Source organism: Colletes latitarsis, chromosome 1 (genome assembly GCF_051014445.1).
Source record: "Colletes latitarsis isolate SP2378_abdomen chromosome 1, iyColLati1, whole genome shotgun sequence".
Taxonomy (NCBI): Eukaryota; Metazoa; Arthropoda; class Insecta; order Hymenoptera; family Colletidae; genus Colletes; species Colletes latitarsis.
This window is the reverse complement of record NC_135134.1, coordinates 28,457,131-28,529,219: the sequence shown is the minus strand read 5'-3', so window position 1 is coordinate 28,529,219 and position 72,089 is coordinate 28,457,131.

Below are 72,089 nucleotides of genomic sequence, written 5' to 3'. Positions count from 1 at the left end.
TCGAACAATATTTTAGTGGATAACGCATGTTAGGTCTAGGTTAGGGTTGGGATTTGCAGTCATCAGGTTCATACATTCGCATATTTCTCATACATGATGGCCAGATTCTGGTCTTTTTTTGGTTTGGATCATGTAGTAATGTGGTACCACACTGAAACAGTCGACTAAACCTGGTCTCGATCAATATTTTAGGGGAAAACGCATGTTAGGTCTGGATTAGGTCTGGGATTTGCCCTCATCAGGCTCATACTTTCGCATTTTCCGCATTCTTGTTGGCCAGATCCCGGGTTTTTTCTGGTTTGGATCACGTGGTAATGTGGTATCACACTGAAACAGTCCATTAAACCTGGTGTCGATCAATATTTTAGAGGATAACACATGTTAAGCCTGAGTTGGATGAAGGATTTGCCCCCATCAGGCTCATACTTTCGCATATATCTCTTACTTGATGGCCAGATTCTGGGCTCTTTCTGGATTGGATCACGTAGTAATGTGGTACCACACTGAAACAGTCGATTAAACCTGGTTTCGATCGATATTTTAGAGGATAACGCATGTTAGGTCTAGGTTAGGTCTGGGATTTGCACTCATCAGGCTCATACTTTCGCATATTTCTCATACTTGATGGCCAGATTCTGGGCCTTTTTTGGTTTCGATCACGTAGTAATGCGGTACCACGCTGAAGCAGACCATTAAACGTGGTTTCGATCAATATTTTAGAGGATAACGCATGTTAGGTCTATGTTAGGTCCGGGATTTACCCTCATCAGGCTCACACTTTCGCATTCTTCACATACCTGTTGAACAGATCCCGGGTTTTTTCTGCTTTGGATCACGTAGGAATGTGGTACCACACTGAAACAGTCCACTAAACCTGGTTTCGATCAATATTTTAGAGGATAACGCATGTTAAGTCTGAGTTGGGTCTAGGATTTGCCCTCCTCAGGCTCATACTTTCGCATATATCTCTTTCTTGATGGCCAGATTCTGGGCTCTTTCTGGATTGGATCACGTAGTAATGTGGTACCACACTGAAACAGTCGATTAAACCTGGTTTCGATCGATATTTTAGAGGATAACGCATGTTAGGTCTAGGTTAGGTCTGAGATTTGCTCTCATCATGGTCATACTTTCGCATATTTCTCATGCTTGTTGGCCAGATCCTGGGCTTTTTCTGGTTTGGATCACGTAGTTATGTGGTACCACACTGAAACAGTCCATTAAACCTGGTTTCGATCAATATTTTAGAGGATAACACATGTTAAGTCTGAGTTGGGTCTAGGATTTGCCCTCCTCAGGCTCATACTTTCGCATATATCTCTTACTTGATTGCCAGATTCTGGGCTTTTTCTGGATTGGATCACGTAGTAATGTGGTACCACACCGAAACAGTCGACTAAACCTGGGCACGATCAATATTTTAGTGGATAACGCATGTAAGGTCTGGGTTAGGTCTGGGATTTGCTCTCATCATGCTCATACTTTCGCATATTTCTCATGCTTGTTGGCCAGATCCTGGGCTTTCTCTGGTTTGGATCACGTAGTTATGTGGTACAACACTGAAACTGTCAAATTAAACCTGGTCTCGATCAATATTTTAGTGGATAACGCATGTTAGGTCTAGGTTAGGGTTGGGATTTGCAGTCATCAGGTTCATACATTCGCATATTTCTCATACATGATGGCCAGATTCTGGGCTTTTTTCGGTTTGGAGCACGTAGTAATGTGGCACCACACTGAAACAGTCCAACAAACCTGGTTTCGATCAATATTTTAGAGGATAACGCATGTTAGGTCTGGATTAGGTCTGGGATTTCCCCTCATCAGGGTCATACTTTCGCATATTTCTCATACTTGTTGGCCAGATTCTGGTCTTTTTTTGGTTTGGATCACGTAGTAATGTGGTACCACACTGAAACAGTCGACTAAACCTGGTCTCGATCAATATTTTAGGGGAAAACGCATGTTAGGTCTGGATTAGGTCTGGGATTTGCCCTCATCAGGCTCATACTTTCGCATTTTCCGCATACTTGTTGGCCAGATCCCGGGTTTTTTCTGGTTTGGATCACGTGGTAATGTGGTATCACACTGAAACAGTCCATTAAACCTGGTTTCGATCAATATTTTAGAGGATAACACATGTTAAGTCTGAGTTGGGTCTAGGATTTGCCCTCCTCAGGCTCATACTTTCGCATATATCTCTTACTTGATTGCCAGATTCTGGGCTTTTTCTGGATTGGATCACGTAGTAATGTGGTACCACACCGAAACAGTCGACTAAACCTGGGCACGATCAATATTTTAGTGGATAACGCATGTTAGGTCTGGGTTAGGTCTGGGATTTGCTCTCATCATGCTCATACTTTCGCATATTTCTCATGCTTGTTGGCCAGATCCTGGGCTTTCTCTGGTTTGGATCACGTAGTTATGTGGTACAACACTGAAACTGTCAAATTAAACCTGGTCTCGATCAATATTTTAGTGGATAACGCATGTTAGGTCTAGGTTAGGGTTGGGATTTGCAGTCATCAGGTTCATACATTCGCATATTTCTCATACATGATGGCCAGATTCTGGGCTTTTTTCGGTTTGGAGCACGTAGTAATGTGGCACCACACTGAAACAGTCCAACAAACCTGGTTTCGATCAATATTTTAGAGGATAACGCATGTTAGGTCTGGATTAGGTCTGGGATTTCCCCTCATCAGGGTCATACTTTCGCATATTTCTCATACTTGTTGGCCAGATTCTGGTCTTTTTTTGGTTTGGATCACGTAGTAATGTGGTACCACACTGAAACAGTCGACTAAACCTGGTCTCGATCAATATTTTAGGGGAAAACGCATGTTAGGTCTGGATTAGGTCTGGGATTTGCCCTCATCAGGCTCATACTTTCGCATTTTCCGCATACTTGTTGGCCAGATCCCGGGTTTTTTCTGGTTTGGATCACGTGGTAATGTGGTATCACACTGAAACAGTCCATTAAACCTGGTTTCGATCAATATTTTAGAGGATAACACATGTTAAGCCTGAGTTGGATGTAGGATTTGCCCCCATCAGGCTCATACTTTCGCATATATCTCTTACTTGATGGCCAGATTCTGGGCTCTTTCTGGATTGGATCACGTAGTAATGTGGTACCACACTGAAACAGTCGATTAAACCTGGTTTCGATCGATATTTTAGAGGATAACGCATGTTAGGTCTAGGTTAGGTCTGGGATTTGCTCTCATCATGCTCATACTTTCGCATATTTCTCATGCTTGTTGGCCAGATCCTGGGCTTTCTCTGGTTTGGATCGCGTAGTTATGTGGTACCACACTGAAACTGTCAAATTAAACCTGGTCTCGATCAATATTTTAGAGGATAGCACATGTTAGGTCTAGGTTAGGTCTGGGATTTGCACTCATCAGGCTCATACTTTCGCATATTTCTCATACTTGATGGCTAGATTCTGGGCTTTTTTTGGCTTGCATCACGTAGTAATGTGGTACCACACTGAAACAGTCGACTAAACCTGGTCTCGATCAATATTTTAGTGGATAACGCATGTTAGGTCTAGGTTAGGGTTGGGATTTGCAGTCATCAGGTTCATACATTCGCATATTTCTCATACATGATGGCCAGATTCTGGGCTTTTTTCGGTTTGGAGCACGTAGTAATGTGGTACCACACTGAAACAGTCCAATAAACCTGGTTTCGATCAATATTTTAGAGGATAACGCATGTTAGGTCTATGTTACGTCCGGGATTTCCCCTCATCAGGCTCACACTTTCGCATTCTTCACATACCGGTTGAACAGATCCTGGGTTTTTTCTGGTTTGGATCACGTGGTAATGTGGTACCACACTGAAACAGTCAATTAAACCTAGTCTGGGTCAACATTTCAAAGGATAACTCATGTTAGGTCTAGGTTAGGTCTGGGATTTGCTATCATCAGGCTCACACTTTCGCATTCTTCACATACCTGTTGAACAGATCCTGGGTTTTTTCTGGTTTGGATCACGTGGTAATGTGGTACCACACTGAAACAGTCAATTAAACCTAGTCTGGGTCAACATTTCAAAGGATAACTCATGTTAGGTCTAGGTTAGGTCTGGGATTTGCTCTCATCAGGCTCATACTTTCGCATGTTTCTCATACTTGATGGCCAGATTCTGGGCTTTTTCTGGTTTGGATCACGTAGGAATGTGGTACCACACTGAAACAGTCCATTAAACCTGGTTTCGATCAATATTTTAGAGGATAACACATGTTAAGTCTGAGTTGGGTCTAGGATTTGCCCTCCTCAGGCTCATACTTTCGCATATATCTCTTACTTGATGGCCAGATTGTGGGCTTTTTCTGGATTGGATCACGTAGTAATGTGGTACCACACCGAAACAGTCGACTAAGCCTGGTCACGATCAATATTTTAGTGGATAATGCATGTTAGGTCTGGATTATGTATGGGATTTGCCCTCATCAGTCTCATACTTTCGCATTCTTCACATACTTGTTGAACAGATCCTGGGTTTTTTCTGGTATGGATCACATAGTAGTGTGGTACCACACTGAAACAGTCGATTAAAACTTGCTTCGATCGATATTTTAGAGGATAACGCATGTTAGGTCTGGATTAGGTCTGGGATTTTCCCTCATCAGGCTCATACTTTCGCATTCTTCACATACTTGTTGAACAGATCCTGGGTTTTTTCTGGTTTGGAGCACGTAGTAATGTGGTACCACACTGAAACAGTCCAATAAACCTGGTTTCGATCAATATTTTAGAGGATAACACATGTTAAGTCTGAGTTGGGTCTAGGATTTGCCCTCCTCAGGCTCATACTTTCGCATATATCTCTTACATGATGGCCAGATTCTGGGCTTTTTCTGGATTGGATCATGTAGTAATGTGGTACGACACCGAAACAGTCGACTAAACCTGGGCACGATCAATATTTTAGTGGATAACGCATGTTAGGTCTAGGTTATGTCTGGGATTTGGTCTCATCATGCTCACACTTTCGCATATTTCTCATGCTTGTTGGCCAGATCCTGGGCTTTCTCTGGTTTGGATCACGTAGTAATGTGGTACCACACCGAAACAGTCGACTAAGCCTGGTCACGATCAATATTTTAGTGGATAATGCATGTTAGGTCTGGATTATGTATGGGATTTGCCCTCATCAGTCTCATACTTTCGCATTCTTCACATACTTGTTGAACAGATCCTGGGTTTTTTCTGGTTTGGAGCACGTAGTAATGTGGTACCACACTGAAACAGTCCAATAAACCTGGTTTCGATCAATATTTTAGAGGATAACGCATGTTAGGTATGGATTAGGTCTGGGATTTTCCCTCATCAGGGTCATACTTTCGCATATTTCTCATACTTGTTGGCCAGATTCTGGTCTTTTTTTGGTTTGGATCACGTAGTAATGTGGTGCCACACTGAAACAGTCGACTAAACCTGGCCTCGATCAATATTTTAGGGGAAAACGCATGTTATGTCTGGATTAGGTCTGGGATTTGCCCTCATCAGGCTCATACTTTCGCATTTTCCGCATACTTGTTGGCCAGATCCCGGGTTTTTTCTGGTTTGGATCACGTGGTAATGTGGTATCACACTGAAACAGTCCATTAAACCTGGTTTCGATCAATATTTTAGAGGATAACACATGTTAAGCCTGAGTTGGATGTAGGATTTGCCCCCATCAGGCTCATACTTTCGCATATATCTCTTACTTGATGGCCAGATTCTGGGCTCTTTCTGGATTGGATCACGTAGTAATGTGGTACCACACTGAAACAGTCGATTAAACCTGGTTTTGATCGATATTTTAGAGGATAACGCATGTTAGGTCTATGTTAGGTCTGGGATTTGCACTCATCAGGCTCATACTTTCGCATATTTCTCATACTTGATGGCCAGAATCTGGGCATTTTTTGGTTTCGATCACGTAGAAATGCGGTACCACGCTGAAGCAGACCATTAAACCTGGTTTCGATCAATATTTTAGAGGATAACGCATGTTAGGTCTATGTTAGGTCCGGGATTTACCCTCATCAGGCTCATACTTTCGCATATTTCTCATGCTTGTTGGCCAGATCCTGGGCTTTCTCTGGTTTGGATCACGTAGTTATGTGGTACCACACTGAAACTGTCAAATTAAACCTGGTCTCGGTCAATATTTTAGTGGATAACGCATGTTAGGTCTGGATTAGGTCTGGGATTTGCCTTCATCAGGTTCATACTTTCGCGTTTTCCGCATACTTGTTGGCCAGATCCCGGGTTTTTTCTGGTTTGGATCACGTGGTAACGTGGTATCACACTGAAACAGTCCATTAAACCTGGTTTCGATCAATATTTTAGAGGATAACACATGTTAAGCCTGAGTTGGATGTAGGATTTGCCCCCATCAGGCTCATACTTTCGCATATATCTCTTACTTGATGGCCAGATTCTGGGCTCTTTCTGGATTGGATCACGTAGTAATGTGGTACCACACTGAAACAGTCGATTAAACCTGGTTTTGATCGATATTTTAGAGGATAACGCATGTTAGGTCTATGTTAGGTCTGGGATTTGCACTCATCAGGCTCATACTTTCGCATATTTCTCATACTTGATGGCCAGAATCTGGGCATTTTTTGGTTTCGATCACGTAGAAATGCGGTACCACGCTGAAGCAGACCATTAAACCTGGTTTCGATCAATATTTTAGAGGATAACGCATGTTAGGTCTATGTTAGGTCCGGGATTTACCCTCATCAGGCTCATACTTTCGCATATTTCTCATGCTTGTTGGCCAGATCCTGGGCTTTCTCTGGTTTGGATCACGTAGTTATGTGGTACCACACTGAAACTGTCAAATTAAACCTGGTCTCGATCAATATTTTAGTGGATAACGCATGTTAGGTCTGGATTAGGTCCGGGATTTACCCTCATCAGGCTCACACTTTCGCATTCTTCACATACCTGTTGAACAGATCCTGGGTTTTTTCTGGTTTGGATCACGTGGTAATGTGGTACCACACTGAAACAGTCAATTAAACCTAGTCTGGGTCAACATTTCAAAGGAAAACTCATGTTAGGTCTAGGTTAGGTCTGGGATTTGCTCTCATCAGGCTCATACTTTCGCATATTTCAAATACTTGATGGCCAGATCCTGGCCATTTTCTGGTTTGGATCACGCAGTAATGTGGTACGACACTGAAACAGTCGACTAAACCTGGTCTCGGTCAATATTTTAGAGGATAACGCATGTTAGGTCTAGGTTAGGTCTGGGATTTGCTCTCATCATGCTCATACTTTCGCATATTTCTCATTCTTGTTGGCCACATCCTGGGCTTTCACTGGTTTGGATCACGTAGTAATGCGGTACCACGCTGAAACAGACCATTAAACCTGGTTTCGATCAATATTTTAGAGGATAACGCATGTTAGGTCTATGTTACGTCCGGGATTTGCCCTCATCAGGCTCACACTTTCGCATTCTTCACATACCTGTTGAACAGATCCTGGGTTTTTTCTGGTTTGGATCACGTGGTAATGTGGTATCACACTGAAACAGTTCATTAAACCTGGTGTCGATCAATATTTTAGAGGATAACACATGTTAAGCCTGAGTTGGATGTAGGATTTGCCCCCATCAGGCTCATACTTTCGCATATATCTCTTACTTGATGGCCAGATTCTGGGCTCTTTCTGGATTGGATCACGTAGTAATGTGGTACCACAGTGAAACAGTCGATTAAACCTGGTTTTGATCGATATTTTAGAGGATAACGCATGTTAGGTCTAGGTTAGGTCTGGGATTTGCTCTCATCATGGTCATACTTTCGCATATTTCTTATGCTTGTTGGCCAGATCCTGGGCTTTCTCTGGTTTGGATAACGTAGTTATGTGGTACCACACTGAAACTGTCAAATTAAACCTGGTCGTGATCAATATTTTAGAGGATAGCACATGTTAGGTCTAGGTTAGGTCTGGGATTTGCACTCATCAGGCTCATACTTTCGCATATTTCTCATGCTTGTTGGCCAGATCCTGGGCTTTCTCTGGTTTGGATCACGTAGTAATGTGGTACCACACCGAAACAGTCGACTAAGCCTGGTCACGATCAATATTTTAGTGGATAATGCATGTTAGGTCTGGATTATGTATGGGATTTGCCCTCATCAGTCTCATACTTTCGCATTCTTCACATACTTGTTGAACAGATCCTGGGTTTTTTCTGGTTTGGAGCACGTAGTAATGTGGTACCACACTGAAACAGTCCAATAAACCTGGTTTCGATCAATATTTTAGAGGATAACGCATGTTAGGTATGGATTAGGTCTGGGATTTTCCCTCATCAGGGTCATACTTTCGCATATTTCTCATACTTGTTGGCCAGATTCTGGTCTTTTTTTGGTTTGGATCACGTAGTAATGTGGTGCCACACTGAAACAGTCGACTAAACCTGGTCTCGATCAATATTTTAGGGGAAAACGCATGTTATGTCTGGATTAGGTCTGGGATTTGCCCTCATCAGGCTCATACTTTCGCATTTTCCGCATACTTGTTGGCCAGATCCCGGGTTTTTTCTGGTTTGGATCACGTGGTAATGTGGTATCACACTGAAACAGTCCATTAAACCTGGTTTCGATCAATATTTTAGAGGATAACACATGTTAAGCCTGAGTTGGATGTAGGATTTGCCCCCATCAGGCTCATACTTTCGCATATATCTCTTACTTGATGGCCAGATTCTGGGCTCTTTCTGGATTGGATCACGTAGTAATGTGGTACCACACTGAAACAGTCGATTAAACCTGGTTTTGATCGATATTTTAGAGGATAACGCATGTTAGGTCTATGTTAGGTCTGGGATTTGCACTCATCAGGCTCATACTTTCGCATATTTCTCATACTTGATGGCCAGAATCTGGGCATTTTTTGGTTTCGATCACGTAGTAATGCGGTACCACGCTGAAGCAGACCATTAAACCTGGTTTCGATCAATATTTTAGAGGATAACGCATGTTAGGTCTATGTTAGGTCCGGGATTTACCCTCATCAGGCTCACACTTTCGCATTCTTCACATACCTGTTGAACAGATCCTGGGTTTTTTCTGGTTTGGATCACGTGGTAATGTGGTACCACACTGAAACAGTCAATTAAACCTAGTCTGGGTCAACATTTCAAAGGAAAACTCATGTTAGGTCTAGGTTAGGTCTGGGATTTGCTCTCATCAGGCTCATACTTTCGCATATTTCAAATACTTGATGGCCAGATCCTGGCCATTTTCAGGTTTGGATCACGCAGTAATGTGGTACGACACTGAAACAGTCGACTAAACCTGGTCTCGGTCAATATTTTAGAGGATAACGCATGTTAGGTCTAGGTTAGGTCTGGGATTTGCTCTCATCATGCTCATACTTTCGCATATTTCTCATTCTTGTTGGCCACATCCTGGGCTTTCACTGGTTTGGATCACGTAGTAATGCGGTACCACGCTGAAACAGACCATTAAACCTGGTTTCGATCAATATTTTAGAGGATAACGCATGTTAGGTCTATGTTACGTCCGGGATTTGCCCTCATCAGGCTCACACTTTCGCATTCTTCACATACCTGTTGAACAGATCCTGGGTTTTTTCTGGTTTGGATCACGTGGTAATGTGGTATCACACTGAAACAGTTCATTAAACCTGGTGTCGATCAATATTTTAGAGGATAACACATGTTAAGCCTGAGTTGGATGTAGGATTTGCCCCCATCAGGCTCATACTTTCGCATATATCTCTTACTTGATGGCCAGATTCTGGGCTCTTTCTGGATTGGATCACGTAGTAATGTGGTACCACAGTGAAACAGTCGATTAAACCTGGTTTTGATCGATATTTTAGAGGATAACGCATGTTAGGTCTAGGTTAGGTCTGGGATTTGCTCTCATCATGGTCATACTTTCGCATATTTCTTATGCTTGTTGGCCAGATCCTGGGCTTTCTCTGGTTTGGATAACGTAGTTATGTGGTACCACACTGAAACTGTCAAATTAAACCTGGTCGTGATCAATATTTTAGAGGATAGCACATGTTAGGTCTAGGTTAGGTCTGGGATTTGCACTCATCAGGCTCATACTTTCGCATATTTCTCATACTTGATGGCTAGATTCTGGGCTTTTTTTGGCTTGCATCACGTAGTAATGTGGTACCACACTGAAACAGTCGACTAAACCTGGTCTCGAACAATATTTTAGTGGATAACGCATGTTAGGTCGAGGTTAGGGTTGGGATTTGCAGTCATCAGGTTCATACATTCGCATATTTCTCATACATGATGGCCAGATTCTGGGCTTTTTTCGGTTTGGAGCACGTAGTAATGTGGTACCACACTGAAACAGTCCAATAAACCTGGTTTCGATCAATATTTTAGAGGATAACGCATGTTAGGTCTGGATTAGGTCTGGGATTTTCCCTCATCAGGGTCATACTTTCGCATATTTCTCATACTTGTTGGCCAGATTCTGGTCTTTTTTTGGTTTGGATCATGTAGTAATGTGGTACCACACTGAAACAGTCGACTAAACCTGGTCTCGATCAATATTTTAGAGGAAAACGCATGTTAGGTCTGGATTAGGTCTGGGATTTGCCCTCATCAGGCTCATACTTTCGCATTTTCCGCATTCTTGTTGGCCAGATCCCGGGTTTTTTCTGGTTTGGATCACGTGGTAATGTGGTATCACACTGAAACAGTCCATTAAACCTGGTGTCGATCAATATTTTAGAGGATAACACATGTTAAGCCTGAGTTGGATGAAGGATTTGCCCCCATCAGGCTCATACCTTCGCATATATCTCTTACTTGATGGCCAGATTCTGGGCTCTTTCTGGATTGGATCACGTAGTAATGTGGTACCACACTGAAACAGTCGATTAAACCTGGTTTCGATCGATATTTTAGAGGATAACGCATGTTAGGTCTAGGTTAGGTCTGGGATTTGCACTCATCAGGCTCATACTTTCGCATATTTCTCATACTTGATGGCCAGATTCTGGGCCTTTTTTGGTTTCGATCACGTAGTAATGCGGTACCACGCTGAAGCAGACCATTAAACGTGGTTTCGATCAATATTTTAGAGGATAACGCATGTTAGGTCTATGTTAGGTCCGGGATTTACCCTCATCAGGCTCATACTTTCGCATATTTCTCATGCTTGTTGGCCAGATCCTGGGCTTTCTCTGGTTTGGATCACGTAGTTATGTGGTACCACACTGAAACTGTCAAATTAAACCTGGTCTCGATCAATATTTTAGTGGATAACGCATGTTAGGTCTGGATTAGGTCTGGGATTTGCCTTCATCAGGTTCATACTTTCGCGTTTTCCGCATACTTGTTGGCCAGATCCCGGGTTTTTTCTGGTTTGGATCACGTGGTAACGTGGTATCACACTGAAACAGTTCATTAAACCTGGTGTCGATCAATATTTTAGAGGATAACACATGTTAAGCCTGAGTTGGATGTAGGATTTGCCCCCATCAGGCTCATACTTTCGCATATATCTCTTACTTGATGGCCAGATTCTGGGCTCTTTCTGGATTGGATCACGTAGTAATGTGGTACCACACTGAAACAGTCGATTAAACCTGGTTTCGATCGATATTTTAGAGGATAACGCATGTTAGGTCTAGGTTAGGTCTGGGATTTGCTCTCATCATGGTCATACTTTCGCATATTTCTCATGCTTGTTGGCCAGATCCTGGGCTTTTTCTGGTTTGGATCACGTAGTTATGTGGTACCACACTGAAACAGTCCAATAAACCTGGTTTCGATCAATATTTTAGAGGATAACGCATGTTAGGTCTGGATTAGGTCTGGGATTTTCCCTCATCAGGGTCATACTTTCGCATATTTCTCATACTTGTTGGCCAGATTCTGGTCTTTTTTTGGTTTGGATCACGTAGTAATGTGGTACCACACTGAAACAGTCGACTAAACCTGGTCTCGATCAATATTTTAGGGGAAAACGCATGTTAGGTCTGGATTAGGTCTGGGATTTGCCCTCATCAGGCTCATACTTTCGCATTTTCCGCATTCTTGTTGGCCAGATCCCGGGTTTTTTCTGGTTTGGATCACGTGGTAATGTGGTATCACACTGAAACAGTCCATTAAACCTGGTTTCGATCAATATTTTAGAGGATAACACATATTAAGCCTGAGTTGGATGTAGGATTTGCCCCCATCAGGCTCATACATTCGCATATATCTCTTACTTGATGGCCAGATTCTGGGCTCTTTCTGGATTGGATCACGTAGTAATGTGGTACCACACTGAAACAGTCGATTAAACCTGGTTTCGATCGATATTTTAGAGGATAACGCATGTTAGGTCTAGGTTAGGTCTGGGATTTGCACTCATCAGGCTCATACTTTCGCATATTTCTCATACTTGATGGCCAGATTCTGGGCCTTTTTTGGTTTCGATCACGTAGTAATGCGGTACCACGCTGAAGCAGACCATTAAACGTGGATTCGATCAATATTTTAGAGGATAACGCATGTTAGGTCTATGTTAGGTCCGGGATTTACCCTCATCAGGCTCACACTTTCGCATTCTTCACATACCTGTTGAACAGATCCTGGGTTTTTTCTGGTTTGGATCACGTGGTAATGTGGTACCACACTGAAACAGTCAATTAAACCTAGTCTGGGTCAACATTTCAAAGAATAACTCATGTTAGGTCTAGGTTAGGTCTTGGATTTGCTCTCATCAGGCTCACACTTTCGCATTCTACACATACCTGTTGAACAGATCCTGGGTTTTTTCTGGTTTGGATCACGTGGTGATGTGGTACCACACTGAAACAGTCAATTAAACCTAGTCTGGGTCAACATTTCAAAGGATAACTCATGTTAGGTCTAGGTTAGGTCTGGGATTTGCTCTCATCAGGCTCATACTTTCGCATGTTTCTCTTACTTGATGTCCAGATTCTGGGCTTTTCCTGGATTGGATCACGTAGTAATGTGGTACCACACCGAAACAGTCGACTAAGCCTGGTCACGATCAATATTTTAGTGGATAATGCATGTTAGGTCAGGATTATGTATGGGATTTGCCTTCATCAGTCTCATACTTTCGCATTCTTCACATACTTGTTGAACAGATCCTGGGTTTTTTCTGGTATGGATCACATAGTAGTGTGGTACCACACTGAAACAGTCGATTTAAACTTGCTTCGATCGATATTTTAGAGGATAACGCATGTTAGGTCTGGATTAGGTCTGGGATTTTCCCTCACCAGGCTCATACTTTCGCATATTTCTCATACTTGATGGCCAGATCCTGGCCTTTTTCTGCTTTGGATCACGTAGGAATGTGGTACCACACTGAATCAGTCCATTAAACCTGGTTTCGATCAATATTTTAGAGGATAACACATGTTAAGTCTGAGTTGGGTCTAGGATTTGCCCTCCTCAGGCTCATACTTTCGCATATATCTCTTACTTGATGGCCAGATTCTGGGCTTTTTCTGGATTGGATCACGTAGTAATGTGGTACCACACCGAAACAGTCGACTAAGCCTGGTCACGATCAATATTTTAGTGGATAATGCATGTTAGGTCAGGATTATGTATGGGATTTGCCCTCATCAGTCTCATACTTTCGCATTCTTCACATACTTGTTGAACAGATCCTTGGTTTTTTCTGGTATGGATCTCATAGTAGTGTGGTACCACACTGAAACAGTCGATTAAAACTTGCTTCGATCGATATTTGAGAGGATAACGCATGTTAGGTCTGGATTAGGTCTGGGATTTTCCCTCATCAGGCTCATACTTTCGCATATTTCTCATACTTGAAGGCCAGATCCTGGCCTTTTTCTGCTTTGGATCACGTAGGAATGTGGTACCACACTGAAACAGTCCATTAAACCTGGTTTCGATCAATATTTTAGAGGATAACACATGTTAAGTCTGAGTTGGGTCTTGGATTTGCCCTCCTCAGGCTCATACTTTCGCATATATCTCTTACTTGATGGCCAGATTCTGGGCTTTTTCTGGATTGGATCACGTAGTAATGTGGTACCACACCGAAACAGTCGACTAAACCTGGGCACGATCAATATTTTAGTGGATAACGCATGTTAGGTCTAGGTGAGGTCTGGGATTTGCTCTCATCATGCTCATACTTTCGCATATTTCTCATGCTTGTTGGCCAGATCCTGGCCTTTCTCTGGTTTGGATCACGTAGTTATGTGGTACCACACTGAAGCTGTCAAATTAAACCTGGTCTCGATCAATATTTTAGAGGATAGCACATGTTAGGTCTAGGTTAGGTCTGGGATTTGCACTCATCAGGCTCATACTTTCGCATATTTCTCATGCTTGATGGCTAGATTCTGGGCTTTTTTTGGCTTGCATCACGTAGTAATGTGGTACCACACTGAAACAGTCGACTAAACCTGGTCTCGATCAATATTTTAGAGGATAACGCATGTTAGGTCTAGGTTAGGGTTGGGATTTGCAGTCATCAGGTTCATACATTCGCATATTTCTCATACATGATGGCCAGATTCTGGGCTTTTTTCGGTTTGGAGCACGTAGTAATGTGGTACCACACTGAAACAGTCCAATAAACCTGGTCTCGATCAATATTATAGAGGATAACGCATGTTAGGTCTAGGTTAGGTCTGGGATTTGCTCTCATCAGGCTCATACATTCACATTTTCCGCATAGTTGTTGGCCAGATCCTGGTCTTTTTCTGGTTTGGATCAAGTGGTAATGTGGTATTACACTGAAACAGTCCATTAAACCTGGTTTCGACCAATATTTTAGAGGATAACACATGTTAAGCCTGAGTTGGATGTAGGATTTGCCCCCATCAGGCTCATACTTTCGCATATATCTCTTACTTGATGGCCAGATTCTGGGCTCTTTCTGGATTGGATCACGTAGTAATGTGGTACCACACTGAAACAGTCGATTAAACCTGGTTTTGATCGATATTTTAGAGGATAACGCATGTTAGGTCTAGGTTAGGTCTGGGATTTGCTCTCATCATGGTCATACTTTCGCATATTTCTCATGCTTGTTGGCCAGATCCTGGGCTTTCTCTGGTTTGGATCACGTAGTTATGTGGTACCACACTGAAACTGTCAAATTAAACCTGGTCGTGATCAATATTTTAGAGGATAGCACATGTTAGGTCTAGGTTAGGTCTGGGATTTGCACTCATCAGGCTCATACTTTCGCATATTTCTCATACTTGATGGCTAGATTCTGGGCTTTTTTTGGCTTGCATCACGTAGTAATGTGGTACCACACTGAAACAGTCGACTAAACCTGGTCTCGAACAATATTTTAGTGGATAACGCATGTTAGGTCTAGGTTAGGTCTGGGATTTGCCCTCATCAGGCTCATACTTTCGCATTTTCCGCATTCTTGTTGGCCAGATCCCGGGTTTTTTCTGGTTTGGATCACGTGGTAATGTGGTATCACACTGAAACAGTCCATTAAACCTGGTGTCGATCAATATTTTAGAGGATAACACATGTTAAGCCTGAGTTGGATGAAGGATTTGCCCCCATCAGGCTCATACTTTCGCATATATCTCTTACTTGATGGCCAGATTCTGGGCTCTTTCTGGATTGGATCACGTAGTAATGTGGTACCACACTGAAACAGTCGATTAAACCTGGTTTCGATCGATATTTTAGAGGATAACGCATGTTAGGTCTAGGTTAGGTCTGGGATTTGCACTCATCAGGCTCATACTTTCGCATATTTCTCATACTTGATGGCCAGATTCTGGGCCTTTTTTGGTTTCGATCACGTAGTAATGCGGTACCACGCTGAAGCAGACCATTAAACGTGGTTTCGATCAATATTTTAGAGGATAACGCATGTTAGGTCTATGTTAGGTCCGGGATTTACCCTCATCAGGCTCACACTTTCGCATTCTTCACATACCTGTTGAACAGATCCTGGGTTTTTTCTGCTTTGGATCACGTAGGAATGTGGTACCACACTGAAACAGTCCACTAAACCTGGTTTCGATCAATATTTTAGAGGATAACGCATGTTAAGTCTGAGTTGGGTCTAGGATTTGCCCTCCTCAGGCTCATACTTTCGCATATATCTCTTACTTGATGGCCAGATTCTGGGCTTTTTCTGGATTGGATCACGTAGTAATGTGGTACCACACCGAAACAGTCGACTAAGTCTGGGCACGATCAATATTTTAGTGGATAACGCATGTTAGGTCTAGGTTAGGTCTGGGATTTGCTCTCATCATGCTCATACTTTCGCATATTTCTCATGCTTGTTGGCCAGATCCTGGGCTTTCTCTGGTTTGGATCACGTAGTTATGTGGTACCACACTGAATTTGTCAAATTAAACCTGGTCTCGATCAATATTTTAGTGGATAACGCATGTTAGGTCTGGATTAGGTCTGGGATTTGCCCTCATCAGGTTCACACTTTCGCGTTTTCCGCATACTTGTTGGCCAGATCCCGGGTTTTTTCTGGTTTGGATCAAGTGGTAATGTGGTATCACACTGAAACAGTCCATTAAACCTGGTTTCGACCAATATTTTAGAGGATAACACATGTTAAGCCTGAGTTGGATGTAGGATTTGCCCCCATCAGGCTCATACTTTCGCATATATCTCTTACTTGATGGCCAGATTCTGGGCTCTTTCTGGATTGGATCACGTAGTATTGTGGTACCACACTGAAACAGTCGATTAAACCTGGTTTTGATCGATATTTTAGAGGATAACGCATGTTAGGTCTAGGTTAGGTCTGGGATTTGCTCTCATCATGGTCATACTTTCGCATATTTCTCATGCTTGTTGGCCAGATCCTGGGCTTTCTCTGGTTTGGATCACGTAGTTATGTGGTACCACACTGAAACTGTCAAATTAAACCTGGTCGTGATCAATATTTTAGAGGATAGCACATGTTAGGTCTAGGTTAGGTCTGGGATTTGCACTCATCAGGCTCATACTTTCGCATATTTCTCATACTTGATGGCTAGATTCTGGGCTTTTTTTGGCTTGCATCACGTAGTAATGTGGTACCACACTGAAACAGTCGACTAAACCTGGTCTCGAACAATATTTTAGTGGATAACGCATGTTAGGTCTAGGTTAGGTCTGGGATTTGCCCTCATCAGGCTCATACTTTCGCATTTTCCGCATTCTTGTTGGCCAGATCCCGGGTTTTTTCTGGTTTGGATCACGTGGTAATGTGGTATCACACTGAAACAGTCCATTAAACCTGGTGTCGATCAATATTTTAGAGGATAACACATGTTAAGCCTGAGTTGGATGAAGGATTTGCCCCCATCAGGCTCATACTTTCGCATATATCTCTTACTTGATGGCCAGATTCTGGGCTCTTTCTGGATTGGATCACGTAGTAATGTGGTACCACACTGAAACAGTCGATTAAACCTGGTTTCGATCGATATTTTAGAGGATAACGCATGTTAGGTCTAGGTTAGGTCTGGGATTTGCACTCATCAGGCTCATACTTTCGCATATTTCTCATACTTGATGGCCAGATTCTGGGCCTTTTTTGGTTTCGATCACGTAGTAATGCGGTACCACGCTGAAGCAGACCATTAAACGTGGTTTCGATCAATATTTTAGAGGATAACGCATGTTAGGTCTATGTTAGGTCCGGGATTTACCCTCATCAGGCTCACACTTTCGCATTCTTCACATACCTGTTGAACAGATCCTGGGTTTTTTCTGCTTTGGATCACGTAGGAATGTGGTACCACACTGAAACAGTCCACTAAACCTGGTTTCGATCAATATTTTAGAGGATAACGCATGTTAAGTCTGAGTTGGGTCTAGGATTTGCCCTCCTCAGGCTCATACTTTCGCATATATCTCTTACTTGATGGCCAGATTCTGGGCTTTTTCTGGATTGGATCACGTAGTAATGTGGTACCACACCGAAACAGTCGACTAAGTCTGGGCACGATCAATATTTTAGTGGATAACGCATGTTAGGTCTAGGTTAGGTCTGGGATTTGCTCTCATCATGCTCATACTTTCGCATATTTCTCATGCTTGTTGGCCAGATCCTGGGCTTTCTCTGGTTTGGATCACGTAGTTATGTGGTACCACACTGAAACAGTCGACTAAACCTGGTCTCGAACAATATTCTAGTGGATAACGCATGTTAGGTCTAGGTTAGGTCTGGGATTTGCCCTCATCAGGCTCATACTTTCGCATTTTCCGCATTCTTGTTGGCCAGATCCCGGGTTTTTTCTGGTTTGGATCACGTGGTAATGTGGTATCACACTGAAACAGTCCATTAAACCTGGTGTCGATCAATATTTTAGAGGATAACACATGTTAAGCCTGAGTTGGATGTAGGATTTGCCCCCATCAGGCTCATACTTTCGCATATATCTCTTACTTGATGGCCAGATTCTGGGCTCTTTCTGGATTGGATCACGTAGTAATGTGGTACCACACTGAAACAGTCGATTAAACCTGGTTTCGATCGATATTTTAGAGGATAACGCATGTTAGGTCTAGGTTAGGTCTGGGATTTGCTCTCATCATGGTCATACTTTCGCATATTTCTCATGCTTGTTGGCCAGATCCTGGGCTTTTTCTGGTTTGGATCACGTAGTTATGTGGTACCACACTGAAACAGTCCATTAAACCTGGTTTCGATCAATATTTTAGAGGATAACACATGTTAAGTCTGAGTTGGGTCTAGGATTTGCCCTCCTCAGGCTCATACTTTCGCATATATCTCTTACTTGATGGCCAGATTCTGGCCTTTTTCTGGATTGGATCACGTAGTAATGTGGTACCACACCGAAACAGTCGACTAAGCCTGGTCACGATCAATATTTTAGTGGATAATGCATGTTAGGTCAGGATTATGTATGGGATTTGCCCTCATCAGTCTCATACTTTCGCATTCTTCACATACTTGTTGAACAGATCCTGGGTTTTTTCTGGTATGGATCACATAGTAGTGTGGTACCACACTGAAACAGTCGATTAAACCTGGTTTCGATCGATATTTGAGAGGATAACGCATGTTAGGTCTGGATTAGGTCTGGGATTTTCCCTCATCAGGCTCATACTTTCGCATATTTCTCATACTTGATGGCCAGATCCTGGCCATTTTCTGCTTTGGATCACGTAGGAATGTGGTACCACACTGAAACAGTCCATTAAACCTGGTTTCGATCAATATTTTAGAGGATAACACATGTTAAGTCTGAGTTGGGTCTGGGATTTGCTCTCATCATGGTCATACTTTCGCATATTTCTCATGCTTGTTGGCCAGATCCTGGGCTCTTTCTGGATTGGATCACGTAGTAATGTGGTACCACACTGAAACAGTCGATTAAACCTGGTTTCGATCGATATTTGAGAGGATAACGCATGTTAGGTCTGGATTAGGTCTGGGATTTTCCCTCATCAGGCTCATACTATCGCATATTTCTCATACTTGATGGCCAGATCCTGGCCATTTTCTGCTTTGGATCACGTAGGAATGTGGTACCACACTGAAACAGTCCATTAAACCTGGTTTCGATCAATATTTTAGAGGATAACACATGTTAAGTCTGAGTTGGGTCTAGGATTTGCCCTCCTCAGGCTCATACTTTCGCATATATCTCTTACTTGATGGCCAGATTCTGGGCTTTTTCTGGATTGGATCACGTAGTAATGTGGTACCACACCGAAACAGTCGACTAAACCTGGGCACGATCAATATTTTAGTGGATAACGCATGTTAGGTCTAGGTGAGGTCTGGGATTTGCTCTCATCATGCTCATACTTTCGCATATTTCTCATGCTTGTTGGCCAGATCCTGGCCTTTCTCTGGTTTGGATCACGTAGTTATGTGGTACCACACTGAAGCTGTCAAATTAAACCTGGTCTGGATCAATATTTTAGAGGATAGCACATGTTAGGTCTAGGTTAGGTCTGGGATTTGCACTCATCAGGCTCATACTTTCGCATATTTCTCATGCTTGATGGCTAGATTCTGGGCTTTTTTTGGCTTGCATCACGTAGTAATGTGGTACCACACTGAAACAGTCGACTAAACCTGGTCTCGATCAATATTTTAGAGGATAACGCATGTTAGGTCTAGGTTAGGGTTGGGATTTGCAGTCATCAGGTTCATACATTCGCATATTTCTCATACATGATGGCCAGATTCTGGGCTTCTTTCGGTTTGGAGCACGTAGTAATGTGGTACCACACTGAAACAGTCCAATAAACCTGGTTTCGATCAATATTTTAGAGGATAACGCATGTTAGGTCTGGATTAGGTCTGGGATTTGCCCTCATCAGGCTCATACTTTCGCATTTTCCGCATACTTGTTGGCCAGATCCCGGGTTTTTTCTGGTTTGGATCAGGTGGTAATGTGGTATCACACTGAAACAGTCCATTAAACCTGGTTTCGACCAATATTTTAGAGGATAACACATGTTAAGTCTGAGTTGGGTCTAGGATTTGCCCTCCTCAGGCTCACACTTTCGCATATATCTCTTACTTGATGGCCAGATTCTGGGCTTCTTCTGGATTGGATCACGTAGTAATGTGGTACCACACCGAAACAGTCGACTAAACCTGGGCACGATCAATATTTTAGTGGATAACGCATGTTAGGTCTAGGTTAGGTCTGGGATTTGCTCTCATCATGCTCATACTTTCGCATATTTCTCATGCTTGTTGGCCAGATCCTGGGCTTTCTCTGGTTTGGATCACGTAGTTATGTGGTACCACACTGAAACTATCAAATTAAACCTGGTCTCGATCAATATTTTAGAGGATAGCACATGTTAGGTCTAGGTTAGGTCTGGGATTTGCACTCATCAGGCTCATACTTTCGCATATATCTCTTACTTGATGGCCAGATTCTGGGCTTTTTCTGGATTGGATCACGTAGTAATGTGGTACCACACCGAAACAGTCGACTAAACCTGGGCACGATCAATATTTTAGTGGATAACGCATGTTAGGTCTAGGTTAGGTCTGGGATTTGCTCTCATCATGCTCATACTTTCGCATATTTCTCATGCTTGTTGGCCAGATCCTGGGCTTTCTCTGGTTTGGATCACGTAGTTATGTGGTACCACACTGAAACTGTCAAATTAAACCTGGTCTCGATCAATATTTTAGTTGATAACGCATGTTAGGTCTGGATTAGGTCTGGGATTTGCCCTCATCAGGCTCATACTTTCGCATTTTCCGCATACTTGTTGGCCAGATCCCGGGTTTTTTCCGGTTTGGATCACGTGGTAATGTGGTATCACACTGAAACAGTTCATTAAACCTGGTGTCGATCAATATTTTAGAGGATAACACATGTTAAGCCTGAGTTGGATGTAGGATTTGCCCCCATCAGGCTCATACTTTCGCATATATCTCTTACTTGATGGCCAGATTCTGGGCTCTTTCTGGATTGGATCACGTAGTAATGTGGTACCACACTGAAACAGTCGATTAAACCTGGTTTTGATCGATATTTTAGAGGATAACGCATGTTAGGTCTAGGTTAGGTCTGGGATTTGCTCTCATCATGGTCATACTTTCGCATATTTCTCATGCTTGTTGGCCAGATCCTGGGCTTTCTCTGGTTTGGATCACGTAGTTATGTGGTACCACACTGAAACTGTCAAATTAAACCTGGTCGTGATCAATATTTTAGAGGATAGCACATGTTAGGTCTAGGTTAGGTCTGGGATTTGCACTCATCAGGCTCATACTTTCGCATATTTCTCATACTTGATGGCTAGATTCTGGGCTTTTTTTGGCTTGCATCACGTAGTAATGTGGTACCACACTGAAACAGTCGACTAAACCTGGTCTCGATCAATATTTTAGAGGATAACGAATGTTAGGTCTGGATTAGGTCTGGGATTTTCCCTCATCAGGGTCATACTTTCGCATATTTCTCATACTTGTTGGCCAGATTCTGGTCTTTTTTTGGTTTGGATCACGTAGTAATGTGGTACCACACCGAAACAGTCGACTAAACCTGGGCACGATCAATATTTTAGTGGATAACGCATGTTAGGTCTAGGTTAGGTCTGGGATTTGCTCTCATCATGCTCATACTTTCGCATATTTCTCATGCTTGATGGCCAGATCCTGGGCTTTCTCTGGTTTGGATCACGTAGTTATGTGGTACCACACTGAAACTGTCAAATTAAACCTGGTCTCGATCAATATTTTAGTTGATAACGCATGTTAGGTCTGGATTAGGTCTGGGATTTGCCCTCATCAGGCTCATACTTTCGCATTTTCCGCATACTTGTTGGCCAGATCCCGGGTTTTTTCTGGTTTGGATCACGTGGTAATGTGGTATCACACTGAAACAGTTCATTAAACCTGGTGTCGATCAATATTTTAGAGGATAACACATGTTAAGCCTGAGTTGGATGTAGGATTTGCCCCCATCAGGCTCATACTTTCGCATATATCTCTTACTTGATGGCCAGATTCTGGGCTCTTTCTGGATTGGATCACGTAGTAATGTGGTACCACACTGAAACAGTCGATTAAACCTGGTTTTGATCGATATTTTAGAGGATAACGCATGTTAGGTCTAGGTTAGGTCTGGGATTTGCTCTCATCATGGTCATACTTTCGCATATTTCTCATGCTTGTTGGCCAGATCCTGGGCTTTCTCTGGTTTGGATCACGTAGTTATGTGGTACCACACTGAAACTGTCAAATTAAACCTGGTCGTGATCAATATTTTAGAGGATAGCACATGTTAGGTCTAGGTTAGGTCTGGGATTTGCACTCATCAGGCTCATACTTTCGCATATTTCTCATACTTGATGGCTAGATTCTGGGCTTTTTTTGGCTTGCATCACGTAGTAATGTGGTACCACACTGAAACAGTCGACTAAACCTGGTCTCGATCAATATTTTAGAGGATAACGCATGTTAGGTCTAGGTTAGGGTTGGGATTTGCAGTCATCAGGTTCATACATTCGCATATTTCTCATACATGATGGCCAGATTCTGGGCTTCTTTCGGTTTGGAGCACGTAGTAATGTGGTACCACACTGAAACAGTCCAATAAACCTGGTTTCGATCAATATTTTAGAGGATAACGCATGTTAGGTCTGGATTAGGTCTGGGATTTGCCCTCATCAGGCTCATACTTTCGCATTTTCCGCATACTTGTTGGCCAGATCCCGGGTTTTTTCTGGTTTGGATCAGGTGGTAATGTGGTATCACACTGAAACAGTCCATTAAACCTGGTTTCGACCAATATTTTAGAGGATAACACATGTTAAGTCTGAGTTGGGTCTAGGATTTGCCCTCCTCAGGCTCACACTTTCGCATATATCTCTTACTTGATGGCCAGATTCTGGGCTTCTTCTGGATTGGATCACGTAGTAATGTGGTACCACACCGAAACAGTCGACTAAACCTGGGCACGATCAATATTTTAGTGGATAACGCATGTTAGGTCTAGGTTAGGTCTGGGATTTGCTCTCATCATGCTCATACTTTCGCATATTTCTCATGCTTGTTGGCCAGATCCTGGGCTTTCTCTGGTTTGGATCACGTAGTTATGTGGTACCACACTGAAACTATCAAATTAAACCTGGTCTCGATCAATATTTTAGAGGATAGCACATGTTAGGTCTAGGTTAGGTCTGGGATTTGCACTCATCAGGCTCATACTTTCGCATATATCTCTTACTTGATGGCCAGATTCTGGGCTTTTTCTGGATTGGATCACGTAGTAATGTGGTACCACACCGAAACAGTCGACTAAACCTGGGCACGATCAATATTTTAGTGGATAACGCATGTTAGGTCTAGGTTAGGTCTGGGATTTGCTCTCATCATGCTCATACTTTCGCATATTTCTCATGCTTGTTGGCCAGATCCTGGGCTTTCTCTGGTTTGGATCACGTAGTTATGTGGTACCACACTGAAACTGTCAAATTAAACCTGGTCTCGATCAATATTTTAGTTGATAACGCATGTTAGGTCTGGATTAGGTCTGGGATTTGCCCTCATCAGGCTCATACTTTCGCATTTTCCGCATACTTGTTGGCCAGATCCCGGGTTTTTTCCGGTTTGGATCACGTGGTAATGTGGTATCACACTGAAACAGTTCATTAAACCTGGTGTCGATCAATATTTTAGAGGATAACACATGTTAAGCCTGAGTTGGATGTAGGATTTGCCCCCATCAGGCTCATACTTTCGCATATATCTCTTACTTGATGGCCAGATTCTGGGCTCTTTCTGGATTGGATCACGTAGTAATGTGGTACCACACTGAAACAGTCGATTAAACCTGGTTTTGATCGATATTTTAGAGGATAACGCATGTTAGGTCTAGGTTAGGTCTGGGATTTGCTCTCATCATGGTCATACTTTCGCATATTTCTCATGCTTGTTGGCCAGATCCTGGGCTTTCTCTGGTTTGGATCACGTAGTTATGTGGTACCACACTGAAACTGTCAAATTAAACCTGGTCGTGATCAATATTTTAGAGGATAGCACATGTTAGGTCTAGGTTAGGTCTGGGATTTGCACTCATCAGGCTCATACTTTCGCATATTTCTCATACTTGATGGCTAGATTCTGGGCTTTTTTTGGCTTGCATCACGTAGTAATGTGGTACCACACTGAAACAGTCGACTAAACCTGGTCTCGATCAATATTTTAGAGGATAACGCATGTTAGGTCTGGATTAGGTCTGGGATTTTCCCTCATCAGGGTCATACTTTCGCATATTTCTCATACTTGTTGGCCAGATTCTGGTCTTTTTTTGGTTTGGATCACGTAGTAATGTGGTACCACACCGAAACAGTCGACTAAACCTGGGCACGATCAATATTTTAGTGGATAACGCATGTTAGGTCTAGGTTAGGTCTGGGATTTGCTCTCATCATGGTCATACTTTCGCATATTTCTCATGCTTGTTGGCCAGATCCTGGGCTTTCTCTGGTTTGGATCACGTAGTTATGTGGTACCACACTGAAACTGTCAAATTAAACCTGGTCGTGATCAATATTTTAGAGGATAGCACATGTTAGGTCTAGGTTAGGTCTGGGATTTGCACTCATCAGGCTCATACTTTCGCATATTTCTCATACTTGATGGCTAGATTCTGGGCTTTTTTTGGCTTGCATCACGTAGTAATGTGGTACCACACTGAAACAGTCGACTAAACCTGGTCTCGATCAATATTTTAGAGGATAACGCATGTTAGGTCTGGATTAGGTCTGGGATTTTCCCTCATCAGGGTCATACTTTCGCATATTTCTCATACTTGTTGGCCAGATTCTGGTCTTTTTTTGGTTTGGATCATGTAGTAATGTGGTACCACACTGAAACAGTCGATTAAACCTGGTTTCGATCGATATTTTAGAGGATAACGCATGTTAGGTCTAGGTTAGGTCTGGGATTTGCACTCATCAGGCTCATACTTTCGCATATTTCTCATACTTGATGGCCAGATTCTGGGCCTTTTTTGGTTTCGATCACGTAGTAATGCGGTACCACGCTGAAGCAGACCATTAAACGTGGTTTCGATCAATATTTTAGAGGATAACGCATGTTAGGTCTATGTTAGGTCCGGGATTTACCCTCATCAGGCTCACACTTTCGCATTCTTCACATACCTGTTGAACAGATCCTGGGTTTTTTCTGCTTTGGATCACGTAGCAATGTGGTACCACACTGAAACAGTCCATTAAACCTGGTTTCGATCAATATTTTAGAGGATAACGCATGTTAAGTCTGAGTTGGGTCTAGGATTTGCCCTCCTCAGGCTCATACTTTCGCATATATCTCTTACTTGATGGCCAGATTCTGGGCTTTTTCTGGATTGGATCACGTAGTAATGTGGTACCACACCGAAACAGTCGACTAAACCTGGGCACGATCAATAGTTTAGTGGATAACGCATGTTAGGTCTAGGTTAGGTCTGGGATTTGCTCTCATCATGCTCATACTTTCGCATATTTCTCATGCTTGTTGGCCAGATCCTGGGCTTTCTCTGGTTTGGATCACGTAGTTATGTGGTACCACACTGAAACTGTCAAATTAAACCTGGTCTCGATCAATATTTTAGTGGATAACGCATGTTAGGTCTGGATTAGGTCTGGGATTTGCCCTCATCCGGTTCATACTTTCGCGTTATCCGCATACTTGTTGGCCAGATCCCGGGTTTTTTCTGGTTTGGATCACGTGGTAATGTGGTATCACACTGCAACAGTTCATTAAACCTGGTTTCGACCAATATTTTAGAGGATAACACATGTTAAGCCTGAGTTGGATGTAGGATTTGCCCCCATCAGGCTCATACTTTCGCATATATCTCTTACTTGATGGCCAGATTCTGGGCTCTTTCTGGATTGGATCACGTAGTAATGTGGTACCACACTGAAACAGTCGATTAAACCTGGTTTTGATCGATATTTTAGAGGATAACGCATGTTAGGTCTAGGTTAGGTCTGGGATTTGCTCTCATCATGGTCATACTTTCGCATATTTCTCATGCTTGTTGGCCAGATCCTGGGCTTTCTCTGGTTTGGATCACGTAGTTATGTGGTACCACACTGAAACTGTCAAATTAAACCTGGTCGTGATCAATATTTTAGAGGAAAGCACATGTTAGGTCTAGGTTAGGTCTGGGATTTGCACTCATCAGGCTCATACTTTCGCATATTTCTCATACTTGATGGCTAGATTCTGGGCTTTTTTTGGCTTGCATCACGTAGTAATGTGGTACCACACTGAAACAGTCGACTAAACCTGGTCTCGAACAATATTTTAGTGGATAACGCATGTTAGGTCTAGGTTAGGTCTGGAATTTGCCCTCATCAGGCTCATACTTTCGCATTTTCCGCATTCTTGTTGGCCAGATCCCGGGTTTTTTCTGGTTTGGATCACGTGGTAATGTGGTATCACACTGAAACAGTCCATTAAACCTGGTGTCGATCAGTATTTTAGAGGATAACACATGTTAAGCCTGAGTTGGATGAAGGATTTGCCCCCATCAGGCTCATACTTTCGCATATATCTCTTACTTGATGGCCAGATTCTGGGCTCTTTCTGGATTGGATCACGTAGTAATGTGGTACCACACTGAAACAGTCGATTAAACCTGGTTTCGATCGATATTTTAGAGGATAACGCATGTTAGGTCTAGGTTAGGTCTGGGATTTGCACTCATCAGGCTCATACTTTCGCATATTTCTCATACTTGATGGCCAGATTCTGGGCCTTTTTTGGTTTCGATCACGTAGTAATGCGGTACCACGCTGAAGCAGACCATTAAACGTGGTTTCGATCAATATTTTAGAGGATAACGCATGTTAGGTCTATGTTAGGTCCGGGATTTACCCTCATCAGGCTCACACTTTCGCATTCTTCACATACCTGTTGAACAGATCCTGGGTTTTTTCTGCTTTGGATCACGTAGGAATGTGGTACCACACTGAAACAGTCCACTAAACCTGGTTTCGATCAATATTTTAGAGGATAACGCATGTTAAGTCTGAGTTGGGTCTAGGATTTGCCCTCCTCAGGCTCATACTTTCGCATATATCTCTTACTTGATGGCCAGATTCTGGGCTTTTTCTGGATTGGATCACGTAGTAATGTGGTACCACACCGAAACAGTCGACTAAGTCTGGGCACGATCAATATTTTAGTGGATAACGCATGTTAGGTCTAGGTTAGGTCTGGGATTTGCTCTCATCATGCTCATACTTTCGCATATTTCTCATGCTTGTTGGCCAGATCCTGGGCTTTCTCTGGTTTGGATCACGTAGTTATGTGGTACCACACTGAAACAGTCGACTAAACCTGGTCTCGAACAATATTTTAGTGGATAACGCATGTTAGGTCTAGGTTAGGTCTGGGATTTGCCCTCATCAGGCTCATACTTTCGCATTTTCCGCATTCTTGTTGGCCAGATCCCGGGTTTTTTCTGGTTTGGATCACGTGGTAATGTGGTATCACACTGAAACAGTCCATTAAACCTGGTGTCGATCAATATTTTAGAGGATAACACATGTTAAGCCTGAGTTGGATGTAGGATTTGCCCCCATCAGGCTCATACTTTCGCATATATCTCTTACTTGATGGCCAGATTCTGGGCTCTTTCTGGATTGGATCACGTAGTAATGTGGTACCACACTGAAACAGTCGATTAAACCTGGTTTCGATCGATATTTTAGAGGATAACGCATGTTAGGTCTAGGTTAGGTCTGGGATTTGCTCTCATCATGGTCATACTTTCGCATATTTCTCATGCTTGTTGGCCAGATCCTGGGCTTTTTCTGGTTTGGATCACGTAGTTATGTGGTACCACACTGAAACAGTCCATTAAACCTGGTTTCGATCAATATTTTAGAGGATAACACATGTTAAGTCTGAGTTGGGTCTAGGATTTGCCCTCCTCAGGCTCATACTTTCGCATATATCTCTTACTTGATGGCCAGATTCTGGCCTTTTTCTGGATTGGATCACGTAGTAATGTGGTACCACACCGAAACAGTCGACTAAGCCTGGTCACGATCAATATTTTAGTGGATAATGCATGTTAGGTCAGGATTATGTATGGGATTTGCCCTTATCAGTCTCATACTTTCGCATTCTTCACATACTTGTTGAACAGATCCTGGGTTTTTTCTGGTATGGATCACATAGTAGTGTGGTACCACACTGAAACAGTCGATTAAACCTGGTTTCGATCGATATTTGAGAGGATAACGCATGTTAGGTCTGGATTAGGTCTGGGATTTTCCCTCATCAGGCTCATACTTTCGCATATTTCTCATACTTGATGGCCAGATCCTGGCCATTTTCTGCTTTGGATCACGTAGGAATGTGGTACCACACTGAAACAGTCCATTAAACCTGGTTTCGATCAATATTTTAGAGGATAACACATGTTAAGTCTGAGTTGGGTCTGGGATTTGCTCTCATCATGGTCATACTTTCGCATATTTCTCATGCTTGTTGGCCAGATCCTGGGCTCTTTCTGGATTGGATCACGTAGTAATGTGGTACCACACTGAAACAGTCGATTAAACCTGGTTTCGATCGATATTTGAGAGGATAACGCATGTTAGGTCTGGATTAGGTCTGGGATTTTCCCTCATCAGGCTCATACTTTCGCATATTTCTCATACTTGATGGCCAGATCCTGGCCATTTTCTGCTTTGGATCACGTAGGAATGTGGTACCACACTGAAACAGTCCATTAAACCTGGTTTCGATCAATATTTTAGAGGATAACACATGTTAAGTCTGAGTTGGGTCTAGGATTTGCCCTCCTCAGGCTCATACTTTCGCATATATCTCTTACTTGATGGCCAGATTCTGGGCTTTTTCTGGATTGGATCACGTAGTAATGTGGTACCACACCGAAACAGTCGACTAAACCTGGGCACGATCAATATTTTAGTGGATAACGCATGTTAGGTCTAGGTGAGGTCTGGGATTTGCTCTCATCATGCTCATACTTTCGCATATTTCTCATGCTTGTTGGCCAGATCCTGGCCTTTCTCTGGTTTGGATCACGTAGTTATGTGGTACCACACTGAAGCTGTCAAATTAAACCTGGTCTGGATCAATATTTTAGAGGATAGCACATGTTAGGTCTAGGTTAGGTCTGGGATTTGCACTCATCAGGCTCATACTTTCGCATATTTCTCATGCTTGATGGCTAGATTCTGGGCTTTTTTTGGCTTGCATCACGTAGTAATGTGGTACCACACTGAAACAGTCGACTAAACCTGGTCTCGATCAATATTTTAGAGGATAACGCATGTTAGGTCTAGGTTAGGGATGGGATTTGCAGTCATCAGGTTCATACATTCGCATATTTCTCATACATGATGGCCAGATTCTGGGCTTCTTTCGGTTTGGAGCACGTAGTAATGTGGTACCACACTGAAACAGTCCAATAAACCTGGTTTCGATCAATATTTTAGAGGATAACGCATGTTAGGTCTGGATTAGGTCTGGGATTTGCCCTCATCAGGCTCATACTTTCGCATTTTCCGCATACTTGTTGGCCAGATCCCGGGTTTTTTCTGGTTTGGATCAGGTGGTAATGTGGTATCACACTGAAACAGTCCATTAAACCTGGTTTCGACCAATATTTTAGAGGATAACACATGTTAAGTCTGAGTTGGGTCTAGGATTTGCCCTCCTCAGGCTCACACTTTCGCATATATCTCTTACTTGATGGCCAGATTCTGGGCTTCTTCTGGATTGGATCACGTAGTAATGTGGTACCACACCGAAACAGTCGACTAAACCTGGGCACGATCAATATTTTAGTGGATAACGCATGTTAGGTCTAGGTTAGGTCTGGGATTTGCTCTCATCATGCTCATACTTTCGCATATTTCTCATGCTTGTTGGCCAGATCCTGGGCTTTCTCTGGTTTGGATCACGTAGTTATGTGGTACCACACTGAAACTATCAAATTAAACCTGGTCTCGATCAATATTTTAGAGGATAGCACATGTTAGGTCTAGGTTAGGTCTGGGATTTGCACTCATCAGGCTCATACTTTCGCATATATCTCTTACTTGATGGCCAGATTCTGGGCTTTTTCTGGATTGGATCACGTAGTAATGTGGTACCACACCGAAACAGTCGACTAAACCTGGGCACGATCAATATTTTAGTGGATAACGCATGTTAGGTCTAGGTTAGGTCTGGGATTTGCTCTCATCATGCTCATACTTTCGCATATTTCTCATGCTTGTTGGCCAGATCCTGGGCTTTCTCTGGTTTGGATCACGTAGTTATGTGGTACCACACTGAAACTGTCAAATTAAACCTGGTCTCGATCAATATTTTAGTTGATAACGCATGTTAGGTCTGGATTAGGTCTGGGATTTGCCCTCATCAGGCTCATACTTTCGCATTTTCCGCATACTTGTTGGCCAGATCCCGGGTTTTTTCCGGTTTGGATCACGTGGTAATGTGGTATCACACTGAAACAGTTCATTAAACCTGGTGTCGATCAATATTTTAGAGGATAACACATGTTAAGCCTGAGTTGGATGTAGGATTTGCCCCCATCAGGCTCATACTTTCGCATATATCTCTTACTTGATGGCCAGATTCTGGGCTCTTTCTGGATTGGATCACGTAGTAATGTGGTACCACACTGAAACAGTCGATTAAACCTGGTTTTGATCGATATTTTAGAGGATAACGCATGTTAGGTCTAGGTTAAGTCTGGGATTTGCTCTCATCATGGTCATACTTTCGCATATTTCTCATGCTTGTTGGCCAGATCCTGGGCTTTCTCTGGTTTGGATCACGTGGTAATGTGGTATCACACTGAAACAGTCCATTAAACCTGGTGTCGATCAATATTTTAGAGGATAACACATGTTAAGCCTGAGTTGGATGAAGGATTTGCCCCCATCAGGCTCATACTTTCGCATATATCTCTTACTTGATGGCCAGATTCTGGGCTCTTTCTGGATTGGATCACGTAGTAATGTGGTACCACACTGAAACAGTCGATTAAACCTGGTTTCGATCGATATTTTAGAGGATAACGCATGTTAGGTCTAGGTTAGGTCTGGGATTTGCACTCATCAGGCTCATACTTTCGCATATTTCTCATACTTGATGGCCAGATTCTGGGCCTTTTTTGGTTTCGATCACGTAGTAATGCGGTACCACGCTGAAGCAGACCATTAAACGTGGTTTCGATCAATATTTTAGAGGATAACGCATGTTAGGTCTATGTTAGGTCCGGGATTTACCCTCATCAGGCTCACACTTTCGCATTCTTCACATACCTGTTGAACAGATCCTGGGTTTTTTCTGCTTTGGATCACGTAGGAATGTGGTACCACACTGAAACAGTCCACTAAACCTGGTTTCGATCAATATTTTAGAGGATAACGCATGTTAAGTCTGAGTTGGGTCTAGGATTTGCCCTCCTCAGGCTCATACTTTCGCATATATCTCTTACTTGATGGCCAGATTCTGGGCTTTTTCTGGATTGGATCACGTAGTAATGTGGTACCACACCGAAACAGTCGACTAAGTCTGGGCACGATCAATATTTTAGTGGATAACGCATGTTAGGTCTAGGTTAGGTCTGGGATTTGCTCTCATCATGCTCATACTTTCGCATATTTCTCATGCTTGTTGGCCAGATCCTGGGCTTTCTCTGGTTTGGATCACGTAGTTATGTGGTACCACACTGAAACAGTCGACTAAACCTGGTCTCGAACAATATTTTAGTGGATAACGCATGTTAGGTCTAGGTTAGGTCTGGGATTTGCCCTCATCAGGCTCATACTTTCGCATTTTCCGCATTCTTGTTGGCCAGATCCCGGGTTTTTTCTGGTTTGGATCACGTGGTAATGTGGTATCACACTGAAACAGTCCATTAAACCTGGTGTCGATCAATATTTTAGAGGATAACACATGTTAAGCCTGAGTTGGATGTAGGATTTGCCCCCATCAGGCTCATACTTTCGCATATATCTCTTACTTGATGGCCAGATTCTGGGCTCTTTCTGGATTGGATCACGTAGTAATGTGGTACCACACTGAAACAGTCGATTAAACCTGGTTTCGATCGATATTTTAGAGGATAACGCATGTTAGGTCTAGGTTAGGTCTGGGATTTGCTCTCATCATGGTCATACTTTCGCATATTTCTCATGCTTGTTGGCCAGATCCTGGGCTTTTTCTGGTTTGGATCACGTAGTTATGTGGTACCACACTGAAACAGTCCATTAAACCTGGTTTCGATCAGTATTTTAGAGGATAACACATGTTAAGTCTGAGTTGGGTCTAGGATTTGCCCTCCTCAGGCTCATACTTTCGCATATATCTCTTACTTGATGGCCAGATTCTGGCCTTTTTCTGGATTGGATCACGTAGTAATGTGGTACCACACCGAAACAGTCGACTAAACCTGGGCACGATCAATATTTTAGTGGATAACGCATGTTAGGTCTAGGTGAGGTCTGGGATTTGCTCTCATCATGCTCATACTTTCGCATATTTCTCATGCTTGTTGGCCAGATCCTGGCCTTTCTCTGGTTTGGATCACGTAGTTATGTGGTACCACACTGAAGCTGTCAAATTAAACCTGGTCTGGATCAATATTTTAGAGGATAGCACATGTTAGGTCTAGGTTAGGTCTGGGATTTGCACTCATCAGGCTCATACTTTCGCATATTTCTCATGCTTGATGGCTAGATTCTGGGCTTTTTTTGGCTTGCATCACGTAGTAATGTGGTACCACACTGAAACAGTCGACTAAACCTGGTCTCGATCAATATTTTAGAGGATAACGCATGTTAGGTCTAGGTTAGGGTTGGGATTTGCAGTCATCAGGTTCATACATTCGCATATTTCTCATACATGATGGCCAGATTCTGGGCTTCTTTCGGTTTGGAGCACGTAGTAATGTGGTACCACACTGAAACAGTCCAATAAACCTGGTTTCGATCAATATTTTAGAGGATAACGCATGTTAGGTCTGGATTAGGTCTGGGATTTGCCCTCATCAGGCTCATACTTTCGCATTTTCCGCATACTTGTTGGCCAGATCCCGGGTTTTTTCTGGTTTGGATCAGGTGGTAATGTGGTATCACACTGAAACAGTCCATTAAACCTGGTTTCGACCAATATTTTAGAGGATAACACATGTTAAGTCTGAGTTGGGTCTAGGATTTGCCCTCCTCAGGCTCACACTTTCGCATATATCTCTTACTTGATGGCCAGATTCTGGGCTTCTTCTGGATTGGATCACGTAGTAATGTGGTACCACACCGAAACAGTCGACTAAACCTGGGCACGATCAATATTTTAGTGGATAACGCATGTTAGGTCTAGGTTAGGTCTGGGATTTGCTCTCATCATGCTCATACTTTCGCATATTTCTCATGCTTGTTGGCCAGATCCTGGGCTTTCTCTGGTTTGGATCACGTAGTTATGTGGTACCACACTGAAACTATCAAATTAAACCTGGTCTCGATCAATATTTTAGAGGATAGCACATGTTAGGTCTAGGTTAGGTCTGGGATTTGCACTCATCAGGCTCATACTTTCGCATATATCTCTTACTTGATGGCCAGATTCTGGGCTTTTTCTGGATTGGATCACGTAGTAATGTGGTACCACACCGAAACAGTCGACTAAACCTGGGCACGATCAATATTTTAGTGGATAACGCATGTTAGGTCTAGGTTAGGTCTGGGATTTGCTCTCATCATGCTCATACTTTCGCATATTTCTCATGCTTGTTGGCCAGATCCTGGGCTTTCTCTGGTTTGGATCACGTAGTTATGTGGTACCACACTGAAACTGTCAAATTAAACCTGGTCTCGATCAATATTTTAGTTGATAACGCATGTTAGGTCTGGATTAGGTCTGGGATTTGCCCTCATCAGGCTCATACTTTCGCATTTTCCGCATACTTGTTGGCCAGATCCCGGGTTTTTTCCGGTTTGGATCACGTGGTAATGTGGTATCACACTGAAACAGTTCATTAAACCTGGTGTCGATCAATATTTTAGAGGATAACACATGTTAAGCCTGAGTTGGATGTAGGATTTGCCCCCATCAGGCTCATACTTTCGCATATATCTCTTACTTGATGGCCAGATTCTGGGCTCTTTCTGGATTGGATCACGTAGTAATGTGGTACCACACTGAAACAGTCGATTAAACCTGGTTTTGATCGATATTTTAGAGGATAACGCATGTTAGGTCTAGGTTAGGTCTGGGATTTGCTCTCATCATGGTCATACTTTCGCATATTTCTCATGCTTGTTGGCCAGATCCTGGGCTTTCTCTGGTTTGGATCACGTAGTTATGTGGTACCACACTGAAACTGTCAAATTAAACCTGGTCGTGATCAATATTTTAGAGGATAGCACATGTTAGGTCTAGGTTAGGTCTGGGATTTGCACTCATCAGGCTCATACTTTCGCATATTTCTCATACTTGATGGCTAGATTCTGGGCTTTTTTTGGCTTGCATCACGTAGTAATGTGGTACCACACTGAAACAGTCGACTAAACCTGGTCTCGATCAATATTTTAGAGGATAACGCATGTTAGGTCTGGATTAGGTCTGGGATTTTCCCTCATCAGGGTCATACTTTCGCATATTTCTCATACTTGTTGGCCAGATTCTGGTCTTTTTTTGGTTTGGATCACGTAGTAATGTGGTACCACACCGAAACAGTCGACTAAACCTGGGCACGATCAATATTTTAGTGGATAACGCATGTTAGGTCTAGGTTAGGTCTGGGATTTGCTCTCATCATGCTCATACTTTCGCATATTTCTCATGCTTGTTGGCCAGATCCTGGGCTTTCTCTGGTTTGGATCACGTAGTTATGTGGTACCACACTGAAACTGTCAAATTAAACCTGGTCTCGATCAATATTTTAGTTGATAACGCATGTTAGGTCTGGATTAGGTCTGGGATTTGCCCTCATCAGGCTCATACTTTCGCATTTTCCGCATACTTGTTGGCCAGATCCCGGGTTTTTTCTGGTTTGGATCACGTGGTAATGTGGTATCACACTGAAACAGTTCATTAAACCTGGTGTCGATCAATATTTTAGAGGATAACACATGTTAAGCCTGAGTTGGATGTAGGATTTGCCCCCATCAGGCTCATACTTTCGCATATATCTCTTACTTGATGGCCAGATTCTGGGCTCTTTCTGGATTGGATCACGTAGTAATGTGGTACCACACTGAAACAGTCGATTAAACCTGGTTTTGATCGATATTTTAGAGGATAACGCATGTTAGGTCTAGGTTAGGTCTGGGATTTGCTCTCATCATGGTCATACTTTCGCATATTTCTCATGCTTGTTGGCCAGATCCTGGGCTTTCTCTGGTTTGGATCACGTAGTTATGTGGTACCACACTGAAACTGTCAAATTAAACCTGGTCGTGATCAATATTTTAGAGGATAGCACATGTTAGGTCTAGGTTAGGTCTGGGATTTGCACTCATCAGGCTCATACTTTCGCATATTTCTCATACTTGATGGCTAGATTCTGGGCTTTTTTTGGCTTGCATCACGTAGTAATGTGGTACCACACTGAAACAGTCGACTAAACCTGGTCTCGATCAATATTTTAGAGGATAACGCATGTTAGGTCTGGATTAGGTCTGGGATTTTCCCTCATCAGGGTCATACTTTCGCATATTTCTCATACTTGTTGGCCAGATTCTGGTCTTTTTTTGGTTTGGATCATGTAGTAATGTGGTACCACACTGAAACAGTCGATTAAACCTGGTTTCGATCGATATTTTAGAGGATAACGCATGTTAGGTCTAGGTTAGGTCTGGGATTTGCACTCATCAGGCTCATACTTTCGCATATTTCTCATACTTGATGGCCAGATTCTGGGCCTTTTTTGGTTTCGATCACGTAGTAATGCGGTACCACGCTGAAGCAGACCATTAAACGTGGTTTCGATCAATATTTTAGAGGATAACGCATGTTAGGTCTATGTTAGGTCCGGGATTTACCCTCATCAGGCTCACACTTTCGCATTCTTCACATACCTGTTGAACAGATCCTGGGTTTTTTCTGCTTTGGATCACGTAGGAATGTGGTACCACACTGAAACAGTCCATTAAACCTGGTTTCGATCAATATTTTAGAGGATAACGCATGTTAAGTCTGAGTTGGGTCTAGGATTTGCCCTCCTCAGGCTCGTACTTTCGCATATATCTCTTACTTGATGGCCAGATTCTGGGCTTTTTCTGGATTGGATCACGTAGTAATGTGGTACCACACCGAAACAGTCGACTAAACCTGGGCACGATCAATAGTTTAGTGGATAACGCATGTTAGGTCTAGGTTAGGTCTGGGATTTGCTCTCATCATGCTCATACTTTCGCATATTTCTCATGCTTGTTGGCCAGATCCTGGGCTTTCTCTGGTTTGGATCACGTAGTTATGTGGTACCACACTGAAACTGTCAAATTAAACCTGGTCTCGATCAATATTTTAGTGGATAACGCATGTTAGGTCTGGATTAGGTCTGGGATTTGCCCTCATCAGGTTCATACTTTCGCGTTTTCCGCATACTTGTTGGCCAGATCCCGGGTTTTTTCTGGTTTGGATCACGTGGTAATGTGGTATCACACTGCAACAGTTCATTAAACCTGGTGTCGATCAATGTTTTAGAGGATAACACATGTTAAGCCTGAGTTGGATGTAGGATTTGCCCCCATCAGGCTCATACTTTCGCATATATCTCTTACTTGATGGCCAGATTCTGGGCTCTTTCTGGATTGGATCACGTAGTAATGTGGTACCACACTGAAACAGTCGATTAAACCTGGTTTCGATCGATATTTTAGAGGATAACGCATGTTAGGTCTAGATTAGGTCTGGGATTTGCTCTCATCATGGTCATACTTTCGGATATTTCTCATGCTTGTTGGCCAGATCCTGGGCTTTTTCTGGTTTGGATCACGTAGTTATGTGGTACCACACTGAAACAGTCCAATAAACCTGGTTTCGATCAATATTTTAGTTGATAACGCATGTTAGGGCTGGATTAGGTCTGGGATTTGCCCTCATCAGGCTCATACTTTCGCATTTTCCGCATACTTGTTGGCCAGATCCCGGGTTTTTTCTGGTTTGGATCACGTGGTAATGTGGTATCACACTGAAACAGTTCATTAAACCTGGTGTCGATCAATATTTTAGAGGATAACACATGTTAAGCCTGAGTTGGATGTAGGATTTGCCCCCATCAGGCTCATACTTTCGCATATATCTCTTACTTGATGGCCAGATTCTGGGCTCTTTCTGGATTGGATCACGTAGTAATGTGGTACCACACTGAAACAGTCGATTAAACCTGGTTTTGATCGATATTTTAGAGGATAACGCATGTTAGGTCTAGGTTAGGTCTGGGATTTGCTCTCATCATGGTCATACTTTCGCATATTTCTCATGCTTGTTGGCCAGATCCTGGGCTTTCTCTGGTTTGGATCACGTAGTTATGTGGTACCACACTGAAACTGTCAAATTAAACCTGGTCGTGATCAATATTTTAGAGGATAGCACATGTTAGGTCTAGGTTAGGTCTGGGATTTGCACTCATCAGGCTCATACTTTCGCATATTTCTCATACTTGATGGCTAGATTCTGGGCTTTTTTTGGCTTGCATCACGTAGTAATGTGGTACCACACTGAAACAGTCGACTAAGCCTGGTCTCGATCAATATTTTAGAGGATAACGCATGTTAGGTCTGGATTAGGTCTGGGATTTTCCCTCAGCAGGGTCATACTTTCGCATATTTCTCATACTTGTTGGCCAGATTCTGGTCTTTTTTTGGTTTGGATCACGTAGTAATGTGGTACCACACCGAAACAGTCGACTAAACCTGGGCACGATCAATATTTTAGTGGATAACGCATGTTAGGTCTAGGTTAGGTCTGGGATTTGCTCTCATCATGCTCATACTTTCGCATATTTCTCATGCTTGTTGGCCAGATCCTGGGCTTTCTCTGGTTTGGATCACGTAGTTATGTGGTACCACACTGAAACTGTCAAATTAAACCTGGTCTCGATCAATATTTTAGTTGATAACGCATGTTAGGTCTGGATTAGGTCTGGGATTTGCCATCATCAGGCTCATACTTTCGCATATTTCTCATACTTGATGGCCAGATTCTGGGCCTTTTTTGGTTTCGATCACGTAGTAATGCGGTACCACGCTGAAGCAGACCATTAAACGTGGATTCGATCAATATTTTAGAGGATAACGCATGTTAGGTCTATGTTAGGTCCGGGATTTACCCTCATCAGGCTCACACTTTCGCATTCTTCACATACCTGTTGAACAGATCCTGGGTTTTTTCTGGTTTGGATCACGTGGTAATGTGGTACCACACTGAAACAGTCAATTAAACCTAGTCTGGGTCAACATTTCAAAGGATAACTCATGTTAGGTCTAGGTTAGGTCTTGGATTTGCTCTCTTCAGGCTCACACTTTCGCATTCTATACATACCTGTTGAACAGATCCTGGGTTTTTTCTGGTTTGGATCACGTGGTGATGTGGTACCACACTGAAACAGTCAATTAAACCTAGTCTGGGTCAACATTTCAAAGGATAACTCATGTTAGGTCTAGGTTAGGTCTGGGATTTGCTCTCATCAGGCTCATACTTTCGCATGTTTCTCTTACTTGATGTCCAGATTCTGGGCTTTTCCTGGATTGGATCACGTAGTAATGTGGTACCACACCGAAACAGTCGACTAAGCCTGGTCACGATCAATATTTTAGTGGATAATGCATGTTAGGTCAGGATTATGTATGGGATTTGCCTTCATCAGTCTCATACCTTCGCATTCTTCACATACTTGTTGAACAGATCCTGGGTTTTTTCTGGTATGGATCACATAGTAGTGTGGTACCACACTGAAACAGTCGATTTAAACTTGCTTCGATCGATATTTTAGAGGATAATGCATGTTAGGTCTGGATTAGGTCTGGGATTTTCCCTCATCAGGCTCATACTTTCGCATATTTCTCATACTTGATGGCCAGATCCTGGCCTTTTTCTGCTTTGGATCACGTAGGAATGTGGTACCACACTGAATCAGTCCATTAAACCTGGTTTCGATCAATATTTTAGAGGATAACACATGTTAAGTCTGAGTTGGGTCTAGGATTTGCCCTCCTCAGGCTCATACTTTCGCATATATCTCTTACTTGATGGCCAGATTCTGGGCTTTTTCTGGATTGGATCACGTAGTAATGTGGTACCATACCGAAACAGTCGACTAAGCCTGGTCACGATCAATATTTTAGTGGATAATGCATGTTAGGTCAGGATTATGTATGGGATTTGCCCTCATCAGTCTCATACTTTCGCATTCTTCACATACTTGTTGAACAGATCCTGGGTTTTTTCTGGTATGGATCACATAGTAGTGTGGTACCACACTGAAACAGTCGATTAAAACTTGCTTCGATCGATATTTGAGAGGATAACGCATGTTAGGTCTGGATTAGGTCTGGGATTTTCCCTCATCAGGCTCATACTTTCGCATATTTCTCATACTTGATGGCCAGATCCTGGCCTTTTTCTGCTTTGGATCACGTAGGAATGTGGTACCACACTGAAACAGTCCATTAAACCTGGTTTCGATCAATATTTTAGAGGATAACACATGTTAAGTCTGAGTTGGGTCTAGGATTTGCCCTCCTCAGGCTCATACTTTCGCATATATCTCTTACTTGATGGCCAGATTCTGGGCTTTTTCTGGATTGGATCACGTAGTAATGTGGTACCACACCGAAACAGTCGACTAAACCTGGGCACGATCAATATTTTAGTGGATAACGCATGTTAGGTCTAGGTGAGGTCTGGGATTTGCTCTCATCATGCTCATACTTTCGCATATTTCTCACGCTTGTTGGCCAGATCCTGGCCTTTCTCTGGTTTGGATCACGTAGTTATGTGGTACCACACTGAAACTGTCAAATTAAACCTGGTCTCGATCAATATTTTAGAGGATAGCACATGTTAGGTCTAGGTTAGGTCTGGGATTTGCACTCATCAGGCTCATACTTTCGCATATTTCTCATGCTTGATGGCCAGATTCTGGGCTTTTTTCGGTTTGGAGCACGTAGTAATGTGGTACCACACTGAAACAGTCCAATAAACCTGGTTTCGATCAATATTTTAGAGGATAACGCATGTTAGGTCTGGATTAGGTCTGGGATTTGCCCTCATCAGGCTCATACTTTCGCATTTTCCGCATACTTGTTGGCCAGATCCCGGGTTTTTTCTGGTTTGGATCAGGTGGTAATGTGGTATCACACTGAAACAGTCCATTAAACCTGGTTTCGACCAATATTTTAGAGGATAACACATGTTAAGTCTGAGTTGGGTCTAGGATTTGCCCTCCTCAGGCTCACACTTTCGCATATATCTCTTACTTGATGGCCAGTTTCTGGGCTTCTTCTGGATTGGATCACGTAGTAATGTGGTACCACACCGAAACAGTCGACTAAACCTGGGCACGATCAATATTTTAGTGGATAACGCATGTTAGGTCTAGGTTAGGTCTGGGATTTGCTCTCATCATGCTCATACTTTCGCATATTTCTCATGCTTGTTGGCCAGATCCTGGGCTTTCTCTGGTTTGGATCACGTAGTTATGTGGTACCACACTGAAACTATCAAATTAAACCTGGTCTCGATCAATATTTTAGAGGATAGCACATGTTAGGTCTAGGTTAGGTCTGGGATTTGCACTCATCAGGCTCATACTTTCGCATATATCTCTTACTTGATGGCCAGATTCTGGGCTTTTTCTGGATTGGATCACGTAGTAATGTGGTACCACACCGAAACAGTCGAGTAAACCTGGGCACGATCAATATTTTAGTGGATAACGCATGTTAGGTCTAGGTTAGGTCTGGGATTTGCTCTCATCATGCTCATACTTTCGCATATTTCTCATGCTTGTTGGCCAGATCCTGGGCTTTCTCTGGTTTGGATCACGTAGTTATGTGGTACCACACTGAAACTGTCAAATTAAACCTGGTCTCGATCAATATTTTAGTTGATAACGCATGTTAGGTCTGGATTAGGTCTGGGATTTGCCCTCATCAGGCTCATACTTTCGCATTTTCCGCATACTTGTTGGCCAGATCCCGGGTTTTTTCTGGTTTGGATCACGTGGTAATGTGGTATCACACTGAAACAGTTCATTAAACCTGGTGTCGATCAATATTTTAGAGGATAACACATGTTAAGCCTGAGTTGGATGTAGGATTTGCCCCCATCAGGCTCATACTTTCGCATATATCTCTTACTTGATGGCCAGATTCTGGGCTCTTTCTGGATTGGATCACGTAGTAACGTGGTACCACACTGAAACAGTCGATTATACCTGGTTTCGATCGATATTTTAGAGGATAACGCATGTTAGGTCTAGGTTAGGTCTGGGATTTGCTCTCATCATGGTCATACTTTCGCATATTTCTCATGCTTGTTGGCCAGATCCTGGGCTTTCTCTGGTTTGGATCACGTAGTTATGTGGTACCACACTGAAACTGTCAAATTAAACCTGGTCGTGATCAATATTTTAGAGGATAGCACATGTTAGGTCTAGGTTAGGTCTGGGATTTGCACTCATCAGGCTCATACTTTCGCATATTTCTCATACTTGATGGCTAGATTCTGGGCTTTTTTTGGCTTGCATCACGTAGTAATGTGGTACGACACTGAAACAGTCGACTAAACCTGGTCTCGATCAATATTTTAGTGGATAACGCATGTTAGGTCTAGGTTAGGGTTGGGATTTGCAGTCATCAGGTTCATACATTCGCATATTTCTCATACATGATGGCCAGATTCTGGGCTTTTTTCGGTTTGGAGCACGTAGTAATGTGGTACCACACTGAAGCAGTCCAATAAACCTGGTTTCGATCAATATTTTAGAGGATAACGCATGTTAGGTCTGGATTAGGTCTGGGATTTTCCCTCATCAGGGTCATACTTTCGCATATTTCTCATACTTGTTGGCCAGATTCTGGTCTTTTTTTGGTTTGGATCACGTAGTAATGTGGTACCACACTGAAACAGTCGACTAAACCTGGTCTCGATCAATATTTTAGGGGAAAACGCATGTTAGGTCTGGATTAGGTCTGGGATTTGCCCTCATCAGGCTCATACTTTCGCATTTTCCGCATTCTTGTTGGCCAGATCCCGGGTTTTTTCTGGTTTGGATCACGTGGTAATGTGGTATCACACTGAAACAGTCCATTAAACCTGGTTTCGATCAATATTTTAGAGGATAACACATATTAAGCCTGAGTTGGATGTAGGATTTGCCCCCACCAGGCTCATACTTTCGCATATATCTCTTACTTGATGGCCAGACTCCTGGCTCTTTCTGGATTGGATCACGTAGTAATGTGGTACCACACTGAAACAGTCGATTAAACCTGGTTTCGATCGATATTTTAGAGGATAACGCATGTTAGGTCTAGGTTAGGTCTGGGATTTGCACTCATCAGGCTCATACTTTCGCATATTTCTCATACTTGATGGCCAGATTCTGGGCCTTTTTTGGTTTCGATCACGTAGTAATGCGGTACCACGCTGAAGCGGACCATTAAACGTGGATTCGATCAATATTTTAGAGGATAACGCATGTTAGGTCTATGTTAGGTCCGGGATTTACCCTCATCAGGCTCACACTTTCGCATTCTTCACATACCTGTTGAACAGATCCTGGGTTTTTTCTGGTTTGGATCACGTGGTGATGTGGTACCACACTGAAACAGTCAATTAAACCTAGTCTGGGTCAACATTTCAAAGGATAACTCATGTTAGGTCCAGGTTAGGTCTGGGATTTGCTCTCATCAGGCTCATACTTTCGCATGTTTCTCTTACTTGATGGCCAGATCCTGGCCTTTTTCTGCTTTGGATCACGTAGGAATGTGGTACCACACTGAAACAGTCCATTAAACCTGGTTTCGATCAATATTTTAGAGGATAACACATGTAAAGTCTGAGTTGGGTCTAGGATTTGCCCTCCTCAGGCTCATACTTTCGCATATATCTCTTACTTGATGGCCAGATTCTGGACTTTTTCTGGATTGGATCACGTAGTAATGTGGTACCACACCGAAACTGTCGACTAAGCCTGGTCACGATCAATATTTTAGTGGATAATGCATGTTAGGTCAGGATTATGTATGGGATTTGCCCTCATCAGTCTCATACTTTCGCATTCTTCACATACTTGTTGAACAGATCCTGGGTTTTTTCTGGTATGGATCACATAGTAGTGTGGTACCACACTGAAACAGTCGATTAAAACTTGCTTCGATCGATATTTTAGAGGATAACGCATGTTAGGTCTGGATTAGGTCTGGGATTTTCCCTCATCAGGCTCATACTTTCGCATATTTCTCATACTTGATGGCCAGATCCTGGCCTTTTTCTGCTTTGGATCACGTAGGAATGTGGTACCACACTGAAACAGTCCATTAAACCTGGTTTCGATCAATATTTTAGAGGATAACACATGTTAAGTCTGAGTTGGGTCTAGGATTTGCCCTCCTCGGGCTCATACTTTCGCATATATCTCTTACTTGATGGCCAGATTCTGGGCTTTTTCTGGATTGGATCACGTAGTAATGTGGTACCACACCGAAACAGTCGACTAAACCTGGGCACGATCAATATTTTAGTGGATAACGCATGTTAGGTCTAGGTTAGGTCTGGGATTTGCTTTCATCATGCTCATACTTTCGCATATTTCTCATGCTTGTTGGCCAGATCCTGGGCTTTCTCTGGTTTGGATCACGTAGTTATGTGGTACCACACTGAAACTGTCAAATTAAACCCGGTCTCGATCAATATTTTAGAGGATAGCACATGTTAGGTCTAGGTTAGGTCTGGGATTTGCACTCATCAGGCTCATACTTTCGCATATTTCTCATGCTTGATGGCTAGATTCTGGGCTTTTTTTGGCTTGCATCACGTAGTAATGTGGTACCACACTGAAACAGTCGACTAAACCTGGTCTCGATCAATATTTTAGAGGATAACGCATGTTAGGTCTAGGTTAGGGTTGGGATTTGCAGTCATCAGGTTCATACATTCGCATATTTCTCATACATGATGGCCAGATTCTGGGCTTTTTTCGGTTTGGAGCACGTAGTAATGTGGTACCACACTGAAACAGTCCAATAAACCTGGTTTCGATCAATATTTTAGAGGATAACGCATGTTAGGTCTGGATTAGGTCTGGGATTTGACCTCATCAGGCTCATACTTTCACATTTTCCGCATACTTGTTGGCCAGATCCCGGGTTTTTTCTGTTTTGGATCAGGTGGTAATGTGGTATCACACTGAAACAGTCCATTAAACCTGGTTTCGATCAATATTTTAGAGGATAACACATGTTAAGTCTGAGTTGGGTCTAGGATTTGCCCTCCTCAGGCTCACACTTTCGCATATATCTCTTACTTGATGGCCAGATTCTGGGCTTCTTCTGGATTGGATCACGTAGTAATGTGGTACCACACCGAAACAGTCGACTAAACCTGGGCACGATCAATATTTTAGTGGATAACGCATGTTAGGTCTAGGTTAGGTCTGGGATTTGCACTCATCAGGCTCATACTTTCGCATATTTCTCATACTTGATGGCTAGATTCTGGGCTTTTTTTGGCTTGCATCACGTAGTAATGTGGTACGACACTGAAACAGTCGACTAAACCTGGTCTCGATCAATATTTTAGTGGATAACGCATGTTAGGTCGAGGTTAGGGTTGGGATTTGCAGTCATCAGGTTCATACATTTGCATATTTCTCATACATGATGGCCAGATTCTGGGCTTTTTTCGGTTTGGAGCACGTAGTAATGTGGTACCACACTGAAACAGTCCAATAAACCTGGTTTCGATCAATATTTTAGAGGATAACGCATGTTAGGTCTGGATTAGGTCTGGGATTTTCCCTCATCAGGGTCATACTTTCGCATATTTCTCATACTTGTTGGCCAGATTCTGGTCTTTTTTTGGTTTGGATCACGTAGTAATGTGGTACCACACTGAAACAGTCGACTAAACCTGGTCTCGATCAATATTTTAGGGGAAAACGCATGTTAGGTCTGGATTAGGTCTGGGATTTGCCCTCATCAGGCTCATACTTTCGCATTTTCCGCATTCTTGTTGGCCAGATCCCGGGTTTTTTCTGGTTTGGATCACGTGGTAATGTGGTATCACACTGAAACAGTCCATTAAACGTGGATTCGATCAATATTTTAGAGGATAACGCATGTTAGGTCTATGTTAGGTCCGGGATTTACCCTCATCAGGCTCACACTTTCGCATTCTTCACATACCTGTTGAACAGATCCTGGGTTTTTTCTGGTTTGGATCACGTGGTGATGTGGTACCACACTGAAACAGTCAATTAAACCTAGTCTGGGTCAACATTTCAAAGGATAACTCATGTTAGGTCTAGGTTAGGTCTGGGATTTGCTCTCATCAGGCTCATACTTTCGCATGTTTCTCTTACTTGATGGCCAGATCCTGGCCTTTTTCTGCTTTGGATCACGTAGGAATGTGGTACCACACTGAAAGAGTCCATTAAACCTGGTTTCGATCAATATTTTAGAGGATAACACATGTTAAGTCTGAGTTGGGTCTAGGATTTGCCCTCCTCAGGCTCATACTTTCGCATATTTCTCATACTTGATGGCTAGATTCTGGGCTTTTTTTGGCTTGCATCACGTAGTAATGTGGTACGACACTGAAACAGTCGACTAAACCTGGTCTCGATCAATATTTTAGTGGATAACGCATGTTAGGTCGAGGTTAGGGTTGGGATTTGCAGTCATCAGGTTCATACATTTGCATATTTCTCATACATGATGGCCAGATTCTGGGCTTTTTTCGGTTTGGAGCACGTAGTAATGTGGTACCACACTGAAACAGTCCAATAAACCTGGTTTCGATCAATATTTTAGAGGATAACGCATGTTAGGTCTGGATTAGGTCTGGGATTTGCCCTCATCAGGCTCATTCTTTCGCATTTTCCGCATTCTTGTTGGCCAGATCCCGGGTTTTTTCTGGTTTGGATCACGTGGTAATGTGGTATCACACTGAAACAGTCCATTAAACCTGGTTTCGATCAATATTTTAGAGGATAACACATATTAAGCCTGAGTTGGATGTAGGATTTGCCCCCATCAGGCTCATACTTTCGCATATATCCCTTACTTGATGGCCAGACTCCTGGCTCTTTCTGGATTGGATCACGTAGTAATGTGGTACCACACTGAAACAGTCGATTAAACCTGGTTTCGATCGATATTTTAGAGGATAACGCATGTTAGGTCTAGGTTAGGTCTGGGATTTGCACTCATCAGGCTCATACTTTCGCATATTTCTCATACTTGATGGCCAGATTCTGGGCCTTTTTTGGTTTCGATCACGTAGTAATGCGGTACCACGCTGAAGCAGACCATTAAACGTGGATTCGATCAATATTTTAGAGGATAACGCATGTTAGGTCTATGTTAGGTCCGGGATTTACCCTCATCAGGCTCACACTTTCGCATTCTTCACATACCTGTTGAACAGATCCTGGGTTTTTTCTGGTTTGGATCACGTGGTGATGTGGTACCACACTGAAACAGTCAATTAAACCTAGTCTGGGTCAACATTTCAAAGGATAACTCATGTTAGGTCTAGGTTAGGTCTGGGATTTGCTCTCATCAGGCTCATACTTTCGCATGTTTCTCTTACTTGATGGCCAGATCCTGGCCTTTTTCTGCTTTGGATCACGTAGGAATGTGGTACCACACTGAAAGAGTCCATTAAACCTGGTTTCGATCAATATTTTAGAGGATAACACATGTTAAGTCTGAGTTGGGTCTAGGATTTGCCCTCCTCAGGCTCATACTTTCGCATATATCTCTTACTTGATGGCCAGATCCTGGCCTTTTTCTGCTTTGGATCACGTAGGAATGTGGTACCACACTGAAACAGTCCATTAAACCTGGTTTCGATTGATATTTTAGAGGATAACGCATGTTAGGTCTAGGTTAGGTCTGGGATTTGCTCTCATCAGGCTCATACTTTCGCATGTTTCTCTTACTTGATGGCCAGATCCTGGCCTTTTTCTGCTTTGGATCACGTAGGAATGTGGTACCACACTGAATCAGTCCATTAAACCTGGTTTCGATCAATATTTTAGAGGATAACACATGTAAAGTCTGAGTTGGGTCTAGGATTTGCCCTCCTCAGGCTCATACTTTCGCATATATCTCTTACTTGATGGCCAGATTCTGGGCTTTTTCTGGATTGGATCACGTAGTAATGTGGTACCACACCGAAACTGTCGACTAAGCCTGGTCACGATCAATATTTTAGTGGATAACGCATGTTAGGTCTAGGTTAGGTCTGGGATTTGCCCTCATCATGCTCATACTTTCGCATATTTCTCATGCTTGTTGGCCAGATCCTGGGCTTTCTCTGGTTTGGATCACGTAGTTATGTGGTACCACACTGAAACTGTCAAATTAAACCTGGTCTCGATCAATATTTTAGAGGATAGCACATGTTAGGTCTAGGTTAGGTCTGGGATTTGCACTCATCAGGCTCATACTTTCGCATATTTCTCATACTTGATGGTTAGATTCTGGGCTTTTTTTGGCTTGCATCACGTAGTAATGTGGTACCACACTGAAACAGTCGATTAAACCTGGTTTCGATCGATATTTTAGAGGATAACGCATGTTAGGTCTAGGTTAGGTCTGGGATTTGCTCTCATCATGCTCATACTTTCGCATATTTCTCATGCTTGTTGGCCAGATCCTGGGCTTTCTCTGGTTTGGATCACGTAGTTATGTGGTACCACACTGAAACAGTCAAATTAAACCTGGTCTCGATCAATATTTTAGAGGATAGCACATGTTAGGTCTAGGTTAGGTCTGGGATTTGCACTCATCAGGCTCATACTTTCGCATATTTCTCATACTTGATGGCTAGATTCTGGGCTTTTTTTGGATTGCATCACGTAGTAATGTGGTACCACACTGAAACAGTCGACTAAACCTGGTCTCGATCAATATTTTAGAGGATAACGCATGATAGGTCTAGGTTAGGGTTGCGATTTGCAGTCATCAGGTTCATACATTCGCATATTTCTCATACATGATGGCCAGATTCTGGGCTTTTTTCGGTTTGGAGCACGTAGTAATGTGGTACCACACTGAAACAGTTCAATAAACCTGGTTTCGATCAATATTTTAGAGGATAACGCATGTTAGGTCTGGATTAGGTCTGGGATTTTCCCACATCAGGGTCATACTTTCGCATATTTCTCATACTTGTTGGCCAGATTCTGGTCTTTTTTTGGTTTGGATCACGTAGTAATGTGGTACCACATTGAAACAGTCGACTAAACCTGGTCTCGATCAATATTTTAGGGGAAAACGCATGTTAGGTCTGGATTAGTTCTGGGATTTGCCCTCATCAGGCTCATACTTTCGCATTTTCCGCATTCTTGTTGGCCAGATCCCGGGTTTTTTCTGGTTTGGATCACGTGGTAATGTGGTATCACACTGAAACAGTCCATTAAACCTGGTTTTGATCAATATTTTAGAGGATAACACATGTTAAGCCTGAGTTGGATGTAGGATTTGCCCCCATCAGGCTCATACTTTCGCATATATCTCTTACTTGATGGCCAGATTCAGGGCTCTTTCTGGATTGGATCACGTAGTAATGTGGTACCACACTGAAACAGTCGATTAAACCTGGTTTCGATCGATATTTTAGAGGATAACGCATGTTAGGTCTAGGTTAGGTCTGGGATTTGCACTCATCAGGCTCATACTTTCGCATATTTCTCATACTTGATGGCCAGATTCTGGGCCTTGTTTGGTTTCGATCACGTAGTAATGCGGTACCACGCTGAAGCAGACCATTAAACCTGGTTTCGATCAATATTTTAGAGGATAACGCATGTTAGGTCTATGTTAGGTCCGGGATTTACCCTCATCAGGCTCACACTTTCGCATTCTTCACATACCTGTTGAACAGATCCTGGGTTTTTTCTGGTTTGGATCACGTGGTAATGTGGTACCACACTGAAACAGTCAATTAAACCTAGTCTGGGTCAACATTTCGAAGGATAACTCATGTTAGGTCTAGGTTAGGTCTGGGATTTGCTCTCATCAGGGTCATACTTTCGCATATTTCTAATACTTGATGGCCAGATCCTGGCCATTTTCTGGTTTGGATCACGCAGTAATGTGGTACCACACTGAAACAGTCGACTAAACCTGGTTTCGATCAATATTTTAGAGGATAACGCATGTTAGGTCTAGGTTAGGGTTGGGATTTGCAGTCATCAGGTTCATACATTCGCATATTTCTCATACATGATGACCAGATTCTGGGCTTTTTTCGGTTTGGAGCACGTAGTTATGTGGTACCACACTGAAACAGTCCAATACACCTGGTTTCGATCAATATTTTAGAGGATAACGCATGTTAGGTCTGGATTAGGTCTGGGATTTTCCCTCATCAGGGTCATACTTTCGCATATTTCTCATACTTGTTGGCCAGATACTGGGCTTTTTTTGGCTTGCATCACGTAGTAATGTGGCACCACACTGACACAGTCGACTAAACCTGGTCTCGATCAATATTTTAGAGGATAACGCATGTTAGGTCTAGGTTAGGGTTGGGATTTGCAGTCATCAGGTTCATACATTCGCATATTTCTCATACATGATGACCAGATTCTGGGCTGTTTTCGGTTTGGATCACGTAGTAATGTGGTACCACACTGAAACAGTCGACTAAACCTGGTCTCGATCAATATTTTAGAGGATAACGCATGTTAGGTCTAGGTTAGGTCTGGGATTTTCCCTCATCAGGGTCATACTTTCGCATATTTCTCATACTTGTTGGCCAGATACTGGGCTTTTTTTGGCTTGCATCACGTAGGAATGTGGTACCACACTGAAACAGTCCATTAAACCTGGTTTCGATCAATATCTTAGAGGATAACACATGTTAAGTCTGAGTTGGGTCTAGGATTTGCCCTCCTCAGGCTCACACATTCGCATATATCTCTTACTTGATGGCCAGATTCTGGGCTTCTTCTGGATTGGATCACGTAGTAATGTGGTACCACACCGAAACAGTCGACTAAACCTGGGCACGATCAATATTTTAGTGGATAACGCATGTTAGGTCTAGGTTAGGTCTGGGATTTGCTCTCATCATGCTCATACTTTCGCATATTTCTCATGCTTGTTGGCCAGATCCTGGGCTTTCTCTGGTTTGGATCACGTAGTTATGTGGTACCACACTGAAACTGTCAAATTAAACCTGGTCTCGATCAATATTTTAGAGGATAGCACATGTTAGGTCTAGGTTAGGTCTGGGATTTGCACTCATCAGGCTCATACTTTCGCATATTTCTCATACTTGATGGCTAGATTCTGGGCTTTTTTTGGCTTGCATCACGTAGTAATGTGGTACCACACTGAAACAGTCGACTAAACCTGGTCTCGATCAATATTTTAGAGGATAACGCATGTTAGGTCTAGGTTAGGGTTGGGATTTGCAGTCATCAGGTTCATACATTCCCATATTTCTCATACATGATGGCCAGATTCTGGGCTTTTTTCGGTTTGGAGCACGTAGTAATGTGGTACCACACTGAAACAGTCCAATAAACCTGGTTTCGATCAATATTTTAGAGGATAACGCATGTTAGGTCTGGATTAGGTCTGGGATTTTCCCTCATCAGGGTCATACTTTCGCATATTTCTCATACTTGTTGGCCAGATTCTGGTCTTTTTTTGGTTTGGGTCACGTAGTAATGTGGTACCACACTGAAACAGTCGACTAAACCTGGTCTCGATCAATATTTTAGGGGAAAACGCATGTTAGGTCTGGATTAGGTCTGGGATTTGCCCTCATCAGGCTCATACTTTCGCATTTTCCGCATACTTGTTGGCCAGATCCCGGGTTTTTTCTGGTAAGGGTCACGTGGTAATGTGGTCTCACACTGAAACAGTCCATTAAACCTGGTTTCGATCAATATTTTAGAGGATAACACATGTTAAGCCTGAGTTGGATGTAGGATTTGCCCCCATCAGGCTCATACTTTCGCATATATCTCTTACTTGATGGCCAGATTCTGTGCTCTTTCTGGATTGGATCACGTAGTAATGTGGTACCACACTGAAACAGTCGATTAAACCTGGTTTCGATCGATATTTTAGAGGATAACGCATGTTAGGTCTAGGTTAGGTCTGGGATTTGCTCTCATCATGCTCATACTTTCGCATATTTCTCATGCTTGTTGGCCAGATCCTGGGCTTTCTCTGGTTTGGATCACGTAGTTATGTGGTACCACACTGAAACAGTCAAATTAAACCTGGTCTCGATCAATATTTTAGAGGATAGCACATGTTAGGTCTAGGTTAGGTCTGGGATTTGCACTCATCAGGCTCATACTTTCGCATATTTCTCATGCTTGTTGGCCAGATCCTGGGCTTTCTCTGGTTTGGATCACGTAGTTATGTGGTACCACACTGAAACAGTCAAATTAAACCTGGTCTCGATCAATATTTTAGAGGATAGCACATGTTAGGTCTAGGTTTGGGTTGCGATTTGCAGTCATGAGGTTCATACATTCGCATATTTCTCATACATGATGGCCAGATTCTGGGCTTTTTTCGGTTTGGAGCACGTAGTAATGTGGTACCACACTGAAACAGTCCAATAAACCTGGTTTCGATCAATATTTTAGAGGATAACGCATGTTAGGTCTGGATTAGGTCTGGGATTTTCCCTCATCAGGGTCATACTTTCGCATATTTCTCATACTTGTTGGCCAGATTCTGGTCTTTATTTGGTTTGGATCACGTAGTAATGTGGTACCACATTGAAACAGTCGACTAAACCTGGTCTCGATCAATATTTTAGGGGAAAACGCATGTTAGGTCTGGATTAGGTCTGGGATTTGCCCTCATCAGGCTCATACTTTCGCATTTTCCGCATTCTTGTGGGCCAGATCCCGGGTTTTTTCTGGTTTGGATCACGTGGTAATGTGGTATCACACTGAAACAGTCCATTAAACCTGGTTTTGATCAATATTTTAGAGGATAACACATGTTAAGCCTGAGTTGGATGTAGGATTTGCCCCCATCAGGCTCATACTTTCGCATATATCTCTTACTTGATGGCCAGATTCAGGGCTCTTTCTGGATTGGATCACGTAGTAATGTGGTACCACACTGAAACAGTCGATTAAACCTGGTTTCGATCGATATTTTAGAGGATAACGCATGTTAGGTCTAGGTTAGGTCTGGGATTTGCACTCATCAGGCTCATACTTTCGCATATTTCTCATACTTGATGGCCAGATTCTGGGCCTTGTTTGGTTTCGATCACGTAGTAATGCGGTACCACGCTGAAGCAGACCATTAAACCTGGTTTCGATCAATATTTTAGAGGATAACGCATGTTAGGTCTATGTTAGGTCCGGGATTTACCCTCATCAGGCTCACACTTTCGCATTCTTCACATACCTGTTGAACAGATCCTGGGTTTTTTCTGGTTTGGATCACGTGGTAATGTGGTACCACACTGAAACAGTCAATTAAACCTAGTCTGGGTCAACATTTCGAAGGATAACTCATGTTAGGTCTAGGTTAGGTCTGGGATTTGCTCTCATCAGGGTCATACTTTCGCATATTTCTAATACTTGATGGCCAGATCCTGGCCATTTTCTGGTTTGGATCACGCAGTAATGTGGTACCACACTGAAACAGTCGACTAAACCTGGTTTCGATCAATATTTTAGAGGATAACGCATGTTAGGTCTAGGTTAGGGTTGGGATTTGCAGTCATCAGGTTCATACATTCGCATATTTCTCATACATGATGACCAGATTCTGGGCTTTTTTCGGTTTGGAGCACGTAGTTATGTGGTACCACAATGAAACAGTCCAATAAACCTGGTTTCGATCAATACTTTAGAGGATAACGCATGTTAGGTCTGGATTAGGTCTGGGATTTTCCCTCATCAGGGTCATACTTTCGCATATTTCTCATACTTGTTGGCCAGATACTGGGCTTTTTTTGGCTTGCATCACGTAGTAATGTGGCACCACACTGAAACAGTCGACTAAACCTGGTCTCGATCAATATTTTAGAGGATAACGCATGTTAGGTCTAGGTTAGGGTTGGGATTTGCAGTCATCAGGTTCATACATTCGCATATTTCTCATACATGATGACCAGATTCTGGGCTGTTTTCGGTTTGGATCACGTAGTAATGTGGTACCACACTGAAACAGTCGACTAAACCTGGTCTCGATCAATATTTTAGAGGATAACGCATGTTAGGTCTAGGTTAGGTCTGGGATTTTCCCTCATCAGGGTCATACTTTCGCATATTTCTCATACTTGTTGGCCAGATACTGGGCTTTTTTTGGCTTGCATCACGTAGGAATGTGGTACCACACTGAAACAGTCCATTAAACCTGGTTTCGATCAATATCTTAGAGGATAACACATGTTAAGTCTGAGTTGGGTCTAGGATTTGCCCTCCTCAGGCTCACACATTCGCATATATCTCTTACTTGATGGCCAGATTCTGGGCTTCTTCTGGATTGGATCACGTAGTAATGTGGTACCACACCGAAACTGTCGACTAAACCTGGGCACGATCAATATTTTAGTGGATAACGCATGTTAGGTCTAGGTTAGGTCTGGGATTTGCTCTCATCATGCTCATACTTTCGCATATTTCTCATGCTTGTTGGCCAGATCCTGGGCTTTCTCTGGTTTGGATCACGTAGTTATGTGGTACCACACTGAAACTGTCAAATTAAACCTGGTCTCGATCAATATTTTACAGGATAGCACATGTTAGGTCTAGGTTAGGTCTGGGATTTGCACTCATCCGGCTCATACTTTCGCATATTTCTCATACTTGATGGCTAGATTCTGGGCTTTTTTTGGCTTGCATCACGTAGTAATGTGGTACCACACTGAAACAGTCGACTAAACCTGGTCTCGATCAATATTTTAGAGGATAACGCATGTTAGGTCAGGATTAGGTCTGGGATTTTCCCTCATCAGGGTCATACTTTCGCATATTTCTCATACTTGTTGGCCAGATTCTGGTCTTTTGTTGGTTTGGATCACGTAGTAATGTGGTACCACATTGAAACAGTCGACTAAACCTGGTCTCGATCAATATTTTAGGGGAAAACGCATGTTAGGTCTGGATTAGGTCTGGGATTTGCCCTCATCAGGCTCATACTTTCGCATTTTCCGCATTCTTGTTGGCCAGATCCCGGGTTTTTTCTGGTTTGGATCACGTGGTAATGTGGTATCACACTGAAACAGTCCATTAAACCTGGTTTTGATCAATATTTTAGAGGATAACACATGTTAAGCGTGAGTTGGATGTAGGATTTGCCCCCATCAGGCTCATACTTTCGCATATATCTCTTACTTGATGGCCAGATTCTGGGCTCTTTCTGGATTGGATCACGTAGTAATGTGGTACCACACTGAAACAGTCGATTAAACCTGGTTTCGATCGATATTTTAGAGGATAACGCATGTTAGGTCTAGGTTAGGGTTGGGATTTGCAGTCATCAGGTTCATACATTCGCATATTTCTCATACATGATGACCAGATTCTGGGCTTTTTTCGGTTTGGAGCACGTAGTTATGTGGTACCACACTGAAACAGTCCAATAAACCTGGTTTCGATCAATATTTTAGAGGATAACGCATGTTAGGTCTAGGTTAGGGTTGGGATTTGCAGTCATCAGGTTCATACATTCGCATATTTCTCATACATGATGGCCAGATTCTGGGCTTTTTTCGGTTTGGAGCACGTAGTAATGTGGTACCACACTGAAACAGTCCAATACACCTGGTTTCGATCAATATTTTAGAGGATAACGCATGTTAGGTCTGGATTAGGTCTGGGATTTGCCCTCATCAGGCTCATACTTTCTCATTTTCCGCATACTTGTTGGCCAGATCCCGGGTTTTTTCTGGTTTGGATCAGGTGGTAATGTGGTATCACACTGAAACAGTCCATTAAACCTGGTTTCGATCAATATTTTAGAGGATAACACATGTTAAGTCTGAGTTGGGTCTAGGATTTGCCCCCCTCAGGCTCACACTTTCGCATATATCTCTTACTTGATGGCCAGATTCTGGGCTTCTTCTGGATTGGATCACGTAGTAATGTGGTACCACACCGAAACTGTCGACTAAACCTGGGCACGATCAATATTTTAGTGGATAACGCATGTTAGGTCTAGGTTAGGTCTGGGATTTGCTCTCATCATGCTCATACTTTCGCATATTTCTCATGCTTGTTGGCCAGATCCTGGGCTTTCTCTGGTTTGGATCACGTAGTTATGTGGTACCACACTGAAACTGTCAAATTAAACCTGGTCTCGATCAATATTTTAGAGGATAGCACATGTTAGGTCTAGGTTAGGTCTGGGATTTGCACTCATCCGGCTCATACTTTCGCATATTTCTCATACTTGATGGCTAGATTCTGGACTTTTTTTGGCTTGCATCACGTAGTAATGTGGTACCACACTGAAACAGTCGACTAAACCTGGTCTCGATCAATATTTTAGAGGATAACGCATGTTAGGTCTAGGTTAGGGTTGGGATTTGCAGTCATCAGGTTCATACATTCGCATATTTCTCATACATGATGGCCAGATTCTGGGCTTTTTTCGGTTTGGAGCACGTAGTAATGTGGTACCACACTGAAACAGTCCAATAAACCTGGTTTCGATCAATATTTTAGAGGATAGCACATGTTAGGTCTAGGCTAGGTCTGGGATTTGCACTCATCAGGCTCATACTTTCGCATTTTCCGCATACTTGTTGGCCAGATCCCGGGTTTTTTCTGGTTTGGATCACGTGGTAATGTGGTATCACACTGAAACAGTTCATTAAACCTGGTGTCGATCAATATTTTAGATGATAACACATGTTAAGCCTGAGTTGGATGTAGGATTTGCCCCCATCAGGCTCATACTTTCGCATATATCTCTTACTTGATGGCCAGATTCTGGGCTCTTTCTGGATTGGATCACGTGGTAATGTGGTATCACACTGAAACAGTTTATTAAACCTGGTTTTGATCAATATTTTAGAGGATAACACATGTTAAGCCTGAGTTGGATGTAGGATTTGCCCCCATCAGGCTCATACTTTCGCATATATCTCTTACTTGATGGCCAGATTCTGGGCTCTTTCTGGATTGGATCACGTAGTAATGTGGTACCACACTGAAACAGTCGATTAAACCTGGTTTCGATCGATATTTTAGAGGATAACGCATGTTAGGTCTAGGTTAGGTCTGGGATTTGCACTCATCACGCTCATACTTTCGCATATTTCTCATACTTGATGGCCAGATTCTGGGCCTTTTTTGGTTTCGATCACGTAGTAATGCGGTACCACGCTGAAGCAGACCATTAAACCTGGTTTCGATCAATATTTTAGAGGATAACGCATGTTAGGTCTATGTTAGGTCCGGGATTTACCCTCATCAGGCTCACACTTTCGCATTCTTCACATACCTGTTGAACAGATCCTGGGTTTTTTCTGGTTTGGATCACGTGGTAATGTGGTACCACACTGAAACAGTCAATTAAACCTAGTCTGGGTCAACATTTCGAAGGATAACTCATGTTAGGTCTAGGTTAGGTCTGGGATTTGCTCTCATCAGGCTCATACTTTCGCATATTTCTAATACTTGATGTCCAGATCCTGGCCATTTTCTGGTTTGGATCACGCAGTAATGTGGTACCACACTGAAACAGTCGACTAAACCTGGTCTCGATCAATATTTTAGAGGATAACGCATGTTAGGTCTAGGTTAGGGTTGGGATTTGCAGTCATCAGGTTCATACATTCGCATATTTCTCATACATGATGACCAGATTCTGGGCTTTTTTCGGTTTGGAGCACGTAGTTATGTGGTACCACACTGAAACAGTCCAATAAACCTGGTTTCGATCAATATTTTAGAGGATAACGCATGTTAGGTCTGGATTAGGTCTGGGATATTCCCTCATCAGGGTCATACTTTCGCATATTTCTCATACTTGTTGGCCAGATTCTGGTCTTTTTTTGGTTTGGATCACGTAGTAATGTGGTACCACACTGAAACAGTCGACTAAACCTGGTCTCCATCAATATTTTAGAGGATAACGCATGTTAGGTCTAGGTTAGGTCTGGGATTTGCACTCATCAGGCTCATACTTTCGCATATTTCTCATGCTTGATGGCTAGATTCTGGGCTTTTTTTGGCTTGCATCACGTAGTAATGTGGTACCACACTGAAACAGTCGACTAAACCTGGTCTCGATCAATATTTTAGAGGATAACGAATGTTAGGTCTAGGTTAGGTCTGGGATTTGCTCTCATCATGCTCATACTTTCGCATATTTCTCATGCTTGTTGGCCAGATCCTGGGCTTTCTCTGGTTTGGATCACGTAGTTATGTGGTACCACACTGAAACTGTCAAATTAAACCTGGTCTCGATCAATATTTTAGAGGATAGCACATGTTAGGTCTAGGTTAGGTCTGGGATTTGCACTCATCAGGCTCATACTTTCGCATGTTTCTCATACTTGATGGCTAGATCTGGGCTTTTTTTGGCTTGCATCACGTAGTAATGTGGTACCACACTGAAACAGTCGACTAAACCTGGTCTCGATCAATATTTTAGAGGATAACGCATGTTAGGTCTAGGTTAGGGTTGGGATTTGCAGTCATCAGGTTCATACATTCGCATATTTCTCATACATGATGGCCAGATTCTGGGCTTTTTCGGTTTGGAGCACGTAGTAATGTGGTACCACACTGAAACAGTCCAATAAACCTGGTTTCGATCAATATTTTAGAGGATAACGCATGTTAGGTCTGGATTAGGTCTGGGATTTGCCCTCATCAGGCTCATACTTTCGCATTTTCCGCATACTTGTTGGCCAGATCCCGGGTTTTTTCTGGTTTGGATCAGGTGGTAATGTGGTATCATACTGAAACAGTCCATTAAACCTGGTTTCGATCAATATTTTAGAGGATAACACATGTTAAGTCTGAGTTGGGTCTAGGATTTGCCCTCCTCAGGCTCACACTTTCGCATATATCTCTTACTTGATGGCCAGATTCTGGGCTTCTTCTGGATTGGATCACGTAGTAATGTGGTACCACACCGAAACAGTCGACTAAACCTGGGCACGATCAATATTTTAGTGGATAACGCATGTTAGGTCTAGGTTAGGTCTGGGATTTGCTCTCATCATGCTCATACTTTCGCATATTTCTCATGCTTGTTGGCCAGATCCTGGGCTTTCTCTGGTTTGGATCACGTAGTAATGTGGTACCACACTGAAACTGTCAAATTAAACCTGGTCTCGATCAATATTTTAGAGGATAGCACATGTTAGGTCTAGGTTTGGTCTGGGATTTGCACTCATCAGGCTCATACTTTCGCATATTTCTCATACTTGATGGCTAGATTCTGGGCTTTTTTTGGCTTGCATCACGTAGTAATGTGGTACTACACTGAAACAGTCGACTAAACCTGGTCTCGATCAATATTTTAGAGGATAACGCATGTTAGGTCTAGGTTAGGGTTGGGATTTGCAGTCATCAGGTTCATACATTCGCATATTTCTCATACATGATGGCCAGATGCTGGGCTTTTTTCGGTTTGGAGCACGTAGTAATGTGGTACCACACTGAAACAGTCCAATAAACCTGGTTTCGATCAATATTTTAGAGGATAACGCATGTTAGGTCTGGATTAGGTCTGGGATTTGCCCTCATCAGGCTCATACTTTCGCATATTTCTCATACTTGATGGCTAGATTCTGGGCTTTTTTTGGCTTGCATCACGTAGTAATGTGGTACTACACTGAAACAGTCGACTAAACCTGGTCTCGATCAATATTTTAGAGGATAACGCATGTTAGGTCTAGGTTAGGGTTGGGATTTGCAGTCATCAGGTTCATACATTCGCATATTTCTCATACATGATGGCCAGATGCTGGGCTTTTTTCGGTTTGGAGCACGTAGTAATGTGGTACCACACTGAAACAGTCCAATAAACCTGGTTTCGATCAATATTTTAGAGGATAACGCATGTTAGGTCTGGATTAGGTCTGGGATTTGCCCTCATCAGGCTCATACTTTCGCATTTTCCGCATACTTGTTGGCCAGATCCCGGGTTTTTTCTGGTTTGGATCAGGTGGTAATGTGGTATCACACTGAAACAGTCCATTAAACCTGGTTTCGATCAATATTTTAGAGGATAACACATGTTAAGTCTGAGTTGGGTCTAGGATTTGCCCTCCTCAGGCTCACACTTTCGCATATATCTCTTACTTGATGGCCAGATTCTGGGCTTCTTCTGGATTGGATCACGTAGTAATGTGGTACCACACCGAAACAGTCGACTAAACCTGGGCACGATCAATATTTTAGTGGATAACGCATGTTAGGTCTAGGTTAGGTCTGGGATTTGCTCTCATCATGCTCATACTTTCGCATATTTCTCATGCTTGTTGGCCAGATCCTGGGCTTTCTCTGGTTTGGATCACGTAGTTATGTGGTACCACACTGAAACTGTCAAATTAAACCTGGTCTCGATCAATATTTTAGAGGATAGCACTTGTTAGGTCTAGGTTAGGTCTGGGATTTGCACTCATCAGACTCATACTTTCGCATATTTCTCATACTTGATGGCTAGATTCTGGGCTTTTTTTGGCTTGCATCACGTAGTAATGTGGTACCACACTGAAACAGTCGACTAAACCTGGTCTCGATCAATATTTTAGAGGATAACGCATGTTAGGTCTAGGTTAGGGTTGGGATTTCCAGTCATCAGGTTCATACATTCGCATATTTCTCATACATGATGGCCAGATTCTGGGCTTTTTTCGGTTTGGAGCACGTAGTAATGTGGTACCACACTGAAACAGTCCAATAAACCTGGTTTCGATCAATATTATAGAGGATAACACATGTTAAGCCTGAGTTGGATGTAGGATTTGCCCCCATCAGGCTCATACTTTCGCATATATCTCTTACTTGATGGCCAGATTCTGGGCTCTTTCTGGATTGGATCACGTAGTAATGTGGTACCACACTGAAACAGTCGATTAAACCTGGTCTCGATCAATATTTTAGAGGATAACGCATGTTAGGTCTGGATTAGGTCTGGGATTTGCCCTCATCAGGGTCATACTTTCGCATATTTCTCATACTTGTTGGCCAGATTCTGGTCTTTTTTTGGTTTGGATCACGTAGTAATGTGGTACCACACTGAAACAGTCGACTAAACCTGGTCTCGATCATTATTTTAGGGGAAAACGCATGTTAGGTCTGGATTAGGTCTGGGATTTGCCCTCATCAGGCTCATACTTTCGCATTTTCCGCATACTTGTTGGCCAGATCCCGGGTTTTTTCTGGTTTGGATCACGTGGTAATGTGGTCTCACACTGAAACAGTCCATTAAACCTGGTTTCGATCAATATTTTAGAGGATAACACATGTTAAGCCTGAGTTGGATGTAGGATTTGCCCCCATCAGGCTCATACTTTCGCATATATCTCTTACTTGATGGCCAGATTCTGGGCTCTTTCTGGATTGGATCACGTAGTAATGTGGTACCACACTGAAACAGTCGATTAAACCTGGTTTCGATCGATATTTTAGAGGATAACGCATGTTAGGTCTAGGTTAGGTCTGGGATTTGCTCTCATCATGCTCATACTTTCGCATATTTCTCATGCTTGTTGGCCAGATCCTGGGCTTTCTCTGGTTTGAATCACGTAGTTATGTGGTACCACACTGAAACTGTCAAATTAAACCTGGTCTCGATCAATATTTTAGAGGATAGCACATGTTAGGTCTAGGTTAGGTCTGGGATTTGCACTCATCAGGCTCATACTTTCGCATATTTCTCATACTTGATCGCTAGATTCTGGGCTTTTTTTGGATTGCATCACGTAGTAATGTGGTACCACACTGAAACAGTCGACTAAACCTGGTCTCGATCGATATTTTAGAGGATAACGCATGTTAGGTCTAGGTTAGGTTTGCGATTTGCAGTCATCAGGTTCATACATTCGCATATTTCTCATACATGATGGCCAGATTCTGGGCTTTTTTCGGTTTGGAGCTCGTAGTAATGTGGTACCACACTGAAACAGTCCAATAAACCTGGTTTCGATCAATATTTTAGAGGATAACGCATGTTAGGTCTGGATTAGGTCTGGGATTTTCCCTCATCAGGGTCATATTTTCGCATATTTCTCATACTTGTTGGCCAGATTCTGGTCTTTTTTTGGTTTGGATCACGTAGTAATGTGGTACCACGTTGAAACAGTCGACTAAACCTGGTCTCGATCAATATTTTAGGGGAAAACGCATGTTAGGTCTGGATTAGGTCTGGGATTTGCCCTCATCAGGCTCATACTTTCGCATTTTCCGCATTCTTGTTGGCCAGATCCCGGGTTTTTTCTGGTTTGGATCACGTGGTAATGTGGTATCACACTGAAACAGTCCATTAAACCTGGTTTTGATCAATATTTTAGAGGATAACACATGTTAAGCCTGAGTTGGATGTAGGATTTGCCCCCATCAGGCTCATACTTTCGCATATATCTCTTACTTGATGGCCAGATTCTGGGCTCTTTCTGGATTGGATCACGTAGTAATGTGGTACCACACTGAAACAGTCGATTAAACCTGGTTTCGATCGATATTTTAGAGGATAACGCATGTTAGGTCTAGGTTAGGTCTGGGATTTGCACTCATCAGGCTCATACTTTCGCATATTTCTCATACTTGATGGCCAGATTCTGGGCTTTTTTCGGTTTGGAGCACGTAGTAATGTGGTACCACACTGAAACAGTCCAATAAACCTGGTTTCGATCAATATTTTAGAGGATAACGCATGTTAGGTCTGGATTAGGTCTGGGATTTTCCCTCATCAGGGTCATACTTTCGCATATTTCTAATACTTGATGGCCAGATCCTGGCCATTTTCTGGTTTGGATCACGCAGTAATGTGGTACCACACTGAAACAGTCGACTAAACCTGGTCTCGATCAATATATTAGAGGATAACGCATGTTAGGTCTAGGTTAGGGTTGGGATTTGCAGTCATCAGGTTCATACATTCGCATATTTCTCATACATGATGGCCACATTCTGGGCTTTTTTCGGTTTGGAGCACGTAGTAATGTGGTACCACACTGAAACAGTCCAATAAACCTGGTTTCGATCAATATTTTAGAGGATAACGCATGTTAGGTCTGGATTAGGTCTGGGATTTTCCCTCATCAGGGTCATAATTTCGCATATTTCTCATACTTGTTGGCCAGATTCTGGTCTTTTTTTGGTTTGGATCACGTAGTAATGTGGTACCACACTGAAACTGTCGACTAAACCTGGTCTCGATCAATATTTTAGGGGAAAACGCATGTTAGGTCTGGATTAGGTCTGGGATTTGCCCTCATCAGGCTCATACTTTCGCATTTTCCGCATACTTGTTGGCCAGATCCCAGGTTTTTTCCGGTTTGGATCACGTGGTAATGTGGTCTCACACTGAAACAGTCCATTAAACCTGGTTTCGATGAATATTTTAGAGGATAACACATGTTAAGCCTGAGTTGGATGTAGGATTTGCCCCCATCAGGCTCATACTTGCGCATATATCTCTTACTTGATGGCCAGATTCTGGTCTCTTTCTGGATTGGATCACGTAGTAATGTGGTACCACACTGAAACAGTCGATTAAACCTGGTTTCGATCGATATTTTAGAGGATAACGCATGTTAGGTCTAGGTTAGGTCTGGGATTTGCTCTCATCATGCTCATACTTTCGCATATTTCTCATGCTTGTTGGCCAGATCCTGGGCTTTCTCTGGTTTGGATCACGTAGTTATGTGGTACCACACTGAAACTGTCAAATTAAACCTGGTCTCGATCAATATTTCAGAGGATAGCACATGTTAGGTCTAGGTTAGGTCTGGGATTTGCACTCATCAGGCTCATACGTTCGCATATTTCTCATACTTGATCGCTAGATTCTGGGCTTTTTTTGGATTGCATCACGTAGTAATGTGGTACCACACTGAAACAGTCGACTAAACCTGGTCTCGATCGATATTTTAGAGGATAACGCATGTTAGGTCTACGTCAGGGTTGCGATTTGCAGTCATCAGGTTCATACATTCGCATATTTCTCATACATGATGGCCAGATTCTGGGCTTTTTTCGGTTTGGAGCACGTAGTAATGTGGTACCACACTGAAACAGTCCAATAAACCTGGTTTCGATCAATATTTTAGAGGATAACGCATGTTAGGTCTGGATTAGGTCTGGGATTTTCCCTCATCAGGGTCATACTTTCGCATATTTCTCATACTTGTTGGCCAGATTCTGGTCTTTTTTTGGTTTGGATCACGTAGTAATGTGGTACCACATTGAAACAGTCGACTAAACCTGGTCTCGATCAATATTTTAGGGGAAAACGCATGTTAGGTCTGGATTAGGTCTGGGATTTGCCCTCATCAGGCTCATACTTTCGCATTTTCCGCATTCTTGTTGGCCAGATCCCGGGTTTTGTCTGGTTTGGATCACGTGGTAATGCGGTATCACGCTGAAGCAGACCATTAAACCTGGTTTCGATCAATATTTTAGAGGATAACGCATGTTAGGTCTATGTTAGGTCCGGGATTTACCCTCATCAGGCTCACACTTTCGCATTCTTCACATACCTGTTGAACAGATCCTGGGTTTTTTCTGGTTTGGATCACGTGGTAATGTGGTACCACACTGAAACAGTCAATTAAACCTAGTCTGGGTCAACATTTCGAAGGATAACTCATGTTAGGTCGAGGTTAGCTCTGGGATTTGCTCTCATCAGGCTCATACTTTCGCATATTTCTAATACTTGATGGCCAGATCCTGGCCATTTTCTGGTTTGGATCACGCAGTAATATGGTACCACACTGAAACAGTCGACTAAACCTGGTCTCGATCAATATTTTAGAGGGATAACGCATGTTAGGTCTAGGTTAGGGTTGGGATTTGCAGTCATCAGGTTCATACATTCGCATATTTCTCATACATGATGACCAGATTCTGGGCTTTTTTCGGTTTGGAGCACGTAGTTATGTGGTACCACACTGAAACAGTCCAATAAACCTGGTTTCGATCAATATTTTAGAGGATAACGCATGTTAGGTCTGGATTAGGTCTGGGATTTTCCCTCATCAGGGTCATACTTTCGCATATTTCTCATACTTGTTGGCCAGATTCTGGTCTTTTTTTGGTTTGGATCACGTAGTAATGTGGTACCACACTGAAACAGTCGACTAAACCTGGTCTCGATCAATATTTTAGAGGATAACGCATGTTAGGTCTAGGTTAGGTCTGGGATTTGCACTCATCAGGCTCATACTTTCGCATATTTCTCATGCTTGATGGCTAGATTCTGGGCTTTTTTTGGCTTGCATCACGTAGTAATGTGGTACCACACTGAAACAGTCGACTAAACCTGGTCTCGATCAATATTTTAGAGGATAACGCATGTTAGGTCTAGGTTAGGGTTGGGATTTGCAGTCATCAGGTTCATACATTCGCATATTTCTCATACATGATGGCCAGATTCTGGGCTTTTTTCGGTTTGGAGCACGTAGTAATGTGGTACCACACTGAAACAGTCCAATAAACCTGGTTTCGATCAATATTTTAGTGGATAACGCATGTTAGGTCTAGGTTAGGTCTGGGATTTGCTCTCATCATGCTCATACTTTCGCATATTTCTCATGCTTGTTGGCCAGATCCTGGGCTTTCTCTGGTTTGGATCACGTAGTTATGTGGTACCACACTGAAACTGTCAAATTAAACCTGGTCTCGATCAATATTTTAGAGGATAGCACATGTTAGGTCTAGGTTAGGTCTGGGATTTGCACTCATCAGGCTCATACTTTCGCATATTTCTCATACTTGATGGCTAGATTCTGGGCTTTTTTTGGCTTGCATCACGTAGTAATGTGGTACCACACTGAAACAGTCGACTAAACCTGGTCTCGATCAATATTTTAGAGGATAACGCATGTTAGGTCTAGGTTAGGGTTGGGATTTGCAGTCATCAGGTTCATACATTCGCATATTTCTCATACATGATGGCCAGATTCTGGGCTTTTTTCGGTTTGGAGCACGTAGTAATGTGGTACCACACTGAAACAGTCCAATAAACCTGGTTTCGATCAATATTTTAGAGGATAACGCATGTTAGGTCTGGATTAGGTCTGGGATTTGCCCTCATCAGGCTCATACTTTCGCATTTTCCGCATACTTGTTGGCCAGATCCCGGGTTTTTTCTGGTTTGGATCACGTGGTAATGTGGTATCACACTGAAACAGTCCATTAAACCTGGTTTCGATCAATATTTTAGGGGAAAACGCATGTTAAGCCTGAGTTGGATGTAGGATTTGCCCCCATCAGGCTCATACTTTCGCATATATCTCTTACTTGATGGCCAGATTCTGGGCTCTTTCTGGATTGGATCACGTAGTAATGTGGTACCACACTGAAACAGTCGATTAAACCTGGTTTCGATCGATATTTTAGAGGATAACGCATGTTAGTTCTAGGTTAGGTCTGGGATTTGCACTCATCAGGCTCATACTTTCGCATATTTCTCATACTTGATGGCCAGATTCTGGGCCTTTTTTGGTTTCGATCACGTAGTAATGCGGTATCACGCTGAAGCAGACCATTAAACCTGGTTTCGATCAATATTTTAGAGGATAACGCATGTTAGGTCTATGTTAGGTCCGGGATTTACCCTCATCAGGCTCACACTTTCGCATTCTTCACATACCTGTTGAACAGATCCTGGGTTTTTTCTGGTTTGGATCACGTGGTAATGTGGTACCACACTGAAACAGTCAATTAAACCTAGTCTGGGTCAACATTTCGAAGGATAACTCATGTTAGGTCTAGGTTAGCTCTGGGATTTGCTCTCATCAGGCTCATACTTTCGCATATTTCTAATACTTGATGGCCAGATCCTGGCCATTTTCTGGTTTGGATCACGCAGTAATGTGGTACCACACTGAAACAGTCGACTAAACCTGGTCTCGATCAATATTTTAGAGGATAACGCATGTTAGGTCTAGGTTAGGGTTGGGATTTGCAGTCATCAGGTTCATACATTCGCATATTTCTCATACATGATGACCAGATTCTGGGCTTTTTTCGGTTTGGAGCACGTAGTTATGTGGTACCACACTGAAACAGTCCAATAAACCTGGTTTCGATCAATATTTTAGAGGATAACGCATGTTAGGTCTGGATTAGGTCTGGGATTTTCCCTCATCAGGGTCATACTTTCGCATATTTCTCATACTTGTTGGCCAGATTCTGGTCTTTTTTTGGTTTGGATCACGTAGTAATGTGGTACCACACTGAAACAGTCGACTAAACCTGGTCTCGATCAATATTTTAGAGGATAACGCATGTTAGGTCTAGGTTAGGTCTGGGATTTGCACTCATCAGGCTCATTCTTTCGCATATTTCTCATGCTTGATGGCTAGATTCTTGGCTTTTTTTGGCTTGCATCACGTAGTAATGTGATACCACACTGAAACAGTCGACTAAACCTGGTCTCGATCAATATTTTAGAGGATAACGCATGTTAGGTCTAGGTTAGGGTTGGGATTTGCAGTCATCAGGTTCATAGGTTCGCATATTTCTCATACATGATGGCCAGATTCTGGGCTTTTTTCGGTTTGGAGCACGTAGTAATGTGGTACCACACTGAAACAGTCCAATAAACCTGGTTTTGATCAATATTTTAGTGGATAACGCATGTTAGGTCTAGGTTAGGTCTGGGATTTGCTCTCATCATGCTCATACTTTCGCATATTTCTCATGCTTGTTGGCCAGATCCTGGGCTTTCTCTGGTTTGGATCACGTAGTTATGTGGTACCACACTGAGACTGTCAAATTAAACCTGGTCTCGATCAATATTTTAGAGGATAGCACATGTTAGGTCTAGGTTAGGTCTGGGATTTGCACTCATCAGGCTCATACTTTCGCATATTTCTCATACTTGATGGCTAGATTCTGGGCTTTTTTTGGCTTGCATCACGTAGTAATGTGGTACCACACTGAAACAGTCGACTAAACCTGGTCTCGATCAATATTTTAGAGGATAACGCATGTTAGGTCTAGGTTAGGGTTGGGATTTGCAGTCATCAGGTTCATACATTCGCATATTTCTCATACATGATGGCCAGATTCTGGGCTTTTTTCGGTTTGGAGCACGTAGTAATGTGGTACCACACTGAAACAGTCCAATAAACCTGGTTTCGATCAATATTTTAGAGGATAACGCATGTTAGGTCTGGATTAGGTCTGGGATTTGCCCTCATCAGGCTCATACTTTCGCATTTTCCGCATACTTGTTGGCCAGATCCCGGGTTTTTTCTGGTTTGGATCACGTGGTAATGTGGTATCACACTGAAACAGTCCATTAAACCTGGTTTCGATCAATATTTTAGAGGATAACACATATTAAGCCTGAGTTGGATGTAGGATTTGCCCCCATCAGGCTCATACTTTCGCATATATCTCTTACTTGATGGCCAGATTCTGGGCTCTTTCTGGATTGGATCACGTAGTAATGTGGTACCACACTGAAACAGTCGATTTAAACTTGCTTCGATCGATATTTTAGAGGATAACGCATGTTAGGTCTGGATTAGGTCTGGGATTTTCCCTCATCAGGCTCATACTTTCGCATATTTCTCATACTTGATGGCCAGATCCTGGCCTTTTTCTGCTTTGGATCACGTAGGAATGTGGTACCACACTGAAACAGTCCATTAAACCTGGTTTCGATCAATATTTTAGAGGATAACACATGTTAAGTCTGAGTTGGGTCTAGGATTTGCCCTCCTCAGGCTCATACTTTCGCATATATCTCTTACTTGATGGCCAGATTCTGGGCTTTTTCTGGATTGGATCACGTAGTAATGTGGTACCACACCGAAACAGTCGACTAAGCCTGGTCACGATCAATATTTTAGTGGATAATGCATGTTAGGTCAGGATTATGTATGGGATTTGCCCTCATCAGTCTCATACATTCGCATTCTTCACATACCTGTTGAACAGATCCTGGGTTTTTTCTGGTATGGATCACATAGTAGTGTGGTACCACACTGAAACAGTCGATTAAAACTTGCTTCGATCGATATTTTAGAGGATAACGCATGTTAGGTCTGGATTAGGTCTGGGATTTTCCCTCATCAGGCTCATACTTTCGCATATTTCTCATACTTGATGGCCAGATCCTGGCCTTTTTCTGCTTTGGATCACGTAGGAATGTGGTACCACACTGAAACAGTCCATTAAACCTGGTTTCGATCAATATTTTAGAGGATAACACATGTTAAGTCTGAGTTGGGTCTAGGATTTGCCCTCCTCAGGCTCACACTTTCGCATATATCTCTTACTTGATGGCCAGATTCTGGGCTTCTTCTGGATTGGATCACGTAGTAATGTGGTACCACACCGAAACAGTCGACTAAACCTGGGCACGATCAATATTTTAGTGGATAACGCATGTTAGGTCTAGGTTAGGTCTGGGATTTGCTCTCATCATGCTCCTACTTTCGCATATTTCTCATGCTTGATGGCTAGATTCTTGGCTTTTTTTGGCTTGCATCACGTAGTAATGTGATACCACACTGAAACAGTCGACTAAACCTGGTCTCGATCAATATTTTAGAGGATAACGCATGTTAGGTCTAGGTTAGGGTTGGGATTTGCAGTCATCAGGTTCATACATTCGCATATTTCTCATACATGATGGCCAGATTCTGGGCTTTTTTCGGTTTGGAGCACGTAGTAATGTGGTACCACACTGAAACAGTCCAATAAACCTGGTTTCGATCAATATTTTAGTGGATAACGCATGTTAGGTCTAGGTTAGGTCTGGGATTTGCTCTCATCATGCTCATACTTTCGCATATTTCTCATGCTTGTTGGCCAGATCCTGGGCTTTCTCTGGTTTGGATCACGTAGTTATGTGGTACCACACTGAGACTGTCAAATTAAACCTGGTCTCGATCAATATTTTAGAGGATAGCACATGTTAGGTCTAGGTTAGGTCTGGGATTTGCACTCATCAGGCTCATACTTTCGCATATTTCTCATACTTGATGGCTAGATTCTGGGCTTTTTTTGGCTTGCATCACGTAGTAATGTGGTACCACACTGAAACAGTCGACTAAACCTGGTCTCGATCAATATTTTAGAGGATAACGCATGTTAGGTCTAGGTTAGGGTTGGGATTTGCAGTCATCAGGTTCATACATTCGCATATTTCTCATACATGATGGCCAGATTCTGGGCTTTTTTCGGTTTGGAGCACGTAGTAATGTGGTACCACACTGAAACAGTCCAATAAACCTGGTTTCGATCAATATTTTAGAGGATAACGCATGTTAGGTCTGGATTAGGTCTGGGATTTGCCCTCATCAGGCTCATACTTTCGCATTTTCCGCATACTTGTTGGCCAGATCCCGGGTTTTTTCTGGTTTGGATCACGTGGTAATGTGGTATCACACTGAAACAGTCCATTAAACCTGGTTTCGATCAATATTTTAGAGGATAACACATATTAAGCCTGAGTTGGATGTAGGATTTGCCCCCATCAGGCTCATACTTTCGCATATATCTCTTACTTGATGGCCAGATTCTGGGCTCTTTCTGGATTGGATCACGTAGTAATGTGGTACCACACTGAAACAGTCGATTTAAACTTGCTTCGATCGATATTTTAGAGGATAACGCATGTTAGGTCTGGATTAGGTCTGGGATTTTCCCTCATCAGGCTCATACTTTCGCATATTTCTCATACTTGATGGCCAGATCCTGGCCTTTTTCTGCTTTGGATCACGTAGGAATGTGGTACCACACTGAAACAGTCCGTTAAACCTGGTTTCGATCAATATTTTAGAGGATAACACATGTTAAGTCTGAGTTGGGTCTAGGATTTGCCCTCCTCAGGCTCATACTTTCGCATATATCTCTTACTTGATGGCCAGATTCTGGGCTTTTTCTGGATTGGATCACGTAGTAATGTGGTACCACACCGAAACAGTCGACTAAGCCTGGTCACGATCAATATTTTAGTGGATAATGCATGTTAGGTCAGGATTATGTATGGGATTTGCCCTCATCAGTCTCATACATTCGCATTCTTCACATACCTGTTGAACAGATCCTGGGTTTTTTCTGGTATGGATCACATAGTAGTGTGGTACCACACTGAAACAGTCGATTAAAACTTGCTTCGATCGATATTTTAGAGGATAACGCATGTTAGGTCTGGATTAGGTCTGGGATTTTCCCTCATCAGGCTCATACTTTCGCATATTTCTCATACTTGATGGCCAGATCCTGGCCTTTTTCTGCTTTGGATCACGTAGGAATGTGGTACCACACTGAAACAGTCCATTAAACCTGGTTTCGATCAATATTTTAGAGGATAACACATGTTAAGTCTGAGTTGGGTCTAGGATTTGCCCTCCTCAGGCTCACACTTTCGCATATATCTCTTACTTGATGGCCAGATTCTGGGCTTCTTCTGGATTGGATCACGTAGTAATGTGGTACCACACCGAAACAGTCGACTAAACCTGGGCACGATCAATATTTTAGTGGATAACGCATGTTAGGTCTAGGTTAGGTCTGGGATTTGCTCTCATCATGCTCCTACTTTCGCATATTTCTCATGCTTGTTGGCCAGATCCTGGGCTTTCTCTGGTTTGGATCACGTAGTTATGTGGTACCACACTGAAACTGTCAAATTAAACCTGGTCTCGATCAATATTTTAGAGGATAGCACATGTTAGGTCTAGGTTAGGTCTGGGATTTGCACTCATCGGGCTCATACTTTCGCATATTTCTCATACTTGATGGCTAGATTCTGGGCTTTTTTTGGCTTGCATCACGTAGTAATGTGGTACCACACTGAAACAGTCGACTAAACCTGGTCTCGATCAATATTTTAGAGGATAACGCATGTTAGGTCTAGGTTAGGGTTGGGATTTGCAGTCATCAGGTTCATACATTCGCATATTTCTCATACATGATGGCCAGATTCTGGGCTTTTTTCGGTTTGGAGCACGTAGTAATCTGGTACCACACTGAAACAGTCCAATAAACCTGGTTTCGATCAATATTTTAGAGGATAACGCATGTTAGGTCTGGATTAGGTCTGGGATTTTCCCTCATCAGGGTCATACTTTCGCATATTTCTCATACTTGTTGGCCAGATTCTGGTCTTTTTTTGGTTTGGATCACGTAGTAATGTGGTACCACACTGAAACAGTCGACTAAACCTGGTCTGGATCAATATTTTAGGGGAAAACGCACGTTAGGTCTGGATTAGGTCTG